The sequence below is a fragment of the Cololabis saira genome, chromosome 7 (genome assembly GCF_033807715.1).
Source record: "Cololabis saira isolate AMF1-May2022 chromosome 7, fColSai1.1, whole genome shotgun sequence".
NCBI lineage: Eukaryota > Metazoa > Chordata > Actinopteri > Beloniformes > Belonidae > Cololabis > Cololabis saira.
The window spans coordinates 6,431,798-6,492,745 of NC_084593.1; the positions used below are offsets into that span (position 1 = coordinate 6,431,798).

Sequence of the window (60,948 nt, forward strand, 5' to 3'; positions counted from 1 at the left end):
ATATACACCGACTCACATTAATCTGCTCACGTGGCTTCTCATGTCGCTGTTACGTAGATTATATGCATCTATTCAGGTGACCCCACGGCCTCTTCATAAATGTCACTTGTCAAATGTCAATCAACCACAGCATCAACATAAATATTGCCTCTACTTCCGTCGCTCCTGCCAGGTTACAAAGAATCTGGATGTCACGATTGATGACCCGTTATCCTTCTCTGACCACATTGCTTCTGTATCACGGTCGTGCTTCTTTGGGCTTTAGAAAAATCTAGGTATTACCCGAATCAACTCCCGGTACCGGCTCTGGTTACATCCCGTCTCGAGTACTAGAATGCCCTCCGAGCTGGCTTACCAGCTTTCTCAATAAAACATCAACACTATTCCACCTTTTAATTGCACTCATTTAGTAAAATTTCTAAACCAAAACACTGAGTTTGTGGTCATGAAAATATCACATTTTTAAAGCTTCCCTTTTAAAAATTTAGCAGCTCCAAATGGCTGAAGGATTTCAGTATTGTAAAATCGAACACTTAAATTCCCAAACTTCAGGCATCATCTTGTCACTCACATGAATAAAGTTGTTTTATACTGAAATGTTAGCCGCGAAAAGTACACTTATTTACACAAGAAGTGTGGCCCAGTGGCCTAATGGATAAGGCATCAGCCTCCGGAGCTGGGGATTGTGGGTTCAAGTCCCACCTGGGTTGCACGAGTTACAGTATTACAAATAACCATTTGTCAATGATTGCTTAATGGTACTCATTTAACCTCAGCATACTGCTATCATTACTCTAAATAACATTCTTTGTTCTGAACCAATCTCTTCAGGAAAAACCTGTTCATGACATTGCTTCTCCACAGGAGTGCCCCAAGGCTCAGTGCTTGGCCCCCTTCGCTTTATATACACCGACTCACATTAATCTGCTCACGTGGCTTCTCATGTCGCTGTTACGTAGATTATATGCATCTATTCAGGTGACCCCACGGACTCTTCATAAATGTCACTTGTCAAATGTCAATCAACCACAGCATCAACATAAATATTGCCTCTACTTCCGTCGCTTCTGCCAGGTTACAAAGAATCTGGATGTCATGATTGATGACCCGTTATCCTTCTCTGACCACATTGCTTCTGTATCACGGTCGTGCTTCTTTGGGCTTTAGAAAAATCTAGGTATTACCCGAATCAACTCCCGGTACTGGCTCTGGTTACATCCCGTCTCGAGTACTACAATGCCCTCCGAGCTGGCTTACCAGCTTTCTCAATAAAACATCAACACTATTCCACGTTTTAATTGCACTCATTTAGTAACATTTCTAAACCAAAACACTGAGTTTGTGGTCATGAAAATATCACATTTTTAAAGCTTTTCTTTTAAAAATTTAGCAGCTCCAAATGGCTGAAGGATTTCAGTATTGTACAATAGAACACTTAAATTCCCAAACTTCAGGCATCATCTTGTCACTCACATGAATAAAGTTGTTTTATACTGAAATGTTAGCCGCGAAAAGTCCACGTATTTTCACAAGAAGTGTGGCCCAGTGGCCTAATGGATAAGGCATCGCGCAAGGTACTGTTTGTTACTGTCAGTTTGTAAAAGCATGTTTTTAACGCTGTTTTAGCAGTGTTTTATTGAGGTTTTAATGGGAGCACCACAGATATAGTACTATGCGAAGTCGATGGGATCCGTCACCCGATTTGACTGCTGTCATACCATTGAATGAAGGACAAAACGATAACAATCATCCCATAGATATTGATACAGTAGGGCCCTACTATACCTACTAGTAGGCGCAGGAGGCTGTTATCGCCCCTTTCTATGGCTAACCCCATGTTATTAATGCTCAGTAGGCACAGAAGTTTTGTTATGAAGCTCACACCTCACCTCCCTTTTCTATGTATTTAGCTAGAATTTTAAAACCTGAATAGAATTCAACGTAAAATGCCGGATCTTGTCTATTAAAAACAATACTTTTTGGAACATAGTGTAACGACCACAGATAAGATAAGGCCTTGCCCGCCTAGGCAATACATCAGCATTTGGCCGACTGGTTAGTGCAGTTGACTGTGGTCTGGGAGACTGTGGTTCGAGACACGTTCTGGGCACGACTTGTTCGCCACAGTATTTTCCTCATTGTGTTATGGTTTTCTTTTAATATCTTTAACATTTCTAAACACAAAAACACGAAAGTGTCCTTGATAATTCAATAATACAATAGGTTCATGTTAAGGACATCCGTTTTAATTAGTTCTCCTTCGATTATGACATGTTATTAATGCTCAGGAGGTTTGTTATGTATTGTTATAGGTTTGTCTATGAGGCCTATTTCGTGTCTATTTTTGCACAGTTCACTAACGCTTTGAGCTAGGAGGCTGAAATTCTAGACTCTGTATCAGGAGGTGACTCTCATCGACTGTGCCGAGTTTCAGATCTGTGTGACCTTCGGAAGTGTCAAAGGTCACCGCGTGTGTTGCTTTTCGGTCCTGCAAAGCCTATTTCGTGTCTTTTTTTGCAAAGTTCACTAACGCTTTGAGCTAGGAGGCTGAAATTCTAGACTCTGTATCAGGAGGTGACTCTCATCCACTGTGCCGAGGTTGTTATTGTTTTGTCCTTCATTCAATGGTATGACAGCAGTCAAATTGGTGACGGATCCCATTGACTTCGCATAGTACTATATCCGTGGTGCTCCCATTAAAACCTCAATAAAACACTGCTAAAACAGCGTTAAAAACATGCTTTTACAAACTGACAGTAACAAACAGTACCTTGCGCATCAAAAACATATAACTTAGCCACTATAATAAAGAATTCTATATACATAATAATAATGTAATAATCCGTGTATATATCACGACCACGGATACCATTAACTATATCCGTGGTGCTCCCATTAAAACCTCAATAAAACACTGCTAAAACAGCATTAAAAACATACTTTTACAAACTGACAGTAACAAACAGTACCTTGCGCGACAAAAACTCATAATTTAGCCACTATAACAAAGAATAATATATAAATAATAATAATGTTATAATCCGTGTATATATCACGACAACGGATCCCATTGACTTTGCATGGTACAATATCCATGGTGCTCACACGGAATTATACCATTTTCCGTGTATATACCACGGAAAATAGTGGTGAGAGGTCGTGGGCATTTCACAGATTTTTGTGAGATCAGTTTGATTTAGCAGCTCCAAATGGCTGAAGGATGTCAGTATTGTACAATCGAACACTTAAATTCCCAGAGTTCAGGCATCATCTTGTCACCCACCTGAATAAAGCTCTGTTTTACACTGAAATGTTAGCCACAAAAAGTCCACATATTTATACATGAAAAGTGGCACAGTGGCCTAATGGATAAGGCATCAGCCTCCGGAGCTGGGGATTGTGGGTTCAAGTCCCACCTGGGTCGTAACAGTTCAAATGATCGTTTCTCAATGATACAATGTTGGAGCCAGGACTACAATACATTTAACCTCAGCATACTGCTATCATTACTCTAAATCACATTATTTTTTCTGAACCAATCTCATCAGGAAAAACCTGTTCATGCCATTGCTTCTCCACAGGAGTTCCCCAAGGGTCAGTGCTTGGCCCTCTTCTTTGGATATATGTCTACCAGCTTTCTCAATAAACCATTGACACACATTTTAACTGCACTCATTTAGTAACATTTCTAAACCAAAACACTAAATTTGTGGTCAAGAAATACATTCTTATTTAAAATCAGTGAAAAATGAACCTTTCATTAAATTTTAAAAATTTGAAGAGAGAAAAAAAGTAGAAATACTTTTTCACCATTATCTCACTAGAGAAAAAAAACCCTCAGAAACTCAATAACAACAAAACATCACCTGTCTGATGGACCAAATCTGGGACAAATATCTGCAAGAATTAAAAATGAAATAAGTTAGAAAAAACATGAACCCATACACATTTGCATACTCCAATGGGATAAACAGCGTTACCTCGTTTTCCAGACATATTGTCGCCTCCGGGGCCGGATGCATCAGCCTGATCAGCCTGTTGATGGTGTCACAATAACCTCCCCTTGTTGCCGTGGGGGCACGAGTCCTTAGCAACCAGCTCCACACCTGAGCACTTCTTGAAACTGGAGTCAAGACTGGTCAACATATCCATCTTACCGACTCGAGACTTCCGAGTCAGGATGTTGAAAGTAAAGCGATACGGACGCATCATCTGATATGGTTTCTGTGGTTATTTCTGGAGAAGCGAACTCAAGAAATAAATGAGGTGATGAAAGGCTCAGATGATGCTTTCTCCTCAGACGACAACCAAGTTTCATCGCTGTCTGCGTTCAACGACTCGAGTCTTCGTGGAAGTTGTTTAAAAACCCAAATGACCAGAGAAGAAAAGAAAGACCCACAGAAAAAAAAGCTTTGTGGAATTAGTTTATTTGTGAGCGGAAAAACAGGACACGTGACATTATGAACCTGTTCACTCTGATTACGCGTTTTAACATTTATTTAGTTCTTTAAAACTTTAATGTACCTAGAAATCATACATAAAACAGCTTTTCCCACAACACTGTAATCCGACTTTAGTCAACAGATTGCTCTGAAAGAATAAAACAGATTTCCTCGTATCAAAACAAAACAGGATGCTGGATAGAAAGTGTAACAGGTCAACAAAAATAAAGCTCAGACATCCAGCTTATTCTGCATTTTTAAGATGAATCAAATTCCCTCATAATGGTTTAAGACAAAACGCACATGATGTGACTTTACAGTGACCTTTGAAGATGAAATCCAACAATCTTCAAGAAAAGGTTTTTCAGAAGCACTTGGATTAAGAAAAAAAAACAAAACGAGCACTTTGGTAGGATGTTCATCAGCCATTTAATTTTAAAACTACAAAATAAAATGAGTGCACAAACTTCGCCCAAGACTGGTGAACCCATTTGATTCTCTTCCTCTTGGTTTTAGGAGCTTGATTAAAATCTTAATTACAGTAAAATGACTTTGCTTCGTTCTCACCTGCTTCCCTAAACAGTTTTTCTATAATTCCCTGATGCTTTAATCCAAGTTTTCATATAAACATCTCAACACAGAGTTAAATATCTCATTTTTCAAGCTTCTCTTTTCAAAAATTAGCAGCTCCAAATGGCAGAAGGATGTCAGTATTGTACAATCAAACACAGAAATCCCCAGACTTCAGGCATCATCTTGTCACTCACCTGAATAAAGCTTTGTTTTGCTTTGAAATGTTAGCCGCTAAAATTCCACGTAGAACAAAAACAACAAATAGGAATGCCACGCAGGACTCTGAGCTGATATCAAGGATTCAGTTTGTCCATCTATTACTTTACTTTAGCCAATACTGCTTTAAGTCTTAAATCAGCATACTGAACGTGAACTGCAGCACTAAAAGTTGTAGCTCCATCACCTGCTGCGATCAAAAGATTTGTTGAGTTGCTGAACTAAGTTTTAGCCTGAAAAATATTTAACTAAAACAAGCTGATGCAGAAGACTGATGCTACTTCTAACAATGACTCTGAAACAGATTTGACACGTTTCTCTACCCTGAATACCAACTGAGATAGAATCAGCTAACCACAACGAAAGTGGACAGTGAAAAGAAATGATGATGTTTGATTGAGCGCCGACGCCGCCTTTCATCTGCCGTCACAAACCATCTGGACGATCATGTCGTGCGCGTCCTGAACGCCCGAGCACAGCTCCGCGTCGCCCTTCCTCACGTAGGTGCCGATGAGGAACAGGCGGCGGTGGCCGACCTCGGACAGAGACAGAGCCTCGTGGAGGTCGGTGATGCCGCAGGAACCTGGAAGATCCTGGAACCAGAAAACAAACGTGAGGAGAAATGTGGCTGGAGACGAGCGACGACTAGGGGTGGGACGATACGAGTAACTCACGATTAAATACTGTGGCGATATGTGGCCCACGATAACGATTAGACCTGTGTTGAAAAAATTGATTTCCCAATTCTAAATCGATTCTCATATTAATTCCTAAAAATCGATTCATATGTCTAAAGATCGATTTTTTTTTTTTTTAAATTGGGTTTTTTTTTTTTTTTCATTTATGTTTTTTTTTTCATCATTACATTACAACTTTTGGTTATTTTTTTGTTTATCCCCAAAAAAGGAATGTTTTGTTGGACACAAGAATAACCATGTTTTTGCCTTTAAATATGTTTAAAGGTATGAAACAATTAAAGTGTTCAGTTATAATTGCATAAATTGTCTATATTTCATTACTTTTTGCAAATAACTCTTCCTGAGTGGCAGCTGGATCATTTGCAAAAAATGATGAAAACCAAATGCTCAAGAATTAAAAACCAAAATAGACCAAAAATGGAACAAATAAAAACGGAATGTGGGAAAAAATAAAACCGATTTCATCCGTCTCTGTTTCCTCCCTGGATCTGTTTGGTAATTCTGACCCACATGATGTTTCTGAAAGCAGTTCTATCAGCATTCTGGGAGGTGATTGGTCCTTACAGCATCATTAGCTGCAATACCTGCTGTTGAATCTCAATATAATACTATTATTAATATTTTGCATAACTACAGTCATATAATTCATGCAACAGCTCAAAAAACAGTTTTAATAACACTAAACCAAATCAATATCGGAATCAAATCAGATCGAATCAAATCTCGATAATCGTTTCTGAATCTTAAGAATCGGAATCGAATCGATTCTTGATATTTGAATCGATCCCCAGCCCTAATAACGATAATATCACGATACACGATATCTACGATATATTGTATGAAATTTCATCAACAATATATCACGAATAAAAAGGAAAACATCTGTAGTTATGCATTTATTCAATGCCAAACCTTCATACAATGTACAAAGAAAGTGCATTTGTATAAACCTCACTGCCTCGTAGTCTTGTAAATGTAAACACCGAACAGCTGGACAAATTGAAGTGCATGAACAATAGTGCGGTGACAACCGCGTAAATCTATTATGTGTGTTGTAATAAAATATCGATAATTGCCATCAGTTTATCAATTATTTATTGCGACAGAGAGCGCAACAATATATTGTAATATTGATTTTTTTTCCCCACCACGAGCGACGACATGCGCTCGGATCACACAGGAACCGATCCTGAGGAGGTCTCCAACGGAGAGCAACTTCAGTCCTTCAAAAACAGTTTATTCGAGCTTCAAAAGTTGAAAAAATATAAGTATTTTACAAATTAGAAACGATAAGCAATCAAGCAAGCAACAGAAAATTAAAGTGCAGTTGTGCTTTTGTTGTAATTCACGTTTAAAACCATATTTTTGTTGAGTTTTCAAGCCATGGAGCTTTTTAACAGTGTGCAAACAGCAGGAGTGAAATTAACCATTTTCACCTTTAAAACCCGGTTTTGAAAGAAATAAAAATCTGAAATTCACGTTAGCTGCATGAAAAGTCTCTCCAGACTTACATTTGCCATTTTTGTGAAGAATAACTCAGCAGCTTTTGGGGTTTTCTTTTGCGAAACTCACCTGTTTGTTGGCCAGTACCATCAGAGGAAGGCTGGGCCGAGAGGCCAGCACCTCGTGTAAATGTTTCTTGGCGACTGGAAAGCGCTCCGGGTCGGCCGAGTCCACCACGAAAACCAGCAGCAGAGCTTTGGACATGTATCTCTGCCAGTACGCCCGCAGATCCTCTTTACCTCCGACTGAAAGACAGAGACGCCCACATGAGCCACTTCATGATTTCAAACCCACTTCACAATCAAATAAACTGAATCTGAAGGTGAGAGCAGAGTTTCAGCTGAGTTTGTTTCAAGTACTGACGTCAGACGGTGAGAATTACTGCAACCTGTTGTGCAAGTCTGTGAAAAAGCCAACTAATCTTTTAAAAACAGGATGACAGGAGAGCGGTAAACTGTCCAAGTTTGATTCAACCGTTGAGTGTCTACTTTAAATGCATGAACACAACGCAATAGGGAAGAAAGAAAAACTGCGACCATCTCCCTTTTCCATTTAACACTGGCGTACCTCGGTCCCAAGTTCACTTTCAAGATGAAATGCGAACTTCAAGCGTCAGCTTTGTTTTTCAGGCTTATGAGCAGTTATGAGCAATCCTTTTGCAAGTTACCATGAAAAAAGCTGAAAGACATCTTTAAAACCTGAGCTCATCAAATTGTTTTGTTTACTTTGACGATCCATCGATCCAGTTCAGACAGCTCAATCAATAAAGAAGTGAAAGGCTTTGAAGGCCGTGCACATCTGGCTGTGCACATCTGGCTCTGGACAGGTTTGCTCTTGGACAGAATTTTTAATCTCCTGCAGGGCAGTAAATAAAGGCTATAAGCATAAATCATTGTCCTCCACTGAATATTTTGTGTATTGTGAGTGAGTTTCTGTAGGGTGACGCATCTGTGAATCATGTGGCTACTCGTTTACAAATTTAGCATTTTATCAACAAACGGTGCAACAAATAACCTTCTCATATGAGCAGTACTGGAGTTGTAAAAAAGAAATCAGGGGGGATGGTGGATTTTATCATATGGGGACAGATAATTTGTGCTGATTACAAATAATATATTATATTACAAATAATAGCACTGACCAAAACACCTGCAGAAATACTGCAGGAATGACATAGCAGCAGTTAAATGCAGCCTTCTGTAAGCTTTAAATATCCACTGGACTTACATCAAATACATCAAAACACAACAATAAAAAACTGTTTTCTGAACTTATCAATATGACTCTGTCCTTCACAGGATAAGTAAAATGGATCACTGCAAAAACTCAAAATCTTAACAAGAATATTTGTCTTATTTCTAGTTAAAATGTCTCATTTTAATAAAAAAATCTCATTACATTTAAATCAAGACTCATCACTGGAAAAAACAACAATTTTCACCTGTTTCAAGTAGATTTTCACTTAAAATAAGTAGAAAAATCTGCCAGTGGAACAAGATTTTTTTGCTTGTAATGAAAAGATAAATCTTGTCCCACTGGCAGATTTTTCTACTTATTTCAAGTGAAAATTTACTTGAAACAGGTGAAAATTGTCAAATAAGTTATTTTTCTGGTGATGACTCTAAATGTTGAAATAGCAGTAAAACCACATTCATTGATGAAATGACATAAGGGATGGAAACTCCAGTACTGCATATGAGACACATATGAGGATACATACTAGACACAGTGATAACAGGCCTGTCTTTAGCTGCAGCATCCACTAACTTAGCGACAGTAATAAGGACAGAAGGACATGTGACGCTCTGCTGACAGCAGGGGGAGCTGTTGAGCACTGCAGCTCCTCGCTGCAACCCTTAGAATTTAGCTGGAGTTGGGGCAGGGGGGGGTGACTGAATTTAGTTTGAATCTCTCTGACATCACCTGACTGTTAGTTGTTTAGAGTCTGAATCCAGTTACATTTTTTTGTATTTTCACAAGAGCAAACAAAAAAAGATCCCACTGATGAGCAGAGGTGGGTATTAACGAGTTACATTTACTCCATTAGATTTACTTGAGTAAGTTTTGGGAAATTTTGTACTTTTAGGAGTAGTTTTTAATCACTATACGTTTTACTTTTACTTGAGTAGATTTGTGAAGAAGAAACTGTTCCTCTTACTCCGCTACATTAGGCTACGTTGAGCTGTTACTTTTCTTTTATCCCTTTTATCCACGTACGTGTCAATCTCATGACATCACTGGGTGATTCTTTGGGAAAAATGGTTAAAAAAGAAAAGTACAAAGGCTTGAAATTTTGTGCTTAATTCATTTTTTTATTTATTTTTTTTATTTTATTATTTATTAAAGTACTTGAATTTACTTTAAGATTATTTTAATTTAAGCTAATTTTTATTTTTTATTAATTTTAATTTATTGTATTGATTTAATTTGCCTGAAGATGATTATTTTGTACTTTTGTCTGTTTAAATGGTTGTGTTAAAAAAATTAAATAAATCAGACGTTACTCAACAGTTACTCAGTACTTGAGTAGTTTTTTCACCAAGTACTTTTTTACTTTTACTCAAGTAATTATTTGGATGACTACTTTTTACTTCTACTTGAGTCATATTATTCTGAAGTAACAGTACTTTTACTTGAGTACAATCTTTGGATACTCTACCCAGCTCTGGTGATGAGTAGGTGGCAAATGGGCAGGAGGTCAGAGTTGGGAGTTATAAACGTACGGTGCTGTTTCTGATTTCTGGTTGTCATGACGCTCAGCTCCACCGTGAAACCTCCACTTACTCTCTAGAAACTCGATGTGCAGATTGTCTTTGCTGATGGAGACGGCGTTGAAGCCCTGCGTCGGCTGCATGTCCTGCTCCGGGTTGCCGATGGAGAAACAGTGCAGCAGGCTCGTCTTACCGGCTCCATCCAGGCCCAGAACCAGAATCTGGGTCCCCGCTGCCTCTACGGGGCTGGCCTGCAGCACAGATCACATCAGATCAGGACGTAATACTCACACCATTAACACAGGACGCATGACTCAAACTAAAAGCATCAAACATTGTATTTACACAAAAACTGCCAACTTACACATTCGTCAATAAACAAAACGGAGTAATTTATGGAGAGGATATCAATTGCAATTGGTTTTTTTTTCAGTTCTCCTTATACACTATGGTTTTATGACTATTTTCCAAAATTTTAACAGTTGGTGTCCTCAACTTTTCCAACACTGTCTTTAAACTAAATTAATTACTCTATTTTTTCTTTTAAAGGGGAAAAAAAAAAAAAAAATCTGCTTTTCCTATTCAGGAATCTGCAAAAGTCCAGTTACAACTTTACAACTTACAGCTGTCAATTAATCAATTTCAGCCCTAATCGATAAGCAGGATAATCATATTGGAATAGAAGCCATCCCTCCACCCCCCCAGAAGTGAACGGGGCTGGTACCCACTAACTCTTTGCACTATTCTGCACATAATATAATTGTACTGGACTTTTTTACCAACTACCTCCTTGCACTGCTGTAAATACTTCCACACTTCCACACTGGGAATGCTGATCACACCTCATCTGTTTATAATCTGTTTATAATATATATTATCACTCATTCATGTCTGACCTGCACCTTATAACAACAGTATTTATTAATCTGCACTGTGTACATACACATATATGTGTATATATGTGTATATGCTGTACATTGTGTTTATTTCACTGCACAAGCACTTCTGGTTAGATGCTTACTGCATTCCCTGCCCTTTACTTTAACATGTGCAATGATAATAAAGTTGAATCTAATCTAATCTAAATCTACTCTAAACTAATGTATTGTAGTTATGAGTTTATAAAGTACTACATTTCCCAGAATGCATCACATGAAACTCGAAAACGCGCCTAGTCTGTTGTTGTGCTGCTGTGGCACGAATACCACTATAAATCCTTTAAACTAATTAAATAAAAAGTGTATACTTTTAATTCAATTAATCAATTTCAGCCCTAATCGATAAGCAGGAGAATCAGATTTGAAGAGAAGCTAATGTATTTTAGTTGTATATATTATTCGTTTTTTAGGGTTTAGTATTTCTTTTGTACATTGCTCATTTTTTATATTGCTCTTTTTTTTAATTATTTAGCTATTTATTGTTTTTTTTTTTCTTTTTAGGATATACTTTTTTTTATACCTTTTCATAGTTCGTGTGTATTTTGTAAAATTGTTGATTGTTTGCTGCTGCACAAGTAATTTTTTTCTCTGGGAGATCAATAAAGTTTATCAACTCATAACTACAATAGAATAGAATAACGTACTACATTTCCCAGAATGCATCACATGAAACTCGAAAACGCGCCTGGTCTGTTGTTGTGCTGCTGTGGCACGAACACCACTATAAATCCTTTAAAACTAATTAAATAAAAAGTGTATACTTTTAAGTTATCAAAAATTGCATTTCTTTTCCCTTATTCCAGTTTAGTTTTTCACTTGTTGACTTGCAGGTCACGTAAACGTAGAGATTTACCCCTGCTGGTTTCTGCTCAAGGGCGCTCACAACTTCCTCGCTGATCCTCTCCTTTATTCCACTGCTATTTCTGTCTCGGTCTGCCGTGTGTCGTGTGTCTGGCTTGTTCTGGCCGGGGGAAGACACGTAGTTCCAGATCAGATAAGCGACAGCTCCGGCCAGGGCGGCGGAGGCGCCGACCACGCCGGCTTCCCTCAGCCCGAACATGCTGCTCCTCCCCGGGGTGGCGGCTCCGCGGGCTCCGCTGCTCCTTCAGCCGGCGGAAAACATGGTTTTTGAGTTTTTAATGAGTCGCCTCCTTGCTCCTACTCAACAAGTGGATTTAATCGGGACAGGAAGCTCGGGATGAACTTACTCCGGACGGTATTTCCGGCTGAAAGCCTATGGTTCCGCGTTAAATCGACGCAGAGCTTACGCCGTAACCTACGCCGTAGGCTCTGCGTTGGTGTAACGTGGAACCATAAATCAGCCTTGAGCTGCGCTACTGTGTTGATGCAGTTCCAGCAAGTGGCCACAAGAGGGAGCCAAAGCTCTGTTACCAAATCTAAATGTTATATGATCATTTTTATCTTTTACTCTTATTTTTTGTTATTTTTATCTTTCTATTTTTCATTTTTTCTTACCATGTAAACCCCCCCCCCCCCCAAAAAAAAAACAAAAAAAAAACGATCTTTAGACATATGAATGGATTTTTAGGAATTAATATGAGAATCGATTCAGAATTGGTAAATCGATTTTTTCAACACAGGCCTAGTTCTGGCTGTCAATTAATCAATTTCAGCCCTAGTCAATAAGCAGGATAATCAGATTGGAATAGAAGCCATCCCTCCACCCCCCCAGAAGTGAACGGGGCTGGTACCCACTAACTCTTTGCACTATTCTGCACATCTGTACATAATATAATTGTACTGGACTTTTTTACCTTCTTGCACTACTGTAAATACTTCCACACCGGGAATGCTGAAATCACCCATGTACATACTGTAACTCAAATTTGTTGTAAATCACATATAATCACATCTCATCTGTTTATAATCTGTTTATAATATATATTATCACTCATTCATGTCTGACCTGCACCTTATAAAAACAATATTTATTAATCTGCACTGTGTACATACATACATACATGTGCAATGATAATAAAGTTGAACCTAATCTAATCTAAATCTAATCTAAACTAATGTATTGTAGTTATGAGTATATAAAGTACTACATATTATAAATGTGATATATACATATATCTATATCTAATTTTGTTTCTTACTGCTGTGAAGCACTTTGTTGCCAGATTCCAGAACGGATTTGGGCACATAGTGATCGTTGTCTTTTAGATAACGAGGCACAAACATACTTTTCACAGTTATAACAACTTTTTATCATAGTAAATATTCTTAATTTTGGTTTATACAATATGTCCTGTGACCATTTGATCTGATATACATTAAACAAGGCTTCTTTAGCCAAAGAGACATTCACTCCTGTGTGATCCGAGCGCATGTCGTCGCTCGTCTCCAGCCACATTTCTCCTCACCTTTGTCTTCTGGTTCCAGGATCTTCCACGTTCCTGCGGCATCACCGACCTCCACGAGGCTCTGTCTCTGTCCACTTTCGTTGTGGTTAGCTGATTCTATCTCAGTTGGTATTCAGAGTAGAGAAACATGTCAAATCCGTTTCAGAGTCATTGTTAGAAGTAGCCTCAGTCTTCTGCATCAGCTTGTTTTAGGTGAATGTTTTTCAGACTAAAACTTTACTCTATGCAAACGTCATTTACTCTATGCAAACGTCAGTTACTCTATGCAAATGTCAGTTACTCTATGCAAACGTCATTTACTCTATGCAAACATCAGTTACTCTATGCAAACGTCATTTACTCTATGCAAACGTCAGTTACTCTATGCAAACGTCAGTTACTCTATGCAAACGTCAGTTACTCTATGCAAACGTCATTTACTCTATGCAAACGTCAGTTACTCTATGCAAACGTCAGTTACTCTATGCAAACGTCAGTTACTCTATGCAAACGTCATTTACTCTATGCAAACGTCAGTTACTCTATGCAAACGTCAGTTACTCTATGCAAACGTCAGTTACTCTATGCAAACGTCATTTACTCTATGCAAACGTCAGTTACTCTATGCAAACGTCATTTACTCTATGCAAACGTCAGTTACTCTATGCAAACGTCAGTTACTCTATGCAAACGTCATTTACTCTATGCAAACGTCAGTTACTCTATGCAAACGTCAGTTACTCTATGCAAACTTCATTTACTCTATGCAAACGTCATTTACTCCATGCAAACGTCAGTTACGTCTATGCTCATCATAAGGGGAAATGTTGAGATTTTTGCCGGTTCTTTTTAGGTACTCAGCATTTGACTTGTAAGCCAAGACTTTCATCAACTCTGTATCGATGTATTGCTCCATATAGTCCAGCGGTTGCCACTCTTCTCGCTCCTCTTGCCTATTAACATCATCATCATCATCTTGAGTATCTGGAGTAAATTCTGCATTCGTCCAAACATCTTGACGTCCAGGGCTGCTGGGTGGTGGACTGTCTTGTGGCTCACTTTCAGCAGACTCCATCTCATCATCTTCTGGTGTGCCAGATGGAACATAATCGTCATCACTTTCAGAATTGCTGTTTTGCTGTTTTGTGATATTTTCTGCCATTTTTATGGTTCTGTCTAAAGTCCGCGAATAGGTGTTCTGAAATCTTAAGGAATGATTGTTTCATATAATCTCCATCTGTGAACAGTTTCCCATGCCTGACTATTTCCTGAGCGGCCACAAAACTTGCATATGTAGTCGAATTTGCAGACTTCACCCACTTCTTGAAGTGATTTTTTGTCAGATCAGTCTTCCGCATCAGTTCCGAAACAGCTTTTTTTCTCTCTTCTCCCTCTGGATATTTTTCAGCAAAGGCTCTGTGTGTATTGTTGAAATGTCTTGCGACATTTGACCGTTTATTGTTAGACAGTTTTTCTCCACAAATTAGGCATACTGGTAGGTCACTCTCATCAGAGCTAAATGCGAATGAATCTGCCCAGGAATCAATGAATGTTCCATTTTCTTCAGATATTTTTCTTTTCTTACATTTCTCCGTACTTGGCCTTGCTGGGGTTGAAAGTCGCGACGAATGGATGGCGTTTTGGCGGGTGTACCGGCTTTCGCGAGTATGACGTTTATTTTGAGCGACGAAAAACAATAAAATATATTTATTCTAATATGTCAAGATCACAATAATCTTCCAATTTAGAACTAAAATATTAAAGAACACAAATAAATACACTTCAATTAAAGTTTTTTTTTTGTAATTTATTTTCCCAAGCCACTCGGAGCCGCAGTGTAAGGATGAAAGAGCCGCGGGTTGCCGACCCTTGGTCTAATGGATGCAGAACGTAACCTCAGCTTCTACTGTAGCGCCTTATAATGCGGTGTGCCTTATATATGGAAGAAGTTTTAAACTATGTCATTCATTGAAGGTGCGCCTTATAATGCAGAAAATATAAATACTTGCCTTTATTATTGTGATATTGGAAGTTACTGCATTATGTGTTGGCTTTTGGGCGACTCCTTAATGCGGGCGTGGTTACATCAGCTGCACCTGATCGACGTCAGTATTGGGACGGATGCGTCTGAAGTAAGTTGGGTCCTTTTTAGCAGTCAGTATGTGGGAGTATTTTTAAGTTCAAAGTTCCTTCATTAAATATTTCCATTTCCCCTGTAGTGTGTGTGTGTGACCCGACTGAGTTAACGTGCCTGACCAGCATTCTCACGTTTTGTGCAGGAGAGAATAAATGGCTGGTGAAGGCAAAATCAGACCAGTCTCAATATCATTAAGACAACGCAGGGTATTATCAGAGAGAGAACTGAACTTTCCAGTACCAAGGACTGGCATGGTTACATAATATACACACACACAGAGCAGGGGGGGGGGATTGATCAGCAACAGTCAATTTTATACTGCTAGCATTTATTATTCAGAATGAGTTCTTCCTGGATGTATTTAATCAATATAACCAGTACTGGAGTTGAGGGGGGATGAGGGGGGATGGCATCCCCCCCTGAAATAAAAACAGTCAAATCACCCCCCCCTGAAATAAAAACAGTCCAAATCATCCCCCCTGTAAAACTGCCATCCCTCCTTTCCGTCCCTTATGTCATTTCATCAATGAATGTGGTTTTACTGCTATTTCAACATTTAGAGTCATCACCAGAAAAATAAATATGACAATTTTCACCTGTTACAGGTAAATTTTCACTTGAAATAAGTAGAAAAATCTGCCAGTGGGACAAGATTTATATTACAAGCAAAAAAAGCTTGTTCCACTGGCAGATTTTTCTACTTATTTCAAGTGAAAATGTACTTGAAACAGGTGAAAATTGTTGTTCTTTCCAGTGATGAGTCTTGTTTTAAGTGTAATGAGATTTTTTTTACTAAAATGAGACATTTTAACTAGAAATAAGACAAATATTCTTGTTAAGATTTTGAGTTTTTGCAGTGATCCATGTTACTTATCCTGTGAAGGACAGAGTCATATTGATAAGTTCAGAAAAGTGTTTTTTATTGTTGTGTTTTGATGTATTTGATGTAAGCCCAGTGGATATTTAAAGCTTACAGAAGGCTGCATTTAACTGCTGCTATGTCATTCCTGCAGTATTTCTGCAGGGGTTTTGGTCACTGCTATTATTTGTAATATATTTTATTTGTAATCAGCACAAATTATCTGTCCCCATATGATAAAATCCACCATCCCCCCTGATTTTTTTTTTTTTACAACTCGAGGACTGAATATAACTGAGCTAAAAACTGGGCTTTTACCTTTGTGTGTATGTTATCCTTCCCTTAAGAAAACTACAATTTTGAAGAGAGGATTGCCATAAATAAGCAATTTATTGATACAATTATTAACAAATGATAACCATGAAATATTAACAGCAACTTAAAACCATCAGGAACACAAAAACTTTAAAACCAAAACTAGAACCCAGACAGGCCTCCTTCTGGAGCCGGCTCTAAGTGGTGGAGGGCTGGTAAATCCCCTTTCTCCCCTTCGGATGCTCGGGGACACTCAGGAGCCAGGTTTTCTTGCTTTTCTTGTTATCCTGCGTCAGCCCCAGGTTCTCCCAGGTCCGGGTCCGCAGGGACGGAGCCCGCTTCCTCCTCCTCCTGCCCTGCGAGGTGTCCGGGACCAGCACGGAGTCGTCCTCCCTCTCAGGCTGCACGTGTCTCCTGGACTTGGAGGCCTCCTGGAAGGTGCTGAAGCTTTTCTGCTTGAGGGAAGACAAGAGCCTGGCTCTGTTACCACAGGGATCTTCATTATCCTCTTCTTCTTCTTCAGCCTTCTTTTCTCTCCTGGTCGGTGACATGAAAGTCTTCTCTTGCCACGTGATGAACTCAGTCATGCTGTCGCTCAAACAGGAGGCCAAGTCTTTCTTGATCATGTCGGCCTGGCTGATCACCCCCTCCGTGGCCGCCTTCGCCTTCTCGTAGTGGCTCTGGATGTTGGTCAGCTCGTCCAGGAGGTCTGCACACATGAGGTCGTGCACGGCCGTGGCCCGGCTCAGGAAACTCGAGCAGACGGGTTGCTGCTGCTTCGGTTTCTGCAGCTTGTGGAAGGTGAGGAAGTGCAGCATGGCCGTGAAGTGGACGGCTTTGGTGGCCAGCAGCCGCCGGCAGATGTAAACCACGTCATGGTGCCCCGCTTCCACAGAATCTCTCAGGAACTTCTGGACGTAATCCCAGTCTCCCAGAGCCAGCCTGATCTTCAGAGGGGGCTCGGCCTGCTGCGCGTGGTAGAAGCCGAACATCAGGTACAAACCTATGGGATCAAATTAATGCCATAAATATTTTGTATCTGTAAATAAACTTTGTACTTGTAGAAATATTTTGTGCGTGTGCAAAAAATATTTGTAATTGCAAAACATATATTTGTCCTTGTAGAAATATTTTGTGCAAATATTTGTACTTGTAGAAATATTTTGTGCGTGTGCAAAAAATATATTTGTACAAAGCTACAAACTTTTTTACAAAAGCTACAAACTTTTTTTACTACGAGTTATGGCAGCGTTTTGACGTGCCAAAACTAAGAGCCAATCAACGATATTTGGCACGGGTTTCAAAGCGTTTCTGGAGAGCCAATCAGCACCTACTGTCGTCGTCGCCGCCATATTGGATGTGGCAAGACTGGGCAAACTAATACAAGTAATTGGACTTATTTTCATAAAGCGCTTTTCTACAAAGAAATGTACGTTTTACGTCTCATTTATTCATTCACACACGCACTAATATACTTGGGAAACAGTTAGGCAACCAATATAATATATTTAATTTTCTCAGACGGCAAAAATAAGAACTTTATTGAGCCCACATAGGAGTAATTCATGTTATATCAGCTATAGACAACAAGGTAGAGGCGAAAAATAATATATATCCCCCCCACACAAAAAGAATACAGAAACATATTTTCTCATCAACAAAACAAATTAAAAAAATGTTCAAATAACAAAATAACATATTTTGAACCATTTTTCAGACAATAAAATAACTGAAAAAAATCTGAAAAATGGTTCAAATATGTTATTTTGTTACTTGAAAATTTTTAAATACATTTATGTAAAATATGTTTTGTTGATGAGAGAATATGTTTCTCTATTTTTCTTATTTTTGTGGGGGGATATATATTGTTTTTCAGCACTACCTTGTTCTCTATAGCTGATATAACATGAATTACTCCTATGTGGGATCAATAAAGTTCTTATTTTTGCCGTCTGAGAAAATTAAATATTATATTTGGTGCCTAACTGTTTCCCAAGTATATTAGTGCGTGTGTGAATGAATAAATGAGACGTAAAACGTACATTTCTATGTAGAAAGGCGCTTTGTGAAAATTATATTTACTTTATTATTTGTATTTATTTTATTTTTATTTACCATTTACTTGTATTAGTTTACAGACCAGTCTCGACGTCAGTAGGTGCTGATTGGCTCTCCAGAAACGCTTTGAAACCCGTGCTAAAGATCGCTGATTGGCTCTTAGTTTTGGCACGTCAAAACACTGCCATAACACGTAGTCGTAAAAAGGTTTGTAGCTTTTGTAAAAAAAAGTGTAGCTTTTGTAAAAAAAAAAAGTGTGTAGCTTTTGTAAAAAAAAAAAAAAAGTGTGTAGCTTTTGTAAAAAAAAAAAAAAAGTTTGTAGCTTTTGTAAAAAAAAAAAAAAAGTGTGTAGCTTTTGTAAAAAAAAAAAAAAAGTGTGTAGCTTTTGTAAAAAAAAAAAAAAAAGTGTGTAGCTTTTGTAAAAAAAAAAAAAAAAAAGTTTGTAGCTTTTGTAAAAAAAAAAAAAAAAAGTTTGTAGCTTTTGTAAAAAAAAAAAAAAAAGTTTGTAGCTTTTGTAAAAAAAAAAAGTTTGTAGCTTTTGTAAAAAAAAAAAGTTTGTAGCTTTTGTAAAAAAAAAAAAGTTTGTAGCTTTTATAAAAAAAAAAACGTTTGTAGCTTTTGTAAAAAAAAAAAAAAAAGTTTGTAGCTTTTGTAAAAAAAAAGTTTGTAGCTTTTGTAAAAAAAAAGTTTGTAGCTTTTGTAAAAAAAAAGTTTGTAGCTTTTGTAAAAAAAAGTTTGTAGCTTTTGTAAAAAAAAGTTTGTAGCTTTTGTAAAAAAAAGTTTGTAGCTTTTGTAAAAAAAAGTTTGTAGCTTTTGTAAAAAAAAGTTTGTAGCTTTTGTAAAAAAAAGTTTGTAGCTTTTGTAAAAAAAAGTTTGTAGCTTTTGTAAAAAAAAGTTTGTAGCTTTTGTAAAAAAAAGTTTGTAGCTTTTGTAAAAAAAAGTTTGTAGCTTTTGTAAAAAAAAGTTTGTAGCTTTTGTAAAAAAAAGTTTGTAGCTTTTGTAAAAAAAAGTTTGTAGCTTTTGTAAAAAAAAGTTTGTAGCTTTGTATCTACAAGTACAAATATTTTTTTGCGAGTACAAATATTTTTTGCACACGCACAAAATATTTCTACAAGTACAAAGTTTATTTACAGATACAAAATACTTATGGCATTAATTTGAGCCCATACAAACCTCCCACTCGGATCTGGTAGTTGTACGGGGGAAGGAAGTATTTCAGGGCCGTGGCCAGAGCGATCCTGCTGAACATCTTCTGCTCTTTGGGGTTGACAAACCCTACGAAGAGGTCGGAGAAGCGCATGTCCCTCCAGAGGGCGGAGAAATCCTCGTACCTGATGGAGTCCATGCGCTGGAAACGAGCCAGCAGTAACTCCACATCCTCGGTCAGCGGCTCCTGGAACAGCTCGGTATAATTGGGCGGAGCGTTAGGCATGTCGTCCTCAGAATGTCAGCGGAGGAACGTCCACCTGGCGGCCTCCACTTTTGAGGGAAAGGTGTGGATCCGGTGCAAAGCTGCAATCAATTAACTAATTAGTGAACAGCAGCGACCCCCAGTGGCGGGGGAAGGAATGGACTGATGAATGTTCCCGTGTCCTCTGGGTCAAAATAACCGGTCTTCAGTAATTATAAGCAGCTTAATTGAATTTTAAACACCAAATTTCATCTTGCTTGAAGAAACAACTTGTCATTCATCGCAAAATGTGTGAATGCTTAAGTTTTCCCATCTTCTTTATTTCTATAGGTAAAGAAAAAAATGTGCAAAAGTGATTTTGGAATGCATTTTTATTCATCCCAATGACTGTTTCTTTTTTTTTTCTCCAGTTAGCAATTTTTGATAATGTATAATACAGAAATGAAATATATATGAAATATAACATATCCTATTCAACTAATTAGCACATATAGGGCAGTATGCAAGTGCACAGCCTTTTTGCAGATATTTATTACACCTGCAGCACACAGTATAGTCCTTCTTTTGAGGGCAAAACTGACATCTCTTCCTCTCACTGGGCCTAGCTGGGGAAGTTAAATTTCAAGTAAAAAAAATATCGATTAAACGATTTAAGTTTGTTTTTTTTAACACACTGGCAGGTCATTGTGACCCGAAGACAACAGGAGGGTTAAACAAAAAACAAAACACTCTAAAGACTAAAAAGGATACCAAATTATCCTACAATTTTTATAAAATTAACTTTAAATTTGTCTCATCTTAAAAAAAAAAAAACTGTTATTCAGAGATTGTGTCAGATTCCGGTAACCATTGAATATACTTTTATGGGTAATTCTGTGTTTGGTATTTTTGACCATGTAACGATTAGAACAAAGCCAATCCTTGCAAAATTCCACATCCACAAATCCAAATTCTTTCACAAAAAACCCTCTTTTTTTACTTTTAATTGTGAATTCAATCAATCAGTATCTGGACTCTATTAAGTTTTCTACTAATTCAAAAGCAATCAAAACCATAAATGTATGTAAATGTTTTGGCTTTCTGTTATAATTTCATCCCCCCTGGCTGGTTATAATGTGTTGTGCTTTTTGTTTTGTTTTTGATTTGAGTTATACTCTTTGTTATAATTCAACTTGAAATTGCATAATGTGGACTTCCGGTGTAGCGACTAATGGACTAGGACGTGTTTTTTTGAGCTCCTGCAACAACCTTTAAAAATATCTATTTTTGGTACAGCTTTTTCATCTTCCTTCGGTTTATTTTTCCCGACCTTCATTATTTTACTTTGGCCCCGTATTTTTGCCGACCAAAATGCCTCCAAAACTCAAACCATCCGCGCCACCGCCGCGGCCCTCTCCGCACGCAGCATCCCCGCCTCGTGGTGACCCCCCGTCCAGCCTGGCCGAGGCCGCCGGGGCCGCTCCTTCACACGACTTTAAGGCCGAGCTGCTCGCATCACTCCGCGTTGAGATGGCGGCTGTTTTTAAAGCGGAGCTTCAGGCTGCTTTAACTGAAAACCTGTCGAGCATCAAGACTGAGCTGCAAGCGGTGAAGTCGGAATTATCAAAAAGCATTACAAACATCCAGTCTGATGTGCGCGCTCTGAAGAACACCGTGGTTGAAATGGAAACATCTCTTTCATCCTGCACCGATGACATCACAACCTTACAGGCTAAAGTGGAGCATCTGTCAGCTGAACTGATGAGGCTGGATGGTAAATGCGAGGATCTGGAGGCGAGATCCCGGCGCAATAACATACGGATCGTGGGAATTCCTGAAGATTTTTCCACCTCTTCTGCTGTTACGGATATTCCCTCTCTGCTCAAGGAGGCTTTCAGCCTGGAGAAGGAGCCTCTCCTGGACCGGGCGCACCGCACCCTCCAGCCGAAGCCGAAGCCCGGAGAGCGCCCTCGTCCCATCATCGCCCGTCTGCACTATCATACAGACTGTGTGGATATATTGCGCCGAGCCAGGGCTCAGCAACGGATTACGTGTGGAGAGTTGACTTTTTCTGTCTTTCCCGACCACACCCAGAAGACGGCCCGTGCCCGCGCCGCCTTTAATGACGTCCGCCGCCGGCTCCGCGAGATCCCGGGGATCCGCTACGGTCTGCTGTACCCCGCCCGCCTCCGCATCACCCACAACGGCGCAGAAAGGGAGTTCAGGTCGGCAGAGGAGGCCAGCGCTTTCATCACGTCGCTCAAAGTCTAGTTGAACTTTTTTCAGTTCATCAGTGTCGGTTTTTTTTTTTTTTTTTCTCTCTCCCATATATACACGGTATGTGGTTTTCAGTTTAACTTGGTCGTGATTGGTTGTACCTCTCTGTTAATGTTGCTGGGCTTGCAGGAGCTCAACACGAAGCTTGTTAGTTATTATCTTGTTAGTTATGCTTAAAGCCGTAAGTGTTCTTTTCAGGGATCTGACTCCTTCTGGAGTTTGCACTGGGTTCTCCATCGTTTGGGGATGGGGTCGTTGTAAGTGCAATTGGGGGGTGGGGGGTGGGGGGTTCAGTAGGTTAAGTTTGTTGTTGTTTTCAATTTCCCCCCCCCCTTTTTTTTTTTTTTTTTTTTTTTTTTTTTTTTTTTGTTTATTTATTTTTCTCCCCCTTTTTTTTTTTTTTTTTTTTTTTTTTTTTCTTCTTCTTCTTTCCTCTTTCTTTCTCTTTCTTTCTTTCTTTCCTCCCTCCATCCCTTTCTTTCCTTTCCTTCCTTGGGGATCCGCATTCGGTACATCTCTATCTTTAGGAATTTAACATATGGCCACTAATACTGGTACTTCTGTGAGGTTGTTGAGCTGGAATATCAAAGGCATGGGGAGTCCAATTAAGAGATCGAGAATATTTGCTCACCTGAGACGTCTTAAAGCTGACTTAGTGTTCCTTCAGGAAACCCACATGCGCACCAAAGACCAGGTCAGACTTAAATGTCCCTGGGTTTCTGAGGTGTTTCACTCTGATTTCAACTCTAAGGCCAGGGGGGTTGCTATATTAATTGGTAAGTCAATGCAGTTTTCAGCATCTAAGGTGATTTCAGACAAAAACGGCAGATACTTAATTGTGGCGGGTACGCTATTTCATATTCCCATATTATTAGTTAATATATATGCCCCCAATTTTGACAACCCACACTTTATGAACAAGCTTTTTGAATGTCTCCCCTCATTGAACGACAGTCTTCTTATAATTGGCGGGGATATGAACTGCGTAATTGACCCCAAACTAGACCGCTCCAGCCCACGAAATCTGACTCCTTCTTCAATGTCGAGGTCTCTTTCAGATTTTGTGTCCAAGAACGGTTGCACCGATCCTTGGAGATTTTATAACCCTTGTACCAAAAAATATTCCTTCTTTTCTCAGATGCATCAATCTTTCTCTCGGATTGATTATTATTTTATTGATGCTAAACTAATTCCCAAAGTACTGTCTGTTGATTATCATCCTATTGTGATCTCCGACCACGCTCCTCTTTCTTTGGATATTCAGTTCTCTTCACAGCCACGCTACTCAACATCTTGGAGGTTCAATACATTACTTCTCTCAGATGATAAGTTCACCAATTTTATTACAACTAAAATTGATGATTACATCTCTATAAATCAAAATGATATGGAACCAATTTCATCTTCACTGCTGTGGGAATCATTAAAAGCATATTTGCGGGGACAAATTATCTCCTTCTCTGCTCACTTGAATAAGTCCCGGAAAGCCAAATTACAAGAACTCTCTATTAAGATCACAAAATTGGACCAACAACTTGCTACTTGCCCCTCTCCCAGTTTTCTTAAGCAACGTGTCGATTTACAGACTGAATTTGATCTCCTTACCACTAATGACGCAGAGCGACTTCTCTTACGATCACGCTCCGTATATTATGAACATGGAGACAAGGCAAGTCGGCTCATGGCTCATCAGTTACGTCGCCAGGCAGCCTCACGTATGATCCTTCAGATAAAAGATTCATCAGGCTCATTGCATCAGGATCCCACCGCCATTAATTCTGTCTTTCACTCATTTTATTCCTCTTTATATACGTCTGAATCTCCATCTGGCTCCACTGAATTGAATTCATTCTTAGATAGCCTCAACTTTCCTGTTATAGGCTCCGATGCTGCTAAAAATCTTGACTCGCCATTAACGGTAGAAGAAATTAATCTCGCTGTGAGAAGTATGCAAAATAACAAAGCTCCTGGCCCTGATGGATTTCCAGTGGAATTTTTTAAGAAATTTCAGGATAAATTGTCCCCTTTATTGCATGCTGTTTATAAGGAATCACTGGAACATGGCACTCTCCCTCCCACTTTAAGGCAAGCCTCCATAAGTCTCCTCTTAAAAAAAGATAAGGATCCAACTCTCTGCGGCTCATACAGACCTCTTTCGTTAATAAATGTAGATGCTAAGATCCTTGCTAAAGCCTTGGCTTATCGCTTGGAGAACATTGTGCCAACTATTGTCTCAAATGAACAGACAGGGTTTGTTAAGGGGCGACAGTTATTCTTTAATGTGCGGACACTTTTAAATATTATTCACTCTAAAACTGTCACCACAACACCTGAAGTCGTAATCTCAGTCGATGCTGAAAAGGCATTTGATAGGATTGAATGGGACTATTTATTTACTGTACTGAAGAAGTTTGGGCTGGGGAATGGGTTCATTTCTTTGATTCGTCTCCTTTACACGTCTCCACAAGCAAGCGTTTCCACTAATGGCATTCAGTCCAATTTTTTTACTCTAGCCCGTGGCACCAGACAGGGGTGTCCCCTCTCTCCCCTATTATTCGCACTAGCTATAGAGCCCCTGTCAATCTTTCTGAGGTCCTCCCCCACTTTTACTGGGATCTCCCGATTGGGAACAGAATATAAGCTGTCACTTTACGCTGATGACTTACTGTTATATGTCTCGGATCCTGTCCTCTCCATTCCTTCAATTTTATCTGCTTTCCAGAGATTCGGGTCTTTCTCAGGCTATAAAGTGAACGTATCTAAAAGTGAATGCTATCCCATTAATGACTCAGCAACACAGCTCGTACAGTCAGATATCCCTTTTAAGATTAGTCCTTCCGGCTTTAGGTATCTTGGGATCAACGTAACCAGAACGTTAAGCTCTCTTTTTTCTGCTAATCTCTCACCTTTAATGTCTACAATTAAATCTGACCTCCATAGATGGAAAAGCTTACCTCTTTCATTAATTGGAAGAATTAACGCAGTTAAAATGAATATTTTGCCCAAATTTCTATTTCTGTTCCATTGTCTTCCACTTTTCTTACCAAAACACTTTTTTAAAATAATTGATCAAACTATTTCTGACTTCTTATGGTGTGGGAAGGCTCCTAGAATCCGCAAATCCACACTTCAGAGATGTAAATTCAATGGCGGACTGGCACTTCCCAATTTTCAACTGTATTATTGGGCAGCACATATTCAAAAAATTTCATTTTGGTTCAAATCGGTGAATATGCCATGGTGTAAATTGGAGGCACAGTCATGCATTTCATCTTCTTTACCTGCTCTACTTACCTCATCTATTCCATCCAACCTCTCTGTCTTTACAAATAATCAAGTGGTTCACTCCACACTTAAAATTTGGTATCAATTTAGGAAACACTTCAAATTTAAGTCGGCATCTACTTTAGCTCCATTACTGAACAATCATTTATTTCGACCTCCGCTTACAGATTCAACCTTTCTCATATGGCATAATAAGGGCCTGAAAAGTTTTGGAGATCTTTACAAGGATGGTATCTTTCGCAGCTTTGCAGATCTCTCAGGTGAATTTAATCTCCCGCCTTCTCATCTCTTTCGATACTTTCAGATTAGACACTGCGCTAAAGCTTTGTTTCCAGTTTTTCCATCCTCTCCGCCGACTCTACAGTGGGAGGTGCTTTTAAGCCATGATCCACTTCAAAAATCACTGATCTCTAAGGTTTACGATGACCTTCTGTCTTTCGATCTCTCTCCAGTTATTAAAGTTAGGGCTGTCTGGGAAGATGAACTGGATCTAAATTTGGAGGATGACTGGTGGGACGCTGCTCTTAAAAAAATTTACACAAGTTCATCCTGCGCTCGTCTTACACTTATACAGTTTAAAGTACTGTTTAGAGTCCACTTTTCTAAAGCTCGACTCTCACAGATCTATCCCAGTGTCACTGACGAATGCGACAAATGTCATGCCTCGTCCTGCAATTTAACCCATATGTTTTACTCTTGCCCACTACTTTCTCGCTTTTGGTCGAATTATTTTGACACCGTGTCAAAAATACTCTCGGTGAATATAAAAGTCTCCCCCCATGTTGCCATATTCGGGCTCCCAGAGGACCATGGCCGGTTTACTTCAAACCAAATAGACATTCTGGCTTTTACTTCCTTACTGGCAAGACGCCACCTTCTTCTCCACTGGAAGTCGACTAAGGCTCCTTCTAGTACCCAGTGGCTGAACGACACCATGTTTTTTCTGAAGCTGGAAAAGATTAAATATTCACTGAAGGGTAGTTGCAACAAATTTTATAATAAGTGGCTTCCCTTTCTTACATTCTTCCACTCTCTCCAGTCCCTGCCTCCTGATTGACGGATCACCCCCCCTCCCTCTCTTCTCTCATTCCTCTCTTTCTTCCTCCTTTTTATTTATCTTTTTATTTACTTTTCTTTTGGGGTTTTTTTTTTTTTTTTTTTGTTTTTTTTTTTTCCCCCTTTTTACTCATCTATTTTTTTAATTCATACTGTTTAGCTTAAATACTTAAATATTACTTATATATAAGAATATAATAATTTTCGTGTATTTATCATTGTTTTGTGTGGATTTTTTGTTCTGTTCTTAATCCCAAAAAAAAAAAGGAGGTAGACTGTATATCTTTTTTGTTTATTCCTGTTCAACTGTGCCTTACCCCCTAATAAAAATATCAAAACAAAAAAAAACAAAAAAAAAAAAGAAAAAAAAAAAAAAAAAAAGAAATTGCATAATGTGAAGATTTGTAATCATTGTACATTTTGCAAATGTTAAATGAAAAAAAACAAACTTTTATGGGTAATTCTTAGGTGAAACTTACATTTACTTGAAGATTAAATTGTTACTCTTAAATAACTGTTGATATTCATTTTCCTCTGTCTTTTTTACTTTTAACTGTATTTATTAGTGATAGTGTAAAAATAACTTGTCACAATTTAATTCATTTCCCTGCAGGAATAAAATAAGTATTTTTGTTCCTTTTTAAATAAACAATTATTCCACAATGGAAACATCAGTAAAACACTGAATTTAATTCACAGCATAAGTCTGTTTTTGTCAATGTGCAGTTGTGTACATGTATGTTCAAAAAGAAAAGTACAAATATCAATCAAGTCGGAGATTTGATGTATTAGAGCATTATTTTAAAAAACAAAAACCCACTTTTGAATGAAACGGTAATATTTCAGTCATGTCTGTGTTTTGGTATACGGACAATGTAAAAATATAAAGAGGGAAAAGGAAATAAACTCAAAAGCAATCAGGACTTTGCTTAGTTGCCTAAAAATATTTGACAAACACACGAGGCGTGCTGCTGTTCGGAGTTTTATTAAGACAACAGAAAGTGAGACATGTTTGGCCAAAACTGTTCATCTAAAACATGCATATGACTGAATGAAAACACCGGTTAAATATAAATATCCTACTCAGCTGCAGCTGACTGAGAATAAGCGCGTATAGTATGAAAATAGTGGTACAGGCAGGCAGTTTGGCCCTCTTAAAGGACAATTCCCCTAAAATCAGAGCTTCAAGTTACCTTCAAAAACCTGGTTTAACCAGTCACACTGGAGAGATGGACAACTGTGCTTAAAATTTAAAAAAAAGAAGCAATTCATATAGGCAAATCTAGAGAAACAAGAGGACAGTTGAATGGAAATGTAAGGTCCATTATTTTGTCTACAGTGACATGAGAATTATATCATTTCACTGAACAAATAACTATTTTTGAGACACTTCTTCCTGTATGTTTTCTTAAACTAAACTATAAAATACAGAACTGTCATACATTGATAGAAAAACACACGTTACACCATTCATTGCAAAAATACTGTTAAGTTATATTTGTAGCGTTTGTTCCTTTTACTGTGATCTTAAAAAGGTCACAATTCAAAGCATAAACATTTGTTTTGTAGACAACATAAAGCCTGCTTCGGTGAACTGTCCTCTGAATTCTGTCCTGTACTTTAATTTTTTTTTGGTAGAGACAAATTAAAGATGCAGAGAGAAGGCTGGAGTTTGGGTTTAACATGTCTGTAAAAATGACCCGAACAGAAAAAAAAAAAAAGAAAAAAAAAAACTTGCAACATAAATCTCCCGCCGCCCCGGCCACTCGCGGGCCGACGGCTCTTCCCACGGCCACTACCAGCCTCCTTTGCCGCCCTTCTTCTTCTTCTGTGGTCCTTTCTTGCGGCTGGCCCCCGGGGCTGCAGGTTTCTGTTGTCGTGGAGGGACTACGGTGGCGGCGGCGGGGGCCGTGGACGAGCCGGACGCAGAGCCGGGTCTCGGGGAGGTGGGGGGGCTGCTGGCCGTCTTACTGGCGTCCCTGAGGACGGAGAGCAGAAGTTGTCGGTTAAATGTTGGTCTGAAAGACAGTCATCTCTAACAAGTGGAATTTGGGTTTTAAGTAGGGATGGGCGGTATGGACTAAAAAAATTATCACGATAATTTCTGGCATTTATCCCGATAACGGTAAAAAAATACCAATTCAACTCTCTTTCTTTCTTTCTTTCTTTCTTTCTTTCTTTCTTTCTTTCAGGCTCATATCTTTCTTTCAGGCTCATTTCTTTCTATCTTTCTTTCAGGCTCATTTCTTTCTATCTTTCTTTCAGGCTCATTTCTTTCTATCTTTCTTTCAGGCTCATTTCTTTCTATCTTTCTTTCAGGCTCATTTCTTTCTATCTGTCTTTCAGGCTCATTTCTTTCTATCTGTCTCTTTCTTTCAAGCTCATTTCTTTCTAACTTTCTTTCTTTCTTTCAAACTTTCTTTCTTTCGAACTTTCGAACTTTCTTTCTTTCGAACTTTCTTTCTTTCGTCATCAACGGGAATTTATCGTTTTTACAGCGAGATGACAAATTCTTACCGTGGGGATTTTTTTTTACGTTTTATCGTGAACGGTAAAATATCGCCCATTCCTAGTTTTAAGTTTTGTGAGGATTTTTTTTGGTAACAAAAAGACTTTTAATCCTCAACTAGGACCCTTATTATTTCTTAATTACATAAATTATTTTTTATCAGTTTGTACATTTTATTTTCCAATTTTGTTTGCTGATGATACCAATATGATTTTATCAAATACTGATTTACATACTCTAATTAATAATACAAATGAAAAAATTATGAGAATCTCAAAATGGTTCCAACTCAACGAGCTTGCATTAAATATCTTGAAATTTTCAAAGCCTCACATACTCGTTTTTTTAGGTATTTTGGTTGATGAGAAATTGAATTGGAAAAAACATATACATTTCATTCATAATAAAACTGTGAAGTCATTGGGCATCATCAGCAAACTGCGAAATCTCGTTAATATTTATTGCTTATTAACTCTATTATTCTATGATTTATCCTTATTTGATTTATGGTAATATTGTTTGGGCAAATACAAACCCTTCCAGTCTTCATCAACTTTATTTAATGCAAAAACAATTTGTAAGACTGGCAACTTTTTATAACTCTCCGGAACCGTCTACTCCTTTGTTCAGAAAACTCCAAATTCTTTCAGTATATGACATCAATATTCATCAGATGTGTGTGTTTTTATACAAACATATGTTTTTGCCTTTTTCTTTACCACTATCGTTTAGTAATTTTTTCAAATATAATTCTCAAATACATTCATATAATACTAGACAGGTCAATCATCTTCATCTTCCTTTTTATAAAACTAAACACGGCCAGTTTTCCCTCAGATATCATGGTGTTACAGATATGGAACTCCAAATCTCACATTATCAAAAACTGTTTCTCTAGAGATTTTTAAAAGACATTTTTTTTTTTTTGTGGTTGATTATTTTTTTGTGTGTTGATGATCTGTAACTACTGTATGTAATCTAACCTTCTTTGTTTTTTGTTTAAAGTTTTCGTCTTGTTGTGTTTTTTTGTTTTTTGTAATTACTGTTTTATTTCCTAAATTGAGGGGAGGTTCCGCTGCATGAGCCTGTTGGCTTTTTGACCTCTCCTGTCACATTTGTTTTACTATTTTGATTCTAAGTAGTGATGCACCGATTGTTCGGTAACGGAAATTGTTCGGCCGAAAATGGCAAAAAAACACTTTCGGTGTTCGGTGGAATAAGTGGGAAAAAAACGAACAATTAATAACGGCGTTGTAAAATAAGGAAATAGACTGGCCGCTCCGTCCCGTAACGTTGCGCACTACATAAATCGTTGGCCAACCAAAAACTAACCCCATAAGAATTTTACCAACATTCACCAGGAGGTGGAACCAAAACAACATAATGCTGGGAAATTAAAAAAAATTTCATTTTTTTATGTTCAATAAATATTTTCTACCTTGTAATTTTGTAAAAGATTTTTTCTTTGAAAAGCATGCCTAAATCAAATGTATTTGATTTATGCAATGGTGAAAAAATTGGCAAAATAAATGAAAAACTGCTGAAGAACCATGTTCGGTATTGTTCGGTATTCGGCCAAGTGTTTATTATTATTTTCGGTTTCGGCCACAAATTTTCATTTCGGTGCATCACTAATTCTAAGTGTTACTTTTATTGTGTGCAAACTAATAAAAAAAAAAAAAAAAAAAAAAAAATGTTTTTGTTCATATCGGTACAACCCAAGTCGAGTTCACTCACAGCTCTGCTGAAGCTCCCACCGTCGCCCCCTGTGTGCCTTTTCCAATCTGCTCCTTCTTCTTGCCCTTTTTCTTGCCTCTGTAGTACGAGCGCTCCCTCATGGGAAGCCACCGCTCGGGGTCGGGAGTTGCTTTGGGGTCACAGTTCTTAGGCAGTTTACCTGAAAACATTTCATGAGTGTTAGTGTCAGTTTGACGCAACGCAACGTTAAGTTGCTCCAACAACAACACTTGATAAAGTGAAGCCCTGGCGAACCTTTCTTTTTCTTCCTCTTCTTTTTGATCTCGACTTGGCTGTAAAGAAGCAGAAGCAAAACAGATGTGAGAGTGAATCTATGAGAGATCTTCCCTCCCGCTCAGGTCGGGACATTTTGGAGAAGTGGACTCTTACCCGGACTCTTTGGGAAGGTTCTCTCCTACGACTTTAGCTGCCTTTTTCCTCACGTATGTGGCGCCGTGAGAGTTCTCGAGCTCGTCCACGTCCACGTTGAAAGACATGGCGTCTGCAGATGGAAGGTGCTTGCTCAGGCTGAAGGAGAGCGCTAAGGACACAAGTCTCTGTAATAATATGAACTGAACCGGGCGACGACAAAACAGAGGTGCAATCATTCCCATTACAGGACAGCTGAAAATGTTCCTCTTTTTCTGTCCGTCAATCCAAATACAATGACTTTAAAGTAACTTTAATGTAAGAAAGACATTTCAGTCTACAGGACTGTCTCAGAAAATTAGAATATTGTGATTTTCTGTAATGCAATTACAAAAACAAAAATGTCATACATTCTGGATTCATTACAAATCAACTGAAATATTGCAAGCCTTTTATTATTTTAATATTGCTGATCATGGCTTACAGCTTAAGAAAACTCAAATATCCCATCTAAAAAAATTAGAATATTCTAGGAATCTTAATCTTAAAATGTAAGCCATAATCAGCAATATTAAAATAATAAAAGGCTTGCAATATTTTAGTTGATTTGTAACTAATCCAGAATGTATGACATTTTTTTTTTTTTTTTTTTTTTTTTTTTTTTTTTAAATTGCATTACAGAAAATAAAGAACTTTATCACAATATTCTAATTTTCTGAGACAGTCCTGTAATATCTTCAATTTAAACCCATCAGCTGGTTAAAAGGATACGATTTGGCTTTATTAGTGTCCACCAGAGAATAGGCAGAGATGAGTTGTGCCAGCGTGTGGACGTCGTTGGTGTTTTGTCTGTCGGGAAAAATGCAAGTATGAGTTTTATTGGTGTAAAAGACAAAATGATAACCATTTTTGTAAAACTGAAGATCGTCCGAGAAAGAACAAAGGATAAAAAATCTAAAATGTCCGAGCTGTTTAAGACATTTGATATGGAGGAGGTTTTTCTTTCCGGCAGGACTCAGAATGGAGAGCAGCAGCAGCAGCTCCGTTTTTCCTCAGAAACCATTAAGACGCGTCAGACACGCCGGTTCTGCAGAAACACGGCGGTTCTGCAGAAACACCACTCACTTCCACAGCTGCTCCAGATCACTGATGGCTTCTTTTTTCCGTCCGTGCTTCAGTTTGAAGTTGGCAGCCTCTCGCACGAGAGCCAAGTGTTCAGCAGATCCGGGCTGTGCAGGAGAAACACAATTAGATATCTTAACAAATGTTTACACCCTTATTATGACACCTGCACTACAAATGAACAAAAAGGTTTATGGGTCAATGACGAATAAGGATTTTCAACAGGTCAATTTTAAAATAATAAAAAAAAGAATATCTATTGCAGTAGTTCAAACATAATGAATGTTGTGTACACATAAATTCATATAAATATTCTAAATTTAGTTTTTTGTCAAGATGAATTGGCACTAGCCTTAAAAAAGGTCATGTGGTGCAATTATGATTCATATTAAAATAAATTAATTTCCTTAACATCTTGACATCTTTTTTTTTTTTTTTTTACAAGTTTTCAGTATTATACAAAAATGGTTGTTTTTTTAATGGTAGCGCCACATGATATTTCATTAAATGGACATCAGTCAAACTTTGTTTGTATATTATGATGGAAATATAAATACAAATGTCTTGCAATCTTACACACTACAAGACATTTCTGAAATCATGCCAGATAGGGCAGAAGATTGATTTAAAAACATTTAGAGTGATTTCAAAAAAAGTTTTCAAAGCAAGAGTCATGGTCGGACGGTCGCACCACATGACATTTTGATGCTTAAAACAACAACAAAATCCCAAATAACTAGTATTTTTTGTAAAATTCAAGTGAGTCCATATGTGGGACAGGTAGTTCATATACAGGACTGTCTCAGAAAATTTGAATATTGTGATAAAGTTCTTTATTTTCTGTAATGCAATTGAAAAAAAATGTCATACATTCTGGATTCATTACAAATCAACTGAAATATTGCAAGCCTTTTATTATTTTAATATTGCTGATTATGGCATACAGTTTAAGATTCCCAGAATATTCAAATTTTTTGAGATAGGATATTTGAGTTTTCTTAAGCTGTAAGCCATGATCAGCAATATTAAAATAATAAAAGGCTTGCAATATTTCAGTTGATTTGTAATGAATCCAGAATGTATGACATTTTTGCATTACAGAAAATAAAGGACTTTATCACAATATTCTAATTTTCTGAGACAGTCCTGTATATGATATTTTTTTTATCCATTTAAACCTTTTTTGAATTGAAAAAAAAAATAGTTTTTCAGAAAATATAGGCGTCACGTCATTGACCCATATACTGAAGCGTTTGAGTTTCTTCATATTATATAACAAAGGAAACAATCTAACTACTGACTGTGACCTGTGATCTACACATCAGCTGCATATTTCTGTTGTGTGGAAACAAACCTGTTCCGACTGATAATGCTCAATAGCTTGTTTGAAAATGTCGATAGCGCTGTCGATGTCTTCCTCGTGGGAATACATGGTTACCAGAGCAGAAACCTGCAGGACAACGACACAGTTTAGACGGATGCTTGAGGATAATGGTTTTCCAATCTGAATGTAATCAAAGTTATGTTTAATGTTCTCACCATCCCTGCTTTGTGCTTGAATTCTTCAATGGACCTCAGGATATCGCACGCTTTTGTGACGTGACCTGAAGACCAAAAACAGCACATTTTATGTCAAGAAAAAGCCCAAAGTATCACAACTGAAACTAAGTTTAGAGGACTGACGCGTCAACTAAGAAAATACAATGTTTCACTGGATAACCACCTCAAAAATATTCATTCTGTGCATCAATAAAACAAACACTTGTCAACACCATCATATCCTGATAAAGAGGACTGACGGACATCTGGGTGACAACGGGTCGGTACCTTGAACCAAGTACAGCTGTGCCATCGTCAGTTTGATGCCAGACGCGCTCTCTGCGTTTTGATCGGAGAATTTCTGAAAAATAAAATCAAAACATACCAACATTGATCCTGTAATCATTAACAGAGCAAACAGTATCGACCATTTCACCAAGAAGAGCCCTGTTACAACTATTTAATAGGTTTAAAAGCATCTTTTCATTTTCTGATCACATTTTCAGCAGCGCCTGACGTAACCAGGTAGGATATCAGAGCTCAACATTTTATTTGTATACGTCTTAAAAAATTCACTTGGATAGTAATTTAGACGCAGAAAAATAATGGTGTGTTTAACGGTGTGTTTGCGAACGTTTCTTTCGTGCCCATGGGCCAACTTCAATTCTTTTGTTCATTGCAGAGTTGCTTTTTCAACAAATCTGGGTCACTGAAGTTACAGACATTCAAACTTTCATTTCCCAGCCAATCAAACGCTGAGATGCTTCACTGGGTCTAATAATGCAGATGTTGTGGACTGCAAACAAAAGATGAAGTTCTTTGCAAACTACACGTCTGTGAACACGTTTGAATGAGTCAGTGACAAAGCGAGAGCCCTACTTTCAATACAAGCTTGATATTTAAATTTTGTGCACACAGATGTGTGTACAGTAAGTGTTAGTGTCCTGTTTACCTGCAGCAGCTCGATGGCCTTGCTGTGCTGCTTCTCTCTGCACAGTTGAGCCGCCTGAATGAGGACCGGCAGCGGGTGACCTGGATTCTGGGACTGAAGACCGGACGACAGTTTCCTGCACTGGTCGGCCTGTGAACACGCAGAAATCAGAGCTCAGCTTTGGCACCACTGATGATGAACAACAGAACTGTGGAGTATCGGGAATGATCCAACGTTTGTCCTTCATACTGATCCATACCTGGTTAGTGTACATGGCCAGCAGAGCTTTGTTGAAGTCGATGGCCTGCAGCTGCTTCCTTGCCAGTTTGTATTCAACACCTTCGGCGTTTGTCAGTTTCACCTTTTTCTTTGAGTCGAACACGTTTTGGTCCTGAGGAAACACACAGGTGATTTACAATGTCATCCTGACAGAGATTCAATGAGATTAGTGTTGTCCCGATCGATCGGGACCGATCACGGTATTTTCAAAACATCGGTATCGGCCAAAAAAGTATCGGACATTCCTAGTTATTAATGTTTTTGATATATATTAAATCGTTTTATATATCGTTGTATTTAATGTCGGCGGCCGGAAGTGACGAAGTAAGCGAAACTAACATGGTTTACATGTTTAAATTGTGAAATGTTATATCTGTTCATGTTGCATTAAGCTGCTGCTATTCATTTCATGCCATTCAGAATGTTGCACTAAGGTTAAGCCAAAAAGTATTTTAATTTTCTTGTGTTTGTGAGTTTGACTGGATGTCATTCAACTACCGTATATTCGCGACCATAAGGCGCACATTTTTTATTTTTTTTTGTTTTTTAAATGTGCCGGGCGCCTTATGAAACAGTGCGCCGTGTCTATTACCTGAATTACGGTAATGTAAGGCCGGCCACCATGAGAACGGTAAAAAGAGAAGGGGGCGGGTGAAGCCCCCGTGAGCTGCGGACGTGAATGAGACTCCACTGAGCTGATTAATGCGAAACAGATGATGAAGACTTTTAAGGATTTGCTTGATGTGCAAAGTGAAATAAAATACAATCAAACTAAGTTTTGCTCCGCTCTATTTAAATAAGCACACTTGTTCTGCAGCGCGCGTGTGTTTTGCCTGTCGGGAACCGATGCACCTGCCGTGGGATTGCGGGGTCCGATCGCCACATCCCTGGGGCAGATCCGGCTGAAATGCCGGTGCTCTTTCCCCGGGAGCCCCTAATACAAGTCCATGTGGGCTCCTGCGGTCCCGGCCGGTCGGAACCGGTCACGTTCCCCGGTTAAAGCCGCGGTGATGGGCGCTGCTGCAGCCCGACTTCCTGGTTCCCCAAGCGGGGTCGATCGACCTGGTTCCCGCCCGCTTTGCGAGCAGAGATTTCTGGGGTCTGTCTCAGGTCAGATCAGCTTCACCCTCCGAGATTTGCAGCCAAATCTGTCGGTTACAAACCCGGTACCGGATCTCCGACATGCGGTGTGTGTATTTCGCGGCGCGACACACACACATTTCTTATTTATGTGGTGCTTGCCTGCCACGCTGATGGACAGAAACTGTATGGTGATTTTTAAAAGAAAAACTTTGCATAAGACGTTTCCAGCCCGAGTCATTATAAGGACGAATGAAAAGGGGGGGCTGGATGAAGGGATGATGATCAGGTGTCTGAGACAGGTCTGGAAATTCGGACTGGCGCAGCTGAATGCGGGACCCGGGACGCGGGACCACCGCGGTCGGGATCCGCAGCACAACGGGGTATGAAAAGTGTATTTACTCTTGTGCTTGCCTGCCACGCTGATGGACAGAAACTGCCGGCTATGGTGATTTTTAAAAGAAAAGCGTTGCCTAAACAGACTTTTCCAGCCAGAGTGAAATGAAAAGGGCTGGTGGCTGAGACAGGTTTATGTGCAGCGCCCCGGTGGTTTTTTTTAATTCTTGAATGCAGAAACAGAATATGAACCTTTGAAGGGTTTGATTGATGTGAAAAGTGAAATAAAATATCAAACTAAGTTTTGCTTCTGCTCTATTTTTAGAGCGTGTGTGTTTTGCAACGTGTGTGTGTGCAGCTCCGTCTCCGTAGACGGCGCCTTTTGGGTCGGTGTGCCGTATGTGTGTTTTAAAACCAAAAATGACACACAAAACTGAGGGTGCGCCTTTCCACACAGTGCGCCATATGGTCGTGAAAATACGGTACCTCTTTTGAAGTTTAATGTATTTATTTTTGTTATTGCACTATTCTGCACTTTTTGTTTTAGTTTACAATTTCATGTTTTTACATTTTGTGGCACCAGACCTGATAAGCTTTGTTGAAGTAAATGTCCATGTTGTTCTCCAATGGACAATAAAAGAAACTTGGGATAATTTAGTTTTAGTCCTCTTTTCTTCTTCTTCTTTTTTTTTTTATTCATTGCCAAAATGTATGTGATTGGGAAAAAGTATCGGAAATGTATCGGGAGCCAAAAAAAACTGATCGGATCAGGAAAAATCGGGATCGGCAGATACCCAAACTCAAGTGATCGGGAGCTAAAAAATCCTGATCGGGAAAAACCTAAATGAGATATATGCTTTATATAAGTGCCAGACTCGTCTTTATTCTTAATTTACAATTAAATGAGATATATGCTTTTTTTTTTTTACAGAAGCTGACATCATTTTCTGCAACTTATCAACCAGCCACAAAAAACACACTCTCTCTAGAAATAGGCAGGTCCAAACGACTGCTAGGCTCGTTTTTTTCATAGCTTTTGAGTTGACACTTAAACAAATCATTAAATTCTCAACACATACTTTTTTTTTTTTTTTTATAAATACTGCCTCATTTAGGGGAAAATGATCACTGTGTTGTCGACCCCATTTCTACCCACCTTGTTTATTGTGATGATGTTGTTGGCCGTCACCGCCAGCAGACCAACATCAGACGGCCTGAAATCACACCAGACCAAGCGCGTTATTGCACGTCAAATGTAGGAATGACTTACACTCAAATAGTTGTTACACGTATTTTCTTTACAAATGCTAGAAAAGAAAAAGAATAAACTGGAGATAATGTAATTCAAGGCTGTACAATGACTCACTTGAGCTTAATGACCTGGTTGTAGAGCTGCAGAGCGTCGTCTGTCCGACCCTGCAGCTGAAAGATGTACGCCATCTGAGAGTGGATGACGGCCAGCTCAGACTCAATGTCCTCTTCAGTCACATCCTGAAACAGAAACCAGCAATGACAACCGTTATCTGGGGGGAAAAAAAATACTGCTGATTTTATGAACACAAATGTTTGTAGTGAACAACAGTAAAAGAAGAATAACCTTCGTATTAAATAGGCCTGTGTTGAAAAAAAAATCGATTTTCCGATTCTAAATCGATTCTCATATTAATTCCTAAAAATCGATTCATATGTCTAAAGATCGATTTTTTTTTCTCATCATTTTCGCCAGGTGAACTTTAATCCCAGTAGTCGGACACACAGTTTGTCATGACACTTCTGAAAAATGCTGATTTGTTTACTGCATGAACTGTTGCAATTTCTTTCTTTTTTGCACTTTAAATGGATATTGAAAGGCCCGTTTGAGTTATTTATTTCTTAGTTATTTCACAATAGTTACTGTGAAATTATTATTTCACTAGTTATTTTACAGTCATATAATTCAGGCAACAGCTCAAAAAACATTTTAAATAACACTAAGCCAAATCAATATCGAATCGGATCGAATCAAATCATGATAATCGATTCTGAATATTAAGAATCGGAATCAAATCGATTCTTGACATTTGAATCAATACCCAGCCTTAGTATTAAATATTGGTGTCAAAGCGATGACGTGTAAGAAAAGCCACAAACAACCCAGTTACAGCTGAACTGTAACTGATGTGTAGGACTGATAAGAACTATGAGCAACATATAATCTCAGCAAGTTTAGCAGGTGTCCTAATTACTGAAAGCAGTTCACACACTTTCGTCACCCAGAGGTGCAATAATGGATGCATGTCTTCAGTCAATATAATACTTTTGTCCCTTTCAAATACTTGATTGTACTTTGCCCCATTTTTTCTTATTAAAGATAAAAGACATCCTGCAATATTTCAGGAAAGATTTCAATGCTCTGTTTCGATATCCACATTTAAGAAAATGTCTGCACCTTTTACAAGAGTTTATTTAACAGTTAAGTGTTAATAATTTGCAAGATAATGAGTGATGTGAGTGTATTTTATCAACGTGACTTATTTACAGATAAAGAAGAAAACAATAACTTACAGAATCATCTGCCAGTGAGACTCTGCAAAGCTCTGAGAAACAAAACAACCATTCAATGTCAATGAATAATCAAATTAAAACAAACTAGCGAGGTAGCTGACAGGGGAGACTGACCTTCAGCTTGCTGTAGTTTATTGAAGGCCTCAGTCAGCTTCCCTTGGCCAATAAAAGCGCAGGCAGCATTATAACAGAGCTCATATGTCAACTCAGCAACACCCAGATCTTCCTGTGGTGTGAAGAGGGAAAAAAGGCCAATTTCAGTTAAGAGTAAAGATGTTGTCAACATTTTTGTATTTAATACAGCATGAGTTTAACGCCTGATGAGCAGCATGTGAACAGTGAACATGAGGTTACCATCGGGGCCTTTTCCCACTGACTCATGGCAGCCACCACAGCAGCCAGGTTGGTCTTCCTCTCCTCTTCATACTCGTCCTGAGAGTTCCTGATCAGGTCTGTGTAGACAGACTTGCACTCCTCGTAGCGCTCCAGTCGGTACAACTGAACAACGAGAAGAGTTTCAATTATTCCAGTGACAATACTTCACACTACACACAGCCAGTTTTCTTTTGCTTATAGAGGCTGCTTAATCTCGAATTCCCATCAGTTCATTGTTGAATCATCCTCTTCTATCAAAATGTTTAAGTTAAGACTTAAAAATATTCTGTTAAATCAAGACTCTTAAACTTTTCTTTTACAGTATGTTAGATGTGGATTATTACCCTACATACTCATGTTTTTGTTTTTTGCGTTCCCTGCTCATGTTGTTCGCTTTCTTATTGTCTGTTGTTATAGCTTCTTGTTTATTTTGTGAATACCAGTATTATTGTTGTTGTTGATTTATTTGTCAATTCTTTTATTTCCTTGGGGAGGTGCATTTTATAAGCCCGTAAAGGGTTTTTTAACCTCTCCCGCACATATTACTTTTGTCTGTTAGTTGTTGTTTTTCTCTTTTATGGTGCAAATAAAAAAGTAAAAAAAGTAAAGTACTTTCAAAAATCAGTAATCAATTAACGCAGCGAAGATCTTGCTAATGCAGCATTTTACATGGATCAGCATTGATGCCGATCACAGTGGATTTATCTTGATGCTTTAAGAGAAAATCTCAGGGTCCCGTGTTTGTCTAAAAGTCATTCCAGAGCTTTTAATGATTAATAGTTATCTGATCTTTTTCATAACAGCACATTAATTTCATTACATTATGATTTAAAAGGCTGTATAAACATATTTCAGTTTAAAAAGAAATTTAAAGAGAAAAAAATATCAATGTATGGATGAAATAGTTAAAATTTATAATATATGCGTATGGAGACAGACAATCTATCTTTGATTTTTTTGTTTTCCTTTCTTTGTGATATTAAGTAATTGTGCAGACCATCTGTTATTATTGTTCAATTTTGTTTTGAGGGGCAGGTATAACAAGATTTTCTTCTTCCTGCTCCTTTCTGGTTTTTGATTGTGTTGTCATTTTACTTGTTTGTTTTTTTTGTTTGCATATTTCCATGATCGGAATAAATAAAAATGAAATGAAATTTAGCCTTGTAAAAATCAGGTACGGTTAATTACAAACTTGATCGCAGCATTCACACATTCCTCAGTGCCTCTCACCATGACAACCATACAATCTCATATTGATAATACTCGATAGATACAAGCTTGTGGTATTATAGCATCCTTCTGTGCAGATAGAAATTATGACAAGTTTAAACCTGGCAGCACTGATTTTATTTCATGCGCCGAGGTTTTTTTTTCCGTCGGAAAACTGTCTATGATTTCAAGAATGCGTCAAAAATCAGCAGATTACGACAAGAAACTGAATGATAAGAAGAACCCCAAATGCACAATCAGTGAATATATATTTCCATCTAGTTTCATCAAACAGCCTCACCACTTGACCATAGAGTTCCTTCAGCTTGTCTGTTTGAAGAGAAGCACTTTCAATCGTCTTCAAGGAGCTCTCCACTCTGTTCAGCCGGTACTCGCAGTACGCCTTCTCAAACACAACCTCGCTGAGGGGAAAGAAAGGCAGAAATACATCAGAAAGAGCCTGCTGCTGCTTCTTGTTGAAAATAACACTGGCTGCCTTGTTGCTTCAGTCTAATCTACAGGTTGGCTTCATTTAAAGGCTCGGCAGCCGCTTGTGTTGGGACAGTATCAGTTTGGAGTTGCCTCAACTTGAGAATTAGTCATTACATCATCATAAAGACCTCTTTCAATATTTGACGTTTTTTTTGCAATGATCGCAACACAAAGAAGGTTCGTCCTGGTTTTTTGGCTTGTTTTTTTTCTGTTGTTGCACGTTTATCTTAAGTGAACTACACCATTATCTGGTTAAAAACTAAAAAAATGCATGCATTTTAATGATCCAACCCCTTCCAGGCTGGTAAATGAAACTATCCCTTGATACTCAGCTACCACAATCTGCAGTAAGAATTGCTGTTGCAAACAGCAGTTTGCTCTTGAGTGCTCTTTTCCAAAACTGATGAGCAGGTTTGAGTGTCAGAAACAGTTCGTAGGTGCCACTTGACAGGTTTCTCTCTAACCTATTTTGAGTTATCCAACACCTGGAAACTGGCTCCTCAATTGAGAAGTGAGAAGCAACCCCAAAAAATCCTGCAGTCATCTGGAGATTCAATTAGCTACAACTGTGGCTTGAGAGGGTTTTCCTGCACAGATGTTTCTGCTGTTTGGCCCTCTCATCACAAGTTGTTTAAACAGCACCAAATAAAAACAAACAATGTTTGAACAAAGTTTTCTTATCAAGCATTGTTATATGGAGATCCATTTAATTAGTATTAGCATCCATTGAATTAAAACTATTCTTGTCATTATGCTCTGAAAGACAACTTTGAGAGAAGCTGGAGAGTTTAAAACACACAGAACTCAATTGACATTGGCCCGGTTTCCCAGATCAGTTAAGTAGTTCTTAACAGCGAAAGACTTCTTTCAAACCATCTTAAGGAGCCTGTGAAAGAAGTCTTTCGCTGTTAAGAACTACTTAACTGATCTGGGAAACCGGGCCATTGTAAGGTGACTATCAACTTTTAATTATTCACTGAGAGGGAGAGTGCAGGGATCTGTCTGACACAGAGTCCAAGGAAACAATGAAGACATTGCGGCAGTTCAAGGGTGTTTATTGATGCTTGCAAACCAGACATTTTGTTTATCCTGCGCCTCTTCAGGTATTACATCCATCAATGACTTGTGCAGAGAAATTGCCTGCTTGTGCAATTGCATCAAAATGTCCAACTGAACTTGCACCTGTGAAGCGTCATCACTCTCCATGAGCTGCTTTAAAACAATGATGACACTTTTAATTTTGAATCCTTTTTTTCCCTCTAAAGTCACCTTTATTTTTAATTGATGGTCTACTAATTATACGTAGATTTGTTTATTTTACTCCCTGGCTTTACTTTAAAATGCATTGTTACTGTGTGTATGTGGTGCGGTGTGAAACGCGTTTACCTGCTGAGGACTTTGGAGTGGGTGTTCATGACATTCAGCGCCTCTTTGAAGCTCCCATTCTGAACAAGGCAAACAATTTTACATTGAAGCGCCGTCACATCATCCCTGTTTTCATGCAAAACTGGAAGATAAAAAAAAAAAAAACATGTTGTAAAACAGTTATTAATACTGAATGAAATCAATGTTAAGCTGGTTTAACTGAAAATTTAGTCATTGATGTTCCTACATTTCATAGTGCTATAAAAAAGGCTACAGTTTAGGAGAAAATAGTGGAAAAACTGTTGAGACAGTTTGACCTTTGACCAATGGACCTTTATATTTTTTAGACAGGCCCAAAACTAGGTCTAAATGAAAGCTAGGAGTGTACACGTTAAAATGCCAACATAACATAGGAGTAAAGGTCTGAAAATGAGCACAAAACAAGATATGCCCCTAGTATTTAGAGACCTATTCATTGCAGGATAACTTCATGTGCTGATAACTGTCATAAAGCTACCACTTAGAATGGGTTATCATACCAAAATATCCTCTATACACATGTATCTTTTCAAAAAATGTTACTAGGTTTTGCCACCTTGAGTGCTACCAAATTCATGGACTATATAGTCAACTAAAGTTAATAATACATTTTATTTATAACGCACTTTATATATACACAACCGTTTTAAAAGTACAGACGAACAGTATGTAGAAAAAAAAAGGAAATAAAAAAGAAATACAATATAACAGAAAATGTGCGGGAGGAATCAAAAAAACCCATAAGGGCTTGTCGAGTAGTTCCTCCTATAATGAAACAAACAATATCTACAGAAACATAGGACAACTAAGGAAAATAAGCTAAATGTCTAGAAAACAAAAACCCCTCCCTAATGAGAGAGTGCAGAGAAGAACTGGAAATTAGTGGTTAAGCTTTGCCAACTTGGGCTAGTAAAAATGTTGTGATTTGTTTTTTGAAAGTATTTGTACTCGAGCGTTCTCTAATATGGTGGTAAAATGTTCCAATAAAGAGGAATCTCTGAATCTAATTGAGAATTGGGAAAAAGTAGACCTGAAAAAGGTGGGATGGAGATTGTTTGCAGACCTGGTATTAAAGTGATGAATTTGGGAATTGAATTGAAATAAAGAATGAAAACAGGTTGGAAGCAGCTTGTGAATGGATCGATAGACACAAAGACAAATCTGAAAAACATTTACAGCAAAAATAGGGAGAATACTTAGGGATTGGAACAATGGTGGATCTGGTAAGTCAATTGGAAAATGTAATAATTTTGATAAAACGTTTTCGTCGTTCACGTCAAAGTGCTACAGAGCAGAAAAATAAAACATGAACTTTTTTTTAAATATATTTAAAAACAGAGCATATAAACAAGGTATATTTTTATATTATATAATATATTTTATGTTATACAGGACTGTCTCAGAAAATTAGAATATTGTGATTTTCTGTAATGCAATTATAGAAACAAAAATGTCATACATTCTGGATTCAGAATGTATGACAAAAGAGTAAAGTGATCCGTTACAAATCTTAATTGAAAAAAAATATATTTCTGAAAAATGTCTCTTAATATTAGAGCAAACATTTTTGACATTTTTCCTTTAACAAACTTGTCGGAGTAGTAGTATGATTAAATGTTGAATAATTATATAATAATACGTTTTTAAGTTTTTATCCTGCTAAATAACTTGATACTACAACTTGATACTAACTTGATAAAACGTTTTTACAGGATAAAGATACAGTTATTTAATAATCTCAAAGTGCTACAGAGCAGAAAAATAAAACATGAACATTTTTTTTTATATATTTAAAAACAGAGCATATAAAAAGGTATATTTGTGTATTATATAATCTATATTTTTATATTTTATGTTCTAAGTCAGATCTGTCACTAGGGACACGTCAGTGATCACTAAACCGCAAAAACAAGCGGAATTTCAGCGCTAAAACACTTAGAATATATATAGAATTGTGTGAAATATTCCCAATTAAAACGTCAATGAGAATTAGATTTGACATATTTGTCTCGTTGATGTTTTTATTCTCAACATCTGCCTGGTGATGAGTGGTTAGCTTAGCAACATGCTACCAGGACTCAGACCACCGAGTTTATCTCCCAAACACTTTTCTGCCAGAAATGAACACTCACTCTTGGCGAGCGCTTTCAGAGCTCGCGTATAGTCCCCGTTTTGGCCGCAACGGTTCACTTCTGTCCACAGCGAAGCGACAGACGATCCTCCGCTCGCCATGTTGGCTGAGACCGCAGCCGGAAGTGGAGGGTTTCACTTCCGGGACCACTTCTTCTTCTTCACTTCTTTGGAGTTTGACGGCAGCTTGGTGCCATCTTCTGGATCTTTCAAAGACGACTCTGATGATTTAAAAATGAATTATAAAACAGACGAATTAATTATTTTTAATACAAAATTAATATGAAGACTCTATAAGTAAGGAGGATTTTTTGTGCCAAAATTAAATAAATAAATACATCATTAATTAATTAAATTGGGAATGAAATATATAATTAATTAATTAAATGTGTCATTATTAATTAAAATTAGAATGAAATATGTCATTAATTAATTAAAATACAATTTTTAAGTAAAAATATATATTTATTGTTTCAGCATTTAATTAATTAATGACACATTTAATTAATGATTTCGTGCTGCGTGAGAATCATGAAATGTAAAACTGCATTTAATTAATTAATGACACATTTAATTAATGATTTCGTGTTGCTGATATATATATAAGAGTACATATATAAGAGTGTTGATGAAACTTTGACAATTTCTAAAAAAAAAAGAAAAGACTCGCTTTTTATTTTTTCCTCCTTGAAACTTTATTTATTACATAGCTAAAATACAAAAGCAAGGAACCTTATTAATGAGAATCAGAATCAGAAAGAAGTTTATTCCCAAGTAGTTCACACACAAGGAATTTGTTGTGGTGATTTGGTGCAATACAAAATAACAAATAGTGAGATATAAGATATAAAAGAAAATATGTACACAAATTGTTTTAAAGACTGGTTATACGCAGTACTCGAGTTTAAAAAAAAAATCAGGGGGTATGGTGGATTTTATCATATGGGAACAGATAATTTGTGCTGATTACAAATAATATAACATATTACAAATAATAGCAGTGACCAAAACACCTGCAGAAATACTGCAGGAATGACATAGCAGCAGTTAAATGCAGCCTTCTGTAAGCTTTAAATATCCACTGGGCTTACATCAAATACATCAAAACACAACAATAAAAAACAGTTTTCTGAACTTATCAATATGACTCTGTCCTTCACAGGATAAGTAAAATGGATCACTGCAAAAACCCAAAATCTTAACAAGAATATTTGTCTTATTTCTAGTTAAAATGTATCATTTTAGTAAAAGAAAATCTCATTACACTTAAAACAAGACTCATCACTGGAAAAAACAACAATTTTCACCTGTTTCAAGTAGATTTTCACTTGAAATAAGTAGAAAAATCTGCCAGTGGAACAAGATTTTTTTGCTTGTAGATAAACAAAGATAAATCTTGTCTCACTGGCAGATTTTCCTACTTATTTCAAGTGAAAATTTGGGCCATATTATGGGTAGGACATTTGTGTCTTTATTATTCAATCCCAAAAAAGTTGCTTTAAACAAAAAAAACTTCACTTCTATCCAAGAAAACATTTCTAATCAAAGAAAAACAGTGTTCAAATGCATTTTTTGAGTCTCAAATATTTGTTTGCATTCAACCACTTTTTTTTTTATTGAAATTTTTTTTTTATTGAAAATATATTTTTTGATTGAAGCAATCTTTTTTTTGATTGAATAATTACGACACAAATCTACCTCCATAGGACATTGGTGTCTTTATCATTTAATCAAAAAAGAAGTTGCTTCAAAAAGAAAAAAATATTTTCAATAAAAAAAAAAATGTATAAATATCAATAGAAAAAAATATATTCAATGCAAAAAAAAAGTGTTCAAATGCAATTTTTTGGGTCTCAAATATTTTTTTTGCAAGTGATTTTTTTATTGAAAATATTTTTTTCTTTTTGAAGCCACTACTTTTTTGATTAAATGATAAAGACACAAATGTCCTACCTATAATATGGACCAAACACAAAAAAACAGTACTTCAATAAAAAAAGTTGCTTCAAACAAAAAAAAAACATTTTTTTGAGTCTCAATTTTTTTTTAGCATTCAAACACTTTTTTTCTTTGATTACATTTTTTTTTGATTGAAGTGAAATATTTTTTAATTGAAGCAATCTTTTTTGATTGAAGCAATCTTTTTTTGATTCAATAATTAAGACACAAATCTACCTCCATAGGACATTGGTGTCTTTATCATTTAATCAAAAAAGAAGTTGCTTCAAAAAGAAAAAAATATTTTCAATAAAAAAAATCACTTAAAATCGAAAAAAACATTTTCAATCCAAAAAAAGTGTTCAAATGCAATTCTTTGGGTCTCAAATATTTTTTTGCATTCAAACACTTTTTTCTTTGATTGAAAAAGTTTTTTTTTCATTGAAGTGATTTTTTTATTGAAAATATTTTTTTCCTTTTTGAAGCAACTTCTTTTTTGATTAAATGAAAGACACAAATATCCTACCCATAATATGACCCAAACATAAAAAACACTAATTCAATCAAAAAGTTGCTTCAAACAAAAAAAACTTCACTTCTATCAAAGAAAACATTTTCAATCAAAGAAAAACAGTGTTCAAATGCATTTTTTTGAGTCTCAAATATTTTTTTGCATTCAAACACTTTTTTTCTTTGATTTAAATTTTAAATTTAAATTTTTTGATTGAAGTGAACATTTTTTTTATTGAATAATTAAGACACAAATCTACTGTGTCTTAATTATTCAATAAAAAAAGATTGCTAAAATAAATATTTTCAATCAAAAAAAATCTCAATTAAAACATTTTTTTTCAATCAAATAAAAAAAAGTGTTTGAATACAAAAAATATTTGAGACCCGAAAAATTGCATTTGAACACTTTTTTTTAATTGAAATTTTTTTTTGATTGAAGTGAAATTCTTTTTTATTGAAAATATATTTTTTGATTGAAGCTATCTTTTTTTTGATTTAATAATTATAATTAAGACAGTTGGGGGGTTGGAGGTTCAGTCAGCTGAGGAGGAAGAGGAGGAGGAGGAAGAGGAAGAGGAGGAAGAGGAAGAGGAGGAGGAAGAGGAAGAGGAAGAAGAGGAAGAGGAGGTTTCAGGTCTGTTGTCTGTTTTCATCCGCCCGGCTGCTGAGTGTGTCGAGCTTTTGTCCGGGAGACATGGCCGGGATTAAAGGTAAGCAGCGCCGGTTCCCTCCTCTTCCCTCCTCTTCCCTCCTCGGTTCCTGCTCGGACGATGCGTTTGAAAGTCAACGGAGAATAAACGGCTGGAGACGTTGGAACATTCGAGTCCATAGAACGTTAGACCGTTAGGGCTGATTTGTGGTTCCGCGTTATACCGACGCAGAGCCTACGCCGTGGGTTACGTAGGCTCTACCTCGGTGTCGGTGTTAGCAGTAGGGCCGGTGTAGCCGCTGCAGCTGCAGATAAAACGTTCTCACATAAACACACCGACATTTGAAATACAATATATTTAAAATATCTCTATTTACAGTATCTCTGTGCTGCCATGACGGCGTGGTGAATGTGCAACTACTGTACGTGGATGTTTGTATTTATAATGCTATGAGAGCCGGTTGTTGCTAATTGAGGAGGTTGGATTTATTTTATTTTTTATTTTTTTTGTATTTATTATTTATGACGGAGTATTAGGGCCAAACTAAGACAAAAAATGATGGAAATTACGAGAATAAAGTCATAATAATATGAGAATAAAGTCGTAATAATATGAGAATGAAGTCATAATAATATGAGAATAAAGTCATAATAATATGAGAATAAAGTCATAATAATATGAGAATAAAGTCGTAATAATATGAGAATAAAGTCATAATATAATGAGAATAAAGTCATAATAATATGAGAATAAAGTCATAATATAATGAGAATAAAGTCGTAATAATATGAGAATAAAGTCGTAATAATATGAGAATAAAGTCGTAATAATATGAGAATAAATTCATAATAATATGAGAATAAAGTCGTAATAATATGAGAATAAAGTCGTAATAATATGAGAATAAAGTCGTAATATTAAATATATTTTAAATATATAAATATAACTTCACAAGATGCTCAATATTCCTCATTTTAACAGGGAGAAGAAGCTCTTCCTGTTAGAATTCTCATAAATGATATTCTTAGTTTAGTTTATTTTCTTTTGGTCATTTACATTTTAAGATGTTTGCATATACACACTGTATATGTATACACACAGGTATAAATATATATATTATATATATGTACACATTTCCTTTTTTTTTTTTTTTTTTTTTTGACCAAAAAGGTATAGGCTGAAGCCTCATGGCTTATTTTGCCTATCCTTTTCAACAAAAGGCAGACTTCAGAAATTCTCATAATATTACGACTTTATTCTCGTAATTTCCAATTTTTTTTTTGTCTTAGTTTGGCCCTAATACTATTATTTATTTCATTCATTGATAAAATAAAACAACAAACAATTTAATATGAACACAAACACAAATCTTCCTAAATTGTGAATGAAAGGGAGCAGAAAGAAGAAGAATCTTATTTAATCTGCCCCTTTTTCCCAAGAAATCAATTTACAAAGAATGTAAATTAAAAAAATTTAAAAAACAACAAAGAAAATAAAAAACTAAACTAATTTTTTTTTATTATTTATTTAATTCATTGATAAAATAAAACAACAAACAATTTAATATAAACACAAAGATTCCTAAATTGTGAATGAAAGGGAGCAGAAAGAAGAAGAATCTTATTTAATCTGCCGCTTTTTCCCAAGAAATCAATTTAAAAAAAGAACGTAAATTAAAAAAACAACAACAAAGTAAATAAAAAACTTAAATAAAATAAAATAGCCGCCAGCCAACACAGACGGTCACATTCCTTTTTAGTTCCCAAGTTACAATTCCGTTAATTCCATTCAACTACAACAAACAATTATACCTTTCATGACTATGGGTATGTCAATCAAACTTAACTAACATATTTCATTATATTTCCTTAACATACAGGCTTTAATAGTTCTTTTGAATGTAATGTTTGATTTGGATTCTTTGTTTTCTTTATTCAGATTGATCCATAAACTGATTCCTTTCACAGAAACACAACGTTCCATCAATTTAGTCCTGAATCTTGTTTTTTTTCTCTAAAGATCTCTGTTCCTTATTAAGTTATACTTGCTTTCTCTTTTTTTTAAATCTTTTCTGAATGTTGATTGGTAAAGTTTTCTTATGAGCTTTAAACATAATTTGCAGAATACTATAATCTACTTATTTCAACAATTGTAACTGAAGGAATAATGGATTTGTTGGATCTCTATATGGTTTTCTACTGATTATTCTTATGGCTGGATTAATGGTGGTTAAAGCTGCTGCTCGTGAAACCAGCTGATTCATCATGCGTCGCGGCCTCAGGCATCAGCACACTAGACATACTGATACCATACATATTTAAAAATAAGATATTTTCCACTGCCAGCCGTCCCTTCAGCCCAACTGGGGGAATGAATGAAGTTTATTCAATCATGACAACACAAAAACAACACAACACCAAAAAACATTGTGCACAGCATTGACATTTCAAACAAAACCAATAATCATGTGTTTGAATAATGACTGAAAAGACAGAAGCAGACTTCTTATAAAAGCCTATCCTATATTACCAACTTTCTTTTTTTGGCTAACGACCTCCAGAAAAGCAAAGAGACAATAGAAAAGCAAAGAAACAACAAAAAAGCAAATAAACAACAGAAAAGTAAAGAAACAACAGAAAAGTAAAGAAACAACAAAAGGCAAAGAAACAACAGAAAAGCAAAGAAACATTAACAGATAATCAATCGCACTTATAAGCTTCAAAAATAGCTTTACAAACCATTTTCATAAAAACCAAAAGAGAATTACATGTTTTTAAATGTATGTTGGCATCATTCCAGAATTTAACTCCAATAATGGAGACACATCTCCTTTTCATACCTTTTTTTAGCTTTTTGTACAGTAAAATTGCAGACACCTCTAAGATGTCATTTTAAGACAGCTTTACAATACAATTTAAGATAAATACCTGTCAACCACTTAAAAACTACAATTATATGCTCAGAATCTTGACAAGCCGACCTTTTGTTGATACTGAAATGGACTTTCTTATTCTTATAATAGAGCCTAAATGAAAACACAAAAGGGAAATAAAGCACATTTATTTTCTTAAATATTTTCAGTTAATATACACATTGATTGTTTCAAGTGAAACATTTATATTTTCTTTTAATTTCTCATTTTAACTCTGCCCCATCCTGCTCCTAATATTTTTTTTTGATTTTTTATTCACAATACCATAATAATAATTAGTACATTTAAGTACATTTTCTATCCCATTTTTAGAGATATTTAAACGAAGTCTTTGCTTTTTTGGCAGAATAGAATAAGTTTTATTGGCCAAGTATGAACATACCAGGGAATTGGTTTTCGTTTTTTTTTTTGCTCACTGAACCCAGATTTAAATAGTTACAAACAGTAAAAGACAAATGGCTCTTATTAACATATGTACAATTTAAAAGTGAAAGGTGCAGCAGTTTGAGGTAGTGATGGTCATGGTTATAGATATTCTCTCTGGTTACATCCATCCATCTCTGATTTGTTGTCGCCACTAACCTGGCGAGAACCAGACTACAGCAAGTCGTAGTTCTCTGACAATTCAGTTTGCTTTTTAAAAATTATTATTATAAAACGGGAAATTTACGGGAAAATACTAATACTGGGGGGACGGCGGGAAAGAGGGGTAAAAAATTGTATATTTCCCAGCCAAAACGGGAGATTTGACAGGTTTGCAGTAGACACACACACACACACACACACACACACACACACACACACACACACACACACACACACACACACACACACACACACACACACACACATTGTGGTGATCTCCTGTAGGAGCCATTTATTTTTACGTTTATTGTTGGCAGCTTATTTAATTGAATAAACACTTGGACACTAGGACACTTCTTCATTAAACCACCAACTAACTGCAACTGTCACTGCCAGGAAATGTGTCATCTGGGTCTGCGTTGGTTCAGTCCTGCCACAGCTGTGAAGTCATGACAAAAGCTTGTATGTGGAAAACTTTTGGAAATGGGATAAATTGTAATTGCACCTCCTCTCCACCTCCTCCTGCAGCTCTCATCAGCCTTTCCTTTGGGGGGGCCATCGGCCTCATGTTCCTCATGCTCGGATGTGCTCTCCCCGTGTACGAGTAAGTATCAACCACCTTTGTTGGGGGTACAGGGATGTTCGGGAACAATGACTACGTTTACATGCAGTCAAAATTCGGGTTATTGCTAATATTCCGGTTACTGAGACATTCTGAATATTCGGTTTACATGGTGATTAATCATTTGGGATATCTGGATCAAACCAGCGACGCACGGAGAACGTGATGACGCAATTACCGTCATTTCCGCTTCTTCTTCCTGTATCCAAATTCAAAACAAATGCTGCTTCGCGCAACTTTTCTCTCCCCTTCTTGTAAAACTCGCTATCCCGGTACTTTCTACCGTCTACAAATGCAGAAATGTTCATATCCTTCATTACATTTATGAAGTGATTAGTCTCCTCCTGGTCTTGTGTTTCTCCGTGTTTAGAAGAACTTCCTGGACTCAAAAGACCAGGATTCCTTGTGAACAGAACATGTGCAGAAAACAAATTCATGTTCCGTTTGATGGGGATATTCCGTTTGGTGTTTACATGACCCAATATTCAGGTTTTAAAAGGAGTAACCCAGGGGGTTTTTAAAACCTGAATGTGAGCAAATTCCGGTTATTCAAAGGAGTTATTGGTGTTTACATGGCCGTGCAAATTCAGGTTATTGCCAATATTCGGGTTTTAAAAGGGTTATTGATGCATGGAAACACAGTCAATGATCACACTTGGCTCTCAAATGCCCAGTACTGAATAAACTGGATGCTCACGTTCTCTTTCACCCAGAACATTAGTGATCTGGGGCTTTTATTTTGTATTTTTAAGAAGCTTAAACATCATTTTAGCCTTGGACCATTTGCATTTTCACTTATCTCCGATATACAGAGTAGATCTGGCAAGTCAAACTTGGACCAAGGAGTATCTTAAAATATCAACTTCATGTTCATTTGAAGGAATATGTGATTGTCTCTTTAGGAGGTGTCGTTGTTGCTCAATTATAGGTAGAAACCATCCAAACTAATTTTGAAACAAGGCAGCTGGATTTGCTTTTTCAGTATATTTGAACTGACTAACTCTTTGGAATAGAAAGTAAAACTTCTTCGAGAAGAAATACGATGCCAGTTGTCTCTAAAATACAAAAGCAACCTCATGGCAGAGGTGATTTAAAGACCATTTAAGTAATAATGTTAGAAACAAGGTACAGATAACAAAAGGGTCCAGGAAGAAATAGAGTAAATGAAAACACATTGGAGAAAAATAATCTACAGGGAGACGAAACATTTGCTTTCTCGGGAGCTGCAAGGACTCGTAGTTTGAGAAACGACTGTAGACACTACTTTCATTAGAGATCTTTCTCCCTGTAACTCTTCCTCTTTTGTTTAAAGTGACTGTGCTGTGTTACGTCTTTGCTCACACCATCATCTTCTGTCTGCCACCTTGTGAATTTGATTGAATTAGGTTCACTAAAATCCAGTTAGTGTCAAGTCTTTACTTTCAGTCTTGCTTAGATGTATACAGCAATATAAATATAAGAAGAGTTTTCACTCACCTCTGTTGTATCTCTATCCTAACCCAGACCTTTGCCCACATTCTCTGACTGCGTTTCCATGCATCAATAACCCTTTTAAAATCCGAATATTGGCAATAACCCGAATTTGCACGGCCATGTAAACACCAATAACCCCTTTGAATAACCCAAATTTGCTCATGTTCAGGTTTTTACAAACCTAAATATGACCCCTGGGTTACTCCTTTTAAAACCTGAATATTTGGTCATGTAAACGCCAAACGAAATATCCCCATCAAACGGAACAGGAATTTGTTTTCTGCACATGTTCTGTTCACAAGGAATCCTGGTGTTTTGAGTCCAGGAAGTTCTTATAAACACGGAGAAACCAAGACCAGGAGGAGACTAATCACTTCATAAATGTAATGAAGGATATGAACATTTCTGCATTTGTAGACGGTAGAAAGTACCGGGATAGAAGATTTACAAGAATGTGAGAGAAAAGTTGCGCAAAGCAGCATTTGTTTTGAATTTGGATACAGGAAGAAGAAGCGGAAATGACGGTAATTGGGTCATGATGGAATGATTAATTACCATGTAAACAGGGATAACCCTGTTTGCTCACGCATGGAAATGGAATATTCCGAATGTTTCAGTAACCGGAATATTAGCAATAACCCGAATTTTGACTGCATGTAAACGTAGTCACTGTCTTTACTATTTTTGTTTGTGTTTTCAACTAATCATTGCACAAACAGCTTGCACCTCTTCTCCTCCCCATTTTCAAAAAATCAAGTCCTGTTTTGCATGTGGTTATATCTCATTTCACATCTTGAAATAGGCTGTTATAGACGAGTCAGAGGTCTCACTGTCAGATCATGTTGTGTGTGACGCTAAGAGCAAAATGACTTAGACTCTTGGCTAAAAAACAGCGATTCTTAAATTTTTGTGATCTGAACATCCTGCCAGTGTGCCAACTCTGAAAATTATATAGATTGAAACTAAAGCTCTAACTTTAGAAAAAACGTTCTTCCTGTAGAATGATGGAAAAATAATATAAAATGATGAGGTCTGAAATAAAGAGATGACACAACTTTGCCAAAAATGGATTGTAACAGCGAGGAGAGTTCAGTTTCAGCTTGTGTAATAATATGCGACTACTTAAGTGCCTCAACATACAAGCTTTTATCAAAAGAAAGACTAAACAGTCCTTGAAAAATAAATAGTCTGAAATGGATGACTAAACATCAAACTGCTGGCTAACCCCGGCCTCAGTGCAACAAGATATCAGTCTCCGTTCTGGAGACTCTGGTATGAGTGTCTCTTGTTGTAGCTGTTGTTTTTTTATGTATTTATGTTTTTATGTGTCTTTATGTTTTTTAATGGACCTTGAAGTCTGCACAAATAAAGATGTTGATGATGATAAATGCGGACTAAACAGTCCTTATTAACAATATGGGCTTTCACTTCTGTAGATTTGTAGCACATGTGAATGGGGTTCTTGTCTGTTCACCTCATCCTGTTTCATCGCTGCATCTAATGTCTTTTTCCTCTTCCCTTTTCACTCTGCAGCAAATACTGGCCTTTGTTCCTCCTCTTCTTCTACATCCTCTCCCCCATCCCTTACTGCATCTCTCGGAGGGTGGTTGATGACACGGACTCGACCAGTAACGCCTGCAAAGAGTTGGCCATCTTCCTCACAACGGGCATCGTCATCTCAGCTTTCGGCCTGCCCGTCGTCTTCGCCAGAGCTGACGTGGTGAGTTACTGGAGCTTATTGGCACATATATCCATGCAAAAGATAGTTACCCTACTAGTTAGTTCACTGTGTATTATAACTTATGTGATACTCACAGTTAGAAACAGGGTCGTTATGGCACTTTTCCACCAGCACCTACTCTGCTCAACTCAACTTGGCCCAGGTTCGTTTCCATAACAATTCAGCACCTGGAGCAGAAGTAGGAGGTTGGAGTGAAGCTGCTGGGACGTATTTGATTGTGTATCTAAAGGAAGAAGACAAAACCACAAAAGATGTAGAACCTGGAGGAGATGATAGATGTGCTGCTGGGTCTGTGGCTTGTGTTTGATATCAAGTTAAAAAATGAGAGTGAGAGAAGCTTCAAGCGGCGACGCTTTTTAATTTTTTTTTGGTTTGTCTCGGCGCTGCTGAAAAGTCCGTTGGTAGCTGAGCAGCTATGAAGAGACAGAGCTCCTGTTAGATCTTGTCGTTCCTTATCTCCGTCTAGATCCCTTTTTAATTCTCTCCTCAGCCAACAGGTTTATGAACATCTGCGCCGACTCAGAACCTCAGCAGAGTAGTTACAGACAAAGTATCTACTCGGCACGTTTAGACCCCTAGTGAAAAGGCGTCAAGACGAGGCGAGTCGAGTCGGGCTGAGTAGGTGCTAGTGGAAATGCGCCGTTAGTGGACTCAGTTGTTACTAGATATTTACAGTCAGTACGTTTACATGCAGCAGTTCAATCGGATTTATGATCGTATAAGACATCGGTCGGACTTTTAAACTGCACGTAAACACCTCAATCCGATCTACTTCGGACCTATATCGGACATTTAATAATCAGGTAGCAACACCTAGATAATTAGTTCAGTCGGAATTTTAACTCCATGTATACGGAGACATCAGATATTGCAGTCTGAGCATGCTCAAGAATTTCCTCTGGGGCATTCACCCGGAAGTGAAAGGAGACGGCGCGTGTTAAATAGTTGTTTAAACACCAACATGAAGATTGAGAAAGAGATGGCAGAAGCGGCTTCATCAGGACACCTGAGCAGATCAAAATAAAGTGGAAAAATATACGGAAGGCGTAACATTGGTGCCATCAAAACAACCGTCAACCGGAAGTGGCTCTTTGTTGAAATGGTTACCATGGTTACCATGGTTACAGCGCCACATAGCGTCACGGAGTCAGCCATGCTGTGGACATTTATCACATTCTCTGAACAGCAAGTAAACTCAGACAAGTGATTGGGTCTTCTGGATGTTTATCTGATACCATCAGAAATACCATTTCTTTGCTGCATGTAAACGTACTGAGTGAGTGGCTTCCAGATGCATTGACTGTGTTAATGATTTGTTTTAACACTTTGCCTGTTTGAACACATAAACAGGGTTTTTTGAAAGATTAGATAAATTAATTCACCTCCAAGTGTGTTGCACCAAAACCCGGGTCACACAGAGCAGGAAGCTCATTTTTTTTTACAAGTTTTCAGTGTTATACAAAAATGGTGTTTTTTTTTAATGGTCGCGTCACATGATATTTTATAAAATGGACATCAGTCAAACTTTGTTTGTATATTATGATGGAAATATAAATACAAATGTGTTGCAATCTTACACACTACAAGACATTTCCGAAATCATGCCAGATAGAAGAAGATTGATTTAAATACATTTAGAGTGATTTCAAAAAAGTTTTCAAAACAAGAGTCCTGATCAGACGGTCGCAGCACATTACATTTTGACGCTTAAAACAACAACAAAATTCAAAATAACTAGTATTTTTTGTAAAATTCAAGTGAGTCCATATGTGGGACAGGTAGTTCTATATATATAGTATTTTTATATCCATTTAAACCTTTTTTGAATTGAAAAAAAATCTGTTTTTTAGAAAATATAGGTGTCACGTCATTGACCCTTATATATGGATGTCAACATGTTGACCAACAACTGGAAACACTTTGGTTTAGCTGACGGCAGCAAGGTGGAGCATTTCTAACAACCTCTATGCTTTAGTTAAAAAAAAATGTTTTAATCATCTATATTGGCTTCTTCTGCTCCTTCTGGGTCAAAGCCTGAGGCGATAACTGCTGATCATGCTCACGTGTCTGCTCCTATCCAGTTGATTAGTTCCACTTCAACAGCCTTATCTGGGTTTGTTAGTCCAGCCATGAGAAGTGTGTTTTACTGAGATTTAGCTGGATGAGGTTGTTTATTTGCTCTAACATTAAAACTACGATGTCAGTAGAACGGACGTGATAATCCAGTTGGTTCTTTTGCTGGCGATCACAGATTAGTGGGTCATGTTGAACGAATGAAGGTGAACCATCTTTTTTTCTGTCCGTCTCTTCTACATTTGGAGTCAAAGGTTGAGGTTTAAACAATGTTTTGTCTCCTCTTGAACATTTTATTGGACCTTGATTAAAAAAAAACGTCTTAGTTTTTGCTGAGATGCTACGGAAGAGTATCAGGGCCATGGAGTAGAAAAAATATTTGAGACGGGAAGATTTTTTTTATTGTGCACTTCGAGAAAAAAGTCGAAATGTCGAGAAAAAAGTTGAAATGTCGAGATTAATGTTGAAATACAATTTTGTTAATAAAGTCGAAATTTAGCCTTTTTTCTTGACATTTCGACTTTTTTCTCGAAATTGTACTTCAACATTAATCTCGACATTTCAACTTTTTTCTCAACATTTCGACTTTATTCTCGATATTTCAACCTTTTTCTCAACATTTCGACTTTTTTCTTAAAATTGTACTTCAACATTAATCTCGACATTTTGACTTTTTTCTTGACATTTCGACTTTTTTCCCGAAATTGTACTTCAACATTAATCTCGACATTTCGACTTTTTTTCTAAACATTTCAACTTTTTTCTCAACGTTTCGTCTTTTTTCTCGAAATTGTACTTCAACATTAATCTCAACATTTCGACTTTTTTCTCAACATTTCGACTTTTTTTCTCGGAAGTGCACAATGAAAAAAAAATCTTCCTTTAAAATATTATTTTTATTTTTCTCCTGCCTGGCCCTAATACTCTTCCGTAGAGATAAACGTTATTAGAGTGGAAATGTTTCTGTACACCCTTGTTCACACTATTTTTTTTTCTCATTTTGTCTCAAATAAGCTCTGCAGCAACAGCGTTTGTTAATCTGAATGTTTGATGCTGCTCCTCACAGATCGCCTGGGGGGCGTGTGCCCTCGTGCTAACGGGGAACGTGGTCATCTTCGCCACCATCCTGGGCTTCTTCCTCGTCTTCGGATCCAACGACGACTTCAGCTGGCAGCAGTGGTAAAAGGCAGAGAGAGGGACCGTAGTCTGAACTATTTTTATTAGAAATATGATTATTATTATGGTATTACTGTTATGTTCTTGTCGTTGTTATTTATATGATGACCCCCCATTCTTAGACTTACACCAAACCAGTGCAATACTTCTGTATTTTTGTTCAATTGCCTGCCTCATTTTGAACTGACACAAGTGTGACAGAAACTGCTGACTTTCAGTTGGATTTCTTTTTCTTTGTGTTTTATTCCTACAGTAGATACTGTGAGTTTTGTTAGTTTTCTCTATATGTCCACATACATTTGAAACATAGTAAAAAAAAACAAAGAATCCCATTTAAAAGCCAAACAGAACCTGGTCAGAGAGGTCTGGCCTTTCATTAGACATTTAGAGCAGGATTCTTTTCTGTACGACGAGCGCAGACGAGTGTAAATCCGCAGAAAACCGATGGAGTATCGACAGAAAATAACCTCGCGTGAAAAGGTGAAATCCAGCTGATGTAACTGGACTTTTATTCAGCTTTTACAAATGCAATGTGACCAGCACTAAGCTCTAAAACCTGGCAAGAACGTGCATGTTTGTGAAAGTATCCGGACACTCGTCTTCAAACCCGTTACATGTGAGAATATGGTTTAAACCAGGGATCGGCAACCCGTGGCTCTAGAGCCGCATGCGGCTCTTTAGCGCCGCCCTAGTGGCTCCTGGAGCTTTTTCAAAAATGTTTGACCTTTTTTTCCTTTTTTTCTTCTTTTTTTTCTCTTTTTTTTCCTTTTTTATTCTTTTTTTTCTTCCTTTTTTTTCTCTTTTTTTCCTTTTTTTTTCTATTTTTTTCTCTTTTTTGTCTCTTTTTTCCTTTTTTTTCTTCTTTTTTCCTTTTTTTCTCTTTTTTTCTTCCTTTTTCCTTTCCTTTTTAATCTCAACTCGACTTTTCTCTCAAAAATTTTGACTTTTTTCTTGACATTTCGACTTTTTTCTCGAGATTGTACTTCAACATTAATCTCGACATTTCGACTTTTTTCTCAAAATTTTGACTTTTTTCTCAAAGTGCATAATGAAAAAAAAAATCCTCCCCACATGCAGCAGGTGTTGCCTTCATTCTAAGGCTGATACAAGATTTTTAATTTTTTGCGGCTCCAGACATATTTATTTTTTGTCTTTTTAGTCCAATATGGCTCTTTCATAATTTTTGGTTGCTGACCCCTGGTTTAAACCAAGGAGATGGACAAGCATTTCAGAGTTCATTAAAACACTCAGCGTCTCGTAGAGATACATTTAAACTGGCCTTGATATTTCTCAGCTGCTAAACAGGATGTAGGCTGCTTATTCATCTTACTACTGCATCCAATAGCTCCCACTGCACCACACGTACGAGACAGTTCTGCTCGGTAAGGTCAAGAAAAGCATGAAAAGCCTAAAGCAGGCAGCAGCTAACGCAGGATTAACCTGAGGACAGCAGCCTCGTTATAACGTCGGCCAAGTTAGCTCAGACCGTGCTACTTATAACCAAGCCCCGGTCAGTCATTAACAGTCTAAGCTTTTAAATGTGACTCCTTTTAAAACAAAACACTCCAGTCACGGACTGTAGTCGCCTTTGCCGTTAGTCAAGCACACGAGTCCCGCACCGGCACACGCTCACTCCCAACATTTCCAAGAGCAGGAACGCAGGACTGCAGGCATATTTATTATTATTATAAATGTTCCTGAGGTTTTGTTGCAGCTCCTGGGAAAAGCAGGACCCGCCGCCCGTCGGGTTTTTACATCTAACCGCATTAGAAGCTCATGATAAACACGAGCCGCCTCGCTGAAGCTGCAGTGGAGGAGAGTTACTTGATAGATGTTCACTTGTTATTCTCTAGATGGCACTGTTGGAAATGTTTATTTCTAGTTTGTGTTCATTACTTTTTTGACATGGCATTGCACAGATGGGTTTAATTGTTCACGTGGAGCTCAGAAGGTAATTCCTCCGTCGGTCTCTTTTACAGCAGACTTCAGTGGAAGCTTTCAAACTCCAATATTCATTTGATTTCCATTTTTTTTTTTTTTTTCCTTTTTCATGATTTTCACACCAAACAATGAGTAAACTTCTAATTGTTAGAATAGTTAGACACTTAGGTAAATATGGATGCTGGTGAAAAATCACAAAAAGTTTGATCTTCTTGTCCTCAAAAAACCCGCCAAAAAGAAAACATCTTTGAACATCTAAAGTTGACTAATGATCTTGTTTATTACGTTCATCTCGTCCATGCAATCTCAGAGCAGTTTAATTTAGTCCTAAATCCCACTATTTTGTCACGAGAGAGCACATAACAGTTTTATAATTAGATTTAAGGCCGATCAGTACGACGGAGTATTAGGGCCAAACTAAGAC

At 37.3% G+C, this 60,948-nt stretch overlaps 4 protein-coding genes and 2 non-coding genes across 6 annotated transcripts; 3 read left to right on the forward strand and 3 right to left on the reverse strand.

Moving 5' to 3' along the window:
• Positions 1-637: 637 nt before the first annotated feature.
• trnar-ccg (transfer RNA arginine (anticodon CCG)) lies at positions 638-710 on the forward strand. Its single transcript has one exon. It is a non-coding gene; the product is annotated as a tRNA-Arg (tRNA).
• A 2,641-nt stretch (positions 711-3,351) lies between these two features.
• Positions 3,352-3,424, forward strand: trnar-ccg (transfer RNA arginine (anticodon CCG)). The gene has a single exon. It is a non-coding gene; the product is annotated as a tRNA-Arg (tRNA).
• A 994-nt stretch (positions 3,425-4,418) lies between these two features.
• Positions 4,419-12,327, reverse strand: arl9 (ADP-ribosylation factor-like 9). Its single transcript, XM_061726119.1, has 4 exons — positions 11,935-12,327; positions 10,217-10,394; positions 7,502-7,677; positions 4,419-5,824 (listed from the first exon to the last, which is right to left on the reverse strand). Exons 1-4 carry the CDS (start codon positions 12,139-12,141, stop codon positions 5,648-5,650), a joined length of 738 nt encoding a protein of 245 aa, XP_061582103.1. The 5' UTR covers positions 12,142-12,327; the 3' UTR covers positions 4,419-5,647.
• Positions 12,328-16,955: 4,628 nt separating this feature from the next.
• LOC133447761 (snRNA-activating protein complex subunit 1-like) lies at positions 16,956-20,248 on the reverse strand. Its single transcript, XM_061726488.1, has 2 exons — positions 19,990-20,248; positions 16,956-17,761 (listed from the first exon to the last, which is right to left on the reverse strand). Exons 1-2 carry the CDS (start codon positions 20,246-20,248, stop codon positions 16,956-16,958), a joined length of 1,065 nt encoding a protein of 354 aa, XP_061582472.1.
• A 7,545-nt stretch (positions 20,249-27,793) lies between these two features.
• srp72 (signal recognition particle 72) lies at positions 27,794-44,999 on the reverse strand. The gene is made up of 19 exons (XM_061724756.1): positions 44,883-44,999; positions 42,733-42,853; positions 41,156-41,276; positions 39,625-39,768; positions 39,385-39,496; positions 39,271-39,302; positions 38,093-38,217; positions 37,883-37,940; positions 35,291-35,422; positions 35,053-35,181; positions 34,389-34,461; positions 34,101-34,165; positions 33,916-34,011; positions 32,565-32,668; positions 32,211-32,288; positions 31,461-31,598; positions 31,326-31,363; positions 31,071-31,230; positions 27,794-28,803 (listed from the first exon to the last, which is right to left on the reverse strand). Exons 1-19 carry the CDS (start codon positions 44,980-44,982, stop codon positions 28,620-28,622), a joined length of 2,010 nt encoding a protein of 669 aa, XP_061580740.1. The 5' UTR covers positions 44,983-44,999; the 3' UTR covers positions 27,794-28,619.
• Positions 45,000-47,967: 2,968 nt separating this feature from the next.
• On the forward strand, positions 47,968-59,199 carry leprotl1 (leptin receptor overlapping transcript like 1). The gene is made up of 4 exons (XM_061726120.1): positions 47,968-48,041; positions 52,027-52,102; positions 55,127-55,313; positions 58,474-59,199. The coding sequence occupies exons 1-4, from the start codon at positions 48,026-48,028 to the stop codon at positions 58,588-58,590; spliced, it is 396 nt and encodes a 131-aa protein (XP_061582104.1). The 5' UTR covers positions 47,968-48,025; the 3' UTR covers positions 58,591-59,199.
• Positions 59,200-60,948: the final 1,749 nt, after the last annotated feature.

Coding starts and splice junctions, on each gene's coding strand:
- srp72 (XM_061724756.1), bottom strand. CDS start 44,982: ATGGCGAGCGGAGGATCGTCTGTCGCTTCGCTGTGGACAGAAGTGAAC. Junction 37,941..38,092: donor AACCAGGTCATTAAGCTCAA/GTGAGTCATTGT, acceptor GTGTGATTTCAG/GCCGTCTGATGTTGGTCTGC. Junction 32,669..33,915: donor AGCATTATCAGTCGGAACAG/GTTTGTTTCCAC, acceptor TCTCCTGCACAG/CCCGGATCTGCTGAACACTT.
- LOC133447761 (XM_061726488.1), bottom strand. CDS start 20,248: ATGCCTAACGCTCCGCCCAATTATACCGAGCTGTTCCAGGAGCCGCTG. Junction 17,762..19,989: donor CTACCAGATCCGAGTGGGAG/GTTTGTATGGGC, acceptor TTGATCCCATAG/GTTTGTACCTGATGTTCGGC.
- arl9 (XM_061726119.1), bottom strand. CDS start 12,141: ATGTTCGGGCTGAGGGAAGCCGGCGTGGTCGGCGCCTCCGCCGCCCTG. Junction 7,678..10,216: donor GCACATCGAGTTTCTAGAGA/GTAAGTGGAGGT, acceptor TCTGTCTTTCAG/TCGGAGGTAAAGAGGATCTG. Junction 5,825..7,501: donor TGGTACTGGCCAACAAACAG/GTGAGTTTCGCA, acceptor TTCTGGTTCCAG/GATCTTCCAGGTTCCTGCGG.
- leprotl1 (XM_061726120.1), top strand. Junction 52,103..55,126: donor TGTGCTCTCCCCGTGTACGA/GTAAGTATCAAC, acceptor TTCACTCTGCAG/CAAATACTGGCCTTTGTTCC. Junction 55,314..58,473: donor TCTTCGCCAGAGCTGACGTG/GTGAGTTACTGG, acceptor TGCTCCTCACAG/ATCGCCTGGGGGGCGTGTGC.